The sequence below is a fragment of the Protopterus annectens genome, chromosome 7.part0, assembly GCF_019279795.1.
Source record: "Protopterus annectens isolate FY-2018-M chromosome 7.part0, PAN1.0, whole genome shotgun sequence".
NCBI classification, from domain to species: domain Eukaryota; kingdom Metazoa; phylum Chordata; order Ceratodontiformes; family Protopteridae; genus Protopterus; species Protopterus annectens.
The window spans coordinates 1,806,134,582-1,806,206,670 of record NC_056739.1 but is presented as its reverse complement, the minus strand read 5'-3'; positions in this window follow the sequence as shown (position 1 = coordinate 1,806,206,670).

Here is a 72,089-nt window from a genome sequence, read left to right as displayed (position 1 = left end):
GTGCCCATTTTCAGTGGAGGCCCGGGGAGAAAAGCTCCAAGAACTGTATAATACAATATAGGTTACAGAATAAAAGCTCCAAGAACAGTATAATACAACATAGGTTATAGAATGCAAATAAAGATTACAAAGTAAAAATACATACAATATAGTTTGTAAAAATAAGCAGGGTTAATACATTTGAGAGTTGCAGAGAACTTGATGGCAGATTTTTTTTTTTTTTAATCAATATTTATATGCTTACAGTCACTTAAAGTCTGTTAGTTATAGTTATTTTGAGAAATTAGAATAAGTATGAGAGCATAGTGGAGTAGGAGTGGGAGTGCTTAGTTAGGAGTCCCTATGGAATTTTAGTGGGGTGAAAGCAGGAGCATTTCCATTTGGAGGATAGGTGAAGAAAAAATTGAGTTTTGAAGGATTCAGAGTTGGGTATAGTCCTAAGTGAAGTAGGCAGAGAGTTCCATTTTTACCTAGTGAGAAGGGGAGTAAAAGCTGGCCAGCTGGTCGTTTTGGTTTACTAATGGAGATTAGGTTTTGGTTTTCGGATCTCAGTGATCTGTTAGGGATGTATGGAGGAAGGATGTCCTTTAAGGCTGGGCATTTATTAGGGGAGAATATTAGTTTGTGAGCGGTGGTTACTTGTAGATCGTCTAGGTGATTAGGGAGTTCTAGCCAGTTCAGAGAACGAAGGCTGTGGCAGTGGTGACTTGATGTTTTGGATTTGGTGACAAATTTAGAGATCTTATTATAGCAAGCTTCTAGCTTAGAGGTGTTGGTAGCAGACAGGTTGGTTAGGAGAGGGGCTCCATATAGAAGGGAAGGTAGGAGGAAGGATGTTGCCAGGGTATGCCTAGTGGAGTTTGAAAGGAAGTTATTGTTCCTATATAGTATAATATGAGCAGGATGTAGGTGTACATGGAACAGTAGGTTGTGCAAGTGTGATAATACATGGGTTGACAAAACGTACAACATGTGTCCCAAGATGGGGAGAGTGGGCAATGTGTAGGGGTGTGCTCATATCCCAGCTGCGCTCGCAGTAAGTATTTGTCACGACTGCTGTAGAGTGGTGCCAGGTAAGTGGACCATGGGTATGCAATAATGGGCTTAAGTGTGCAGGTGCTGGTTGGTAGAGATGTAGTAGGCCCGCCCAGTGGAAGTCATTAATATTCCTATGTGGGCATAGCATACGCCTACACCTCCCAAACCTGAAGAGCACATCTACCGGATAGTCTGTAAACCATCGGGGGAATACATAGAGACCAAATCAGTGCTGTGTACCCGATTAGCATGGACGTCCATAGTTATGTATCAGAATGTAACAAAGTCCAACTAAACACTTCCAGAACTAGTGATATTAGGTGAACAGGTGGCGGAATACAGGTAATGACAGATGACAACATGTATGAGTCATAAACAGCATGTACCTCGACAAACGTGAAAGAATACATATACTCTGTGACTGTAAATGTGTCTGGTTAATAGAACCAATCATCTAAGTGTGTCCCACAGGGTGTTATGCATTGTTCCTGATACAGTGTTCATTCACACCCATTGGTATGTGAGTTCTGCTACTGACGGAAAGTGCATAATTTGCTGACCACCTTAGGTAGATGATAGCATAATAGAAGAGGTTCAACACCCATACGCCTGCGAGGGACACACCCGTCTGGGCAGTTGTGTCCTGCAAAATGACAGCTATGGCACATGGCCTGTGAGTTTGGGAATGGAGGCTATATAGTGTGTGTAGTGGTGTCAGACATTAATTTGTTGTATCACAAACAGCTACATGTAATAGGAAACAGTATTATCAATTATAATGCTACATGAATAACCTTAACGTATGCAAACCATGGAAGTCGTCCGTTTACTACTAGCTGTGGGTATGCGTTGCCTTGACACATGTGATAGCTCTACATATAGGGTCTATAGGGCCGCCACCATTCTGAATGGCCAAAGTGGAACCTGCTCTGTAGAAATGTCATACGTACCAGGGCAGAACATACCTACAGCCATGCATAGTACAGAAATATACATATCGGCACAAATCAAAGCATAGTCTAACAGCAGTAAAGTTGCTTATGTCAGGTATACAAGGCCTGTAACAAGCAACCAGTACAGACATGTACAACATGAGAATGTCCCCTAATCAGGATAGTTGCAATGGCTAGAGTATTGTCCATACCTCTCAACTGTCCCTGAATTTCAGGTACGTCCCTGAGTTTGACTGAAAATTTAACTCTGTCCTTCTTAATCCCTCCTAAAATTAGTGACTGTTGAAGGAAAGGTGGTGAATTACACTTACTGAATAATGACAATAAGTAAGAGTTATAAACTACTTTTACTTCAGAATATGTGTATTAAGTCATATTCTCGGATTCTGTCAATGTTTCAAGTTAATAGCACTACTTTTGTAATAGTGTCCCTGATTTTTTCTTGACCTGTCCCTGATTCTGCAGAAATGTGTCCCCGATTGGTGGAAAGGTCTAGTATTGTAACATGAGATATGCCTAATGAGGGACTGTCCCATGCAAAGTGGGAAAGGTGTCACTCCTACAGTCTCCCATTGTGCAATCTGAAAGGTGGACAATGTGCAGTAGGTATGCGGTAGCATGACTCGGCGGACAGCTGCACTAACAAACTCAAGTCACATGTCAGCATTGCAGAGTATTGGTTCCCATGTATCAGGCAGATGGGAGCAGATGGTATGAGGAACATGCATATAATATGATTACGTCACTGGACAGGCCGCTGAGTCCGTACAGTCAAACACTTGCCGTCGGAAAATGGTTACACATACCCAATACTGTAGTCATGTAGTCTGATGTAATACGTATCACAAGGGATTGCACACACCCAGCGTGAGTGACAAATGTAAACGGAAATGTGAGCGAGCGGCTGTAAGCGTGTTTGTCTACCAATATGCCAGTAGTGCACTGTCAAAGAAATGTAGAGTCTAAACGTGTATAAGGTGCTGTGACCAGAGGTCAGCAGTGCTTAACACTGTGCAAACCCACACACAACTGCTCCCACCTGCTGGAATGTGCCTTACCTAGTCTGTATTCAAAGGCATTGGTCTGTCCGCAAACAAAGAACCGCCCTATTCACGTGTTGGTAGCAGTACCCTGCGCACATAGCTCATGTGAATTAACAATAGACCATGGCATATGTACAGACAATAGACCACAAACACACCATACAGCACAGTCATCCAACAGTATAGCAATGTACTGGCAGATATGTCCGGACCACTGATGTATGCATGCCTGGCCGTCCTATGTTTCAGTGTGTGAGCATGCCCAGTATGACTGTTACACATGTTGTCGACCGACATTACCATCATACCATCATGTGTGTGAGCATGCCAAGTATGGTCAACTGTATCGCATGTGTCACATGTCCAGGTAGTTAGTACTGTGTTGCTGACCCCTCCATTCTACACAGACAAGTGTCATGCTGTGTCTGCAGGGTAGCTAATGGTCATGTGGCATTGACAGTTGCTACATGTCTGCATAGCATGGGGGGACATCCAACCACAACCACAGTCCTACACAGCACTGTGGGTGGCGCACATGACTCTCACATGTGTAGGTTTGATGGGGGGGCACAGCCAACAATTGTAGACATCTGCCGCTACTGTACTGGTATGCCGGGTACTCCATGTCAGTGTGTGGACCTACCTAAATTGCTGGTTGGAGGGATACCAGTGTATGTCAGTTCCCAGCTTTAAATACCAGCACAGTGGTGTTGGACGTCCTAGCTTACACAACCTACATCAAACTGCCTGGCCTGCTGTAGTCTGTGTGTGTCTTAGGGGGTTGGGGTCATTCATTGGGCATATCCATAGGCCATCGTATATCATTTGTCTGTATTGGTCCACATCTGTCCAGCTGCATGGAACTTGTGTGGGCTGTACGGACACACATGATGGTCAGCCCATAATCTGCAGTGGGTTAGGACACCCTGTGTACTACAGGCTACCATTGTGACCCCTGTATGTGCTACAGAGGTCATGGTGCCACTATGGATGTGTACTGACTGCTGCCCTAACATTTGGCCACCATAGTCACTTGTATGCTCACATACATACCATAGCAATGGGTAAATACATACTCTAATACAACTGCCACTTGTTAGGTCAATAGACATACCCTGGGTGTGTTCTAGACTTGAGGATGGTGCTGGAGGGCTGCCTATGTTGGATGCACACAGTGCACCTCCTATACATGGCCGAGCACAGGTAGTGTCATGTTTGGCATCCATTGTACTGTGTGCGGGTCAGAGAGGGGAAATCCATGGGTACCTACTGTGTCATTGCATATGCCTTGTGTTGCCTCTTTGCCAAGGGCAGGTCATAATGTGCGCGGGCTTTTGCTGACTGTGCCCTGCTCAGGTAGTTCCTTCACCAAGTCACACTGTGCCTGTACAGGCCTTGGCAGTGGTGTTGGGCTGTGAGGCCCTGCCCCATGCTGTTCCTGCTGCAACTGTTACAGCAGGATAAGATTGTATAGCATAACAAATACCATAACAACTTGGATGCATGTAGCTTGTGAATACTGCAGAGCTCCAATGGATGTGTCCGGATACCGGAACTGTGAACTGAGCATCCCAAACACATGCACAAGTATATGTCTTGCCTGTGCATCCGCCTCAGTATGGTGTGAGTGTTCAGGTGTGTGTGTATTGCTGATGGGTGTCATCAGCCACGACACCAGTTTTTACCCAGCATCCCCCACTAGGAGACTGTAGGGGATGTCCATATTGGCATTGGTGTGCTACAGCTGTGTCACAAGCCATATATCGGAATCATCATAGCTTCCAGGGCAGACAGCACACACATTCAATCTCATGCCCTGGCCATCGCATATGGCCTAGCTGTTAGAGGGTATGCCCCTGCAGTGACTGTAGGCCCTACCCACTCACCGGGTGTTGTTATGATGTGTATGTGTGTGCAGGCTATAGCACCCAGTACCTCAGGGTAGTCATCCATGTGGTTGAACAGGTGCATATTGCTGGTCTACTAATCACGTGTGTTGAGGACATGTACGTGCTCACTAGCATGTGTTGACATGGCGTCTGTGAACTGGTGCAATACTCTGGATGCAGATGCCTGTGAGATACCCATGATATCCTCAGTTGTGCTGTGTGAAGTACCTGTGGCTAGTACACCTAGGCCAACACATACCGTGGTATCCACTGTGATGTGTTACCCCCGGCCTGTTTGATGTGTCAGGTGTGGCAGGCACAGGTCAACAAGCTGCTGTAGGAGGTCTCTGTCCACCCCATAGTGCTCCACCATCCCCAGCCCATGTAGCCCCTGCTAAGTCACCCTGGGTCTATAAAGTCTTATGCATACACATCCTCACTGCCCCAGCCTCCTGCACATGTTGGTATATGTTGCCTGCTGCAGCCCATCTCATTTGGTTGGACTGTGTCATGAAATGTCCCCACAGGTATACACCGGTGGTGTAGAGTGCGGACGAAACCTGTGTGTATGCTGCTTGCTCACATTACTGTACTGTTCAGGTGTGGGCTGGCCATGTCATCTGCTGATTGTGCTGATCAACACCTGTTTGTGCAGCCTGTACACCCTGACTACCCCACCACTGCTGTCATCCCTCCCAATGTCACCAGGCAGGTATAGACACACCCCTAGCTTAGGTGTGCTAAGGCAGGAGCACTCCTGAGGCACAGTTCTGCAATGTACTTACAGTATGCCTGACCCCCCTCCCATGCTGTCAACTATATTCGAGACCTGCACCCGGCTGACTACACACATACACTCCAGGGACCAGCATCACACCCTGGTGATAAATGGGATACACTATTGTTAACCTCATTTGCATAGTATAGTCTTCTAATGCATAGTTATATGACCCATACCAAACCTCCAAATTAATAACCACTGCTCACTGTCATTCACATCCATACACAACTGGCAACAGGTGCCTTACTATCACCATATTCGATGTCCCTTGGTCTTCCCAGCAACAAAATAACCGGTGTCCACACGACTACAACACATGACCCTGCACACTACAGATGATGTGCATTACCATCATACCATGGCAGATATACATAGATCTCAGGTTATCACGTACAGATCATCCGGCACAAACATTCAATAGTGCTGATGTCCCCAGACATATATGTTCACATCTATGTCCACCTCTATATCTACATATATCATATATATTATTTGCATATATACATGGACATATATATATATATATATATATATATATATATATATATATATAGATACATACATACACACATATACATTGGCATTTATATCACAACAGCGGACCACATGACAGCAATGTATTAGACAGGAATGAAAAGGAAACTACATGTGCCACCTGCATCATGTAGTGTTGTTACTATCAAGGCACGTGTGTTTTGTTGCGTCACACGGGTCAGACCGTATCAAGGGTAAGAGTAGGGCTGCTGACAGTTACTCACCAGACCTATTGGCGAATATATGTGTTGACAACCCAGTGTCTTGGCAGAATATGCGGGCTGTGGACACTATATAGGTCAGCAACAAAACACACTGAACACATCCCGCAGCTAGCCACCCACAGATACCAACACATACAGTATAACTGCCAAACACACACACCTGCCATGCCTTGGAATCGAACACCTACCTGTCTAGTCTACCATACTACAGCATTATGCAGTAACAGAACGCACTACCGAGTTCCAGCATTACTGCACACCCACAGGCATACATCTAGGTGGATGACATCATCCGCAAAGGCAAAGACGCCGATATGGAATGTATGGGGAGTGAGCCATCTAAAAGCATTACTCTGTCCCCAGGCAGCTGGAAACACACACAAACACACACACTTGGCAGGGCTGGGAGTTGAACATACACCTAACTACCTTATCACACTACAGTATTACGCAGTTACAGAATGCACTACTGAGATTATTGGAACACAGCACTCCCAGAGGCATACTTCTAGGTGGATGACATCATCCGCAAAGGCAAAGATGCCGATAGGGAATGTATGGGGAGTGAGCTGTCTAAAAGCATTACTCTGTCCCCAGGCAGCTGGAAACACACACACACACTTGGGAGGGCTGGGAGTCAAACATACACATAACTACATTATCACACTACAGCATTATGCAGTTACAGAACGTGCTACCGAGATTACTGGAACACAGCACTCCCAGAGGCATACTTCTAGGTGGATGACATCATCCGCAAAGGCAAAGACGCTGATAGGGAATGTATGGGGAGTGAGCCGTCTAAAAGCATTACTCTGTCCCCAGGCAGCTGGAAACACACACACACACACACTTGGCAGGGCTGGGAGTTGAACATACACCTAACTACTTTATCACACTACAGCATTACGCAATTACAAAACGCGCTACTGAGATTACTGGAACACAGCACTCCCAGAGGCATACTTCTAGGTGGATGACATCATCCGCAAAGGCGCCAATAGGGAATGTATGGGGAGTGAGCCATTTAAAAGCATTACTCTGTCCCCAGGCAGCTGGAAACACACACACACACACACACACACACACACTTGGCAGGGCTGGGAGTTGAACATACACCTAACTACTTTATCACACTACAGCATTACGCAATTACAAAACGCGCTACTGAGATTACTGGAACACAGCACTCCCAGAGGCATACTTCTAGGTGGATGACATCATCCACAAAGGCAAAGACGCTGATAGGGAATGTATGGGGAGTGAGCCGTCTAAAAGCATTACTCTGTCCCCAGGCAGCTGGCAACACACAGACTTGGCAGGGCTGGGAGTCAAACATACACCTAACTACCTTATCACACTACAGCATTATGCAGTTACAGAACATGCTACCGAGATTACTGGAGCACAGCACTCCCAGAGGCATACTTCTAGGTGGATGACATCATCCGCAAAGGCAAAGACGCCGCTAGGGAATGTATGGGGAGTGAGCTGTCTAAAAGCATTACTCTGTCCCCAGGCAGCTGGAAACACACACACACACTTGGCAGGACTGGGAGTCGAACATACACCTAACGACCGCATTATGCAGTTACAGAACGCACTACCGAGATTACTGGAACACAACACTCCCAGAGGCATACTTCTAGGTGGATGACATCATCCGCAAAGGCAAAGACACTGATAGGGAATGTATAGAAAGTGAGCAGTCTAAAAGCATATTACTGTCCCAAGGTAGACGTAGACAAACACACGGCAGTGGTGTGAGTGGGACAACTGCCTATCTACGGAGCACTATTACAACACTACATAGATACGAGATGCGCCACAGACAGTACACCCTTCAAGACAGTCAACCAGTGTGTTCAATATAGGAATCCATCCTGACGTGGGGTATGGACATCTGTTGCCTGGATGACCACCATCGCTATACAGGATGTCAATGGCCATGCCCATACACAGAGGCACATCACCAACACAAGGTGTCACTGGGCATGCTCACACACTTAGTATCACACGTCCGTTTGGAATGTACTGTGTGTCCATCTACACAACGGTGTACTGGGCATGCTCACACACTTAGTAGTAGCGAAGGGCTGTCTTGCATGCACACGGTTTCTAAATATGGAAGGGCACAGTTTGGAATGTACTGTGTGTCCATCTACACAACGGCGTACTGGGCATGCTCACACAGTAGTAGCAAAGGGCTGTCTTGCATGCACACGGATTGTAAACATGGAAGGGCACAGTATGGTGTTACTGTCCCCACATACATGAAGACCACTCACATGTACTGACCAGTACACACTCAAGAGCCATCACAGATGTCTCAGGTGCAGATCACAGAGATAAATGCCGCTTTCTACTATGTAGCCCTCAGACATCACCATGTCCTTGGACCAGCAACACACATCCATACATTACTACATTACTACAACATCATGTGACTCATGACCAGTGGACTGTACATAGGTCTACAGCAACTGTGCAGACTACACATGTACTGACAGGGTTCCATCATGTGTTATGCAATGCAATGATACCACTGTTCATAACCAGGTCGGCTCTACACACAACAGGGGCCCTGGGTCTTACACAGCTGTAACAGATGACTGTCGCTGTACACCAAAGAACACACATGTTTGGATATGACATACATGTAATCACAGTGGATATGTGCATGGACCACACACACACACAACACATATGTACATAGCATAGCTTTTGCTGTCCTCCTTGCAGACAAGTGGCTACAGCAATCACACACATGCACATGGAAGGTAGGTCCATGGCTGTTGAATGCTAACAGTAAATAAGGTAGCAATGTTGACTGAGGTAACATTCCCGCTGTACTAGTTACCCATGACAACCATCATATCATACAACAGTCCATGTATTATGTATGTCATCACACATGGCCACCAATTGCAATGCATACAAACATGGCTACATGACAGGCATGTAGGACCAACACACATGTACATGTAGTGGTGTGCATGCAGCTACCATGCATGTGCAGTAGCTGATGTATGTAATTCATCTGTGCCTAACTACAACAGCAGTTGCAATGCAGCCCCATCATTGACACCTGTATATGGTGAAATACTGACAGTACGGTAGGATGTACATCAGGTATGGATGGATGTGTGTACAGAAAGTTGTGATCCACCTTTGCAGATGGATGTTTGATGAAGATGGCTCACAGGTGTGTCACAAGCCATCCTATCATTACATGTGCAAACAGTACGCTATGTTACTGTTACTTGACGGTGAAGACATACAACCTACACAGCGGTCAGGGTGTTACTGACTGTAAGTCACTTGACACCTGTAACACTTACATCCTCCCGTGTGCATATAGCAGCAAAATTGCTGAAGGTAGCGTTGGTACACATAATGCGGCCAGTACTGCTGCATGTCTGTCAGACGTATCATCATATAGCAGGTGTATCATTCACAGTACTGCCATGTGTGTTTGCTTGTGTGACCATATATGCCACATATGGTGGGGAATACATCACAATTGTTACACACCCTGTTGTAGAGATCTGTGCATACTGCAGTGTGGAAAGCATGACATAGGCAGGGGTGGTGTGTGTATCACACACATGTCAGCTATCTGTATGTGAATGACATTTATGGACTCCACAGTGTGTGTGTGTGTGTGTGTGTGTGTGTGTGTGTGTGTGTGTGTGTGTGTGTGTGTGTGTGTGTGTGTGTATATGTATGTATTGCTGTCTGGTGCATGCTACCATACAGAACAGACAGGATCCCTAACCCCTCATGGTGATGCAGTCTACTACCCTGTTGATTCCATCGGTCTCAGCCTTACTGGCTATCTGTACATGTTCATTCTCTGTGTCGCATCGTGTGGGTGCACAGTACTGTGAGGGTGATTACCACATAGGCAGGGGTCCTCACCTCAACACTATCGAGTGCGCGTTATAGTGCTGTTGACCCCGTGAGTGTGGGCATGTTACTGTGTGTTTCTGTGTATGTCTGTGTGTGTTCTCATCCTGTAATGTGACAGGGTATTACTGCTACACAGTGAGGCCTCATGCTATCAAGTGGCCTCTAACATTAACATCGGCCAGACCGCTGTGTAAACCCCCCACACCATGTCAACATACCTGTGATGTGACCTGGTATGGATGTCACGTCTCTGGCCACTGTAGCCTATTAAACAGCCCACATGCTTCTGGATCAGTAGATGTGTGGACATCTGTGGAATGGTAGCCTTTCTCATAGTGAGGTTGAGGCTACGTATAACATGTTGGTATTGCCATACATGCTTGTGAGTACTCCACATTTACACATGTGAAACTGCAAACACTGCTACTTATTGGCACATGCAAGTAGACCTTAAGGGGGTAAGCAGGGCATCATTACCAGCATGCTGTTACTGTTGTTACCAAGACACACACTGTGAACATACAACAATGCACTCCAACTGCAAACACTGTAACATAATGGCACATGCAATTGGCCCTTAAGGAGGGAAGCAGGTCATAATTACCAACATGCTGTTACCATTGTTACTAAGACACATACTGTAAACATATAACAATGCATTATAAACCTTACTACATGGTATGTCTGGTGTGTGTCAACAGTACACAACTGATGTCATATACACTTATCTCAGTATTCTGTTCACCCTGTGCATCAGACCATATGAGCATGTCCCTGCACCAATGGTGTGGATGACAGGGATGCAGCACAGGCATCATCATATGCGCAGGGTGATAATGTTTGCCAGTGGGATAGGCTGCACCAGTGGATGACATCATGTGTGTGGGTAAGGTCCGGTGATCTGATAGGACATGTGTGGTCGATATGCATGTGGGTGTTGCGGTGCCCTACAAATGTTTCTGCTGTGTGTGTGTATGTGTGCACACAGTTCTGCCTTTTGTCTGGCCTACACAGGGGTATTATTGATAGCTCCAGATTGTACAGACCAGGATGTACAGCTCACTGTGTCCGGCCACGGCCACGTGACCTGTGCCTGCCAGGGGTTGCACAGGCACTACCAGGTGGAGGTAGAGATTGGCTACTGTCTGATGACACTTGTCCACTGGAACCGTGTCCCTGTTGGGAACATCCAGGGCCATGCCCACGTGGGCTGCTGTGTCCTGGTGTGGACAGCACAGCACCAGCTGCACTGCTACTGCTACCAGCAGTATGGGAGCGGGCATGTGAGGTGGCTCATTCATGTTGACCTGCACTAGGTGGTGCAGCTGGCCTATGTCCACGTGGCCTATGCCTCACCCCTACCAGATGTTCCAGCACAGACAGCTCACGCTCGCGGATTGCCATGCCACGGTCAAGGATTCCAACCATGTCCCCCAATCGCCTGTCCAGAACATCAGAAATCTGCTGTTGAGCATTTGCCAATGCCTGGATGTTGTCATTTAGAGTGCAGATAGCAGCCCTCTGAAGCCTCTGCCCTTCACTGTTCTGACGTTCAGCACATACCTGTGCCGCCATTACAGTCTGGAACATGCGTCTGGTGGCACCAGCTGCTGTGCTCTGTCCTGCAGGTGCATGTCTGCCAGAGGTCCTCCTACGAGCAGCACTGGCCACATGCCTGTGTGGCACATCTGCAGTCATTACACTGACACCATGGTGTGGAGACACACCTTCTGTAGCCACCACATGTTCCTATTCTGAGCTAACACACGCTGACTGTCCTTCCTCTATGGCCACTGGTGATGGGGTATGTGTTGGCATGAGAACTGTGTGCGGGGAAGAGCGGGACATAGCTGGGATGGCAACCATTGGCACAGATTCAGCCCCTGACAACCCTGCCTGTACCTCATGCATATGTTCATTACTGCTAGTATCTGTGGGGACACTAACATTAGATGGACCGCAGGAGGGTAATGCACCTACATCACCTGTGAATGCAAAGAAAGACTCTACATTACAATAGACACACAGACACGCAGACACACAGACACACAGACACACCATGCATGTGATTTGACAGACGGCATGCAGCATGCATGTGATACAGCAGATGGCATGCAGCTCAGACATTAATAGTGGTAGTTAGCATACCTCCCTGGGTTGCACACAACAGCAAGCAGGTGTCATATCAGTAGCAGATGGCATGCAGCATGCATGTGATACAGCAGACAGCATGCAGCACAGACATTAATAGTGGTAGTTAGCATACCTCCCTGGGTTGCACACAACAGCAAGCAGGTGTCATATCAGTAGCCATGCAGTTCACACACTCATGGTAGTAAGCATGCATCCCTGTGATACACCATGTGGACCAGCACAGGTTAACAGTACACATGGCTGAAGTGACCTTGACATGTAATCTGCTGATGTGTGCATTGACATGCATACATGTATGACACAATGGTGTCCTGACACATGTACAGTGTTGTAATGGGTATCACATTGCAGTGTTGTCTGTATGCCCTACAGATAGAATGCACTTTTAGCAAATGTGCATGAGCATTGAAGGGTAGTGTGAGGCATCTACATTGCTATACAGTGTGAAGTACAGACACTGTGCCATTGCATGGCATCATGAGGCATCTATAGTGCTATACAGTGTGTAATACACACACAGTGCATAGCCATAACTGTGTGCATACACATTACATAACTGGATTGTGACCCACGTCGCTGAGGTGTATACACACCAAACCATGCTGTGTCATGTGACAGGTCACTGGAAGACCTACGGATGATACCCCTGCACAACTACTACAAAGTCTTAGCTGCCTGGCAACCATGTCCACACATGGCAGACTTGTCAATACACCATGCCCCACATGACATTAATGTACCACACACATGAGGTGCATGGCTGACAGTGATGTCCTACAGCAGCAAGGGAAATGTACGGTATCTGTGGCCTGATGTGGTGTTAATGTCTGTGGAAGCTGTACAGGTAACTACTGTCATACTATGACACAGTCGTGATGTTCAACACATCTTATATGGTCGAATTAAGTGACACCTCCACTAGCTGTGCACAGGTGTTTATGATGTCCAGTGCTCCACATCAACTATATAATCAGTCAACTAAGGCTATAGTTGGACCATGTGTGGACAATGTGCAACAGGGTGTATACACATCACAACTACTGTGTGGCTACATGTCTCTGGCCATCCTCCATGGCCATGTGTGAACACGTCTTGGCCAAATGTTTGTGATGGCCATCTATTTTACATGTCAGTGTTGTCCCATATGACATACACCCATAGATGTCAGATATGTCACTGTCCACAGGGCTATGCAGACAACGGGTTGTATGTTTGGTATGTGGGGTATGTACTATGGGATAGTGAGACAATATTGCAGCCGGAACACTACATGTCTGGGACATGTCAGATGGCACATCACAATGTGTGCACCCATTGCAGGGGCATATTACACAACGGTGACTCCTGTGGGCTGCCCATATCCCAGCTCACTGTGTGGTACTGTTTGCGTACCACACATATGTTGTTCCAATGTATAGTACATATGCCTACATTGAACACCTTCACCGTTGTATGCACAGCTGAACACCTTCACCGTTGTATGCACAGCTGTCCACGCATCTAGCAATGACAGATACTGTGGTTTCATGTCGGTGTTTCATTTAGTTTGTATATATTGCACATGGGTAGCCAGTGTGAATGATGACAGGTGCGACCTGTATATCGTGACTGGACCATACATTATGTGTACATGTGTTAACTGGCCACATGGCATATAGATATATGCATTAACATTCCTGATACTGATAACTGTCTCACCTGCAACGGACTGATGTCTGTGTGGCATGCCAGAGGTACCTGTACAGGGGTGACACAGCAGTTTGAACATTATCCATGACTTTATGACAGCCCCAGGGTGCACTGTGCATGTTAACACATTCGCCTGTACAATAGCATATAGTATGCACGTGTGTGTATACACAGGGTAGCATGCTGTAGTATGCGGTATGTGTGGCAACATACCTTGCATATGATGTTGCATTACATATTGTACAGTGACACATGCAACTAAATGGGATATAATAGTCATATGTGTAGTAGTGTCTTACCAGGCAACTCCAGGCTCATTGGTTGGGAGACACCCACATCCACGATGGCAGCTAGTGTTTGTGGATGCTGTTCTGAGGGTGTCCCCATGCTGGCCAGTAGCTCCTCGGTGTGTGTGAGTGGGGGCTGGGTTGGTGGGCCACCACCTGTTCCACCTTGTTCCCTGGTGATTGCATTGGCACGCTGTTTCGCATGTCGTATCAGGTCTGTGCAATGTCTGTGCACCTGCTGGTAGGTGTGGTTATGGCCATCCACATCATTAACCCTCCTGCGAAGGTCCTGCCACAGGTTGTCACGCTGCTAGGCAAGCTGTGGCACATGGCTGAACAACACCTCATAGTTCTCATGGAGGTACGGGATGAGGGCATCATCCTCCTGGCAGCTATACACTGGCAGGCATGAATGAGGCATTATCTGGAAGACATAATGATGGAGACAGGTCACAGTATCACAGAGATGTACAGAGATACAGCTGCACATATATTTGTATTAAATCTAATACATCTGAACAGTTATCTTTGCAAATTGTCATGACACTGACATGACTGCCATGTTTGTGTCACACACATGTAACACCCATTATGCATTGGATATCATCACCATATATGTGTGTCACCTCATTACATTGTTCATACTCCATGTGAATGCTGTCTTGATGTGGGCATGTCTGTTTGCCTGTACTGGTGTTCTTACCTATCAGCACATGCCTGGATGTGCCCACAGTAATGCTGTTGACCTTGATGCTGTGTATATGTCACATATCAACACATCCACTGCCTTAATGGACATTAGCAGTGACAATGCACACATACACATGGAAACCTTTACATGCATGTGTTTTGCCATATACATCTACACGGCACTGTACAGCAGTTCAGCATCCTGCCACGTATTGCCTGTGTTGCACATGTGATAGACATGGGACAATGGCTAGCCGGACGTCATTTGCAGGGATGGTTATCAACTATGACATGTACAGGCAAGGTTTTCTAGCTGTATCTGACAGCTATTATGCCACCGCGAGGTGCATCAGTGCCACATTACTGATCCAGACAGTTAATAATACATCTACCATGCGGTCATCACACCATGTATGACAGAGATGACATGTGCAGCTTTGATGGACAGGGTTGCATGGTATGGCAGGAGTATGTAACATGTATGGCACAGCGATCTGTCCAGCATGTGGTGATCCTTGTAGTAGGACGGTGGCTGTCCATGACGTATGTCTTTCAGATCAGGATATGTATGTGTAGCATGTCCACCATCACAGTGTAGCACATGTCTTTATGCAAGGTAGCCAGCATGCTGCATAGTGGAGGTGAGGATTGTGAAGGCTGGTATCGCCCATCCACGCATGGCCAGTATCCCTTAAAGATGATATGTGATCCAATATTGGTCACCTGATTGCTGAGTATGCCTGTGCAATGATCTCCATGCTCATGGATGGCACCCTGTCATGACATGGGTGCCTCGTATGACTACCTAATAGGCCCAGAGATGTCACCAACTCAGGGAGGTGAACTGCACAGCATCATTCCTTATACAGTATCCATAATGTTGACCGCTGCCTAGGTGGTAGTTAATGGGTACATGGTTATTCACCTAGCGGTGACAATGCTAGTATCAGCTGTCAGATTGTCCACATATGTCACACACCTCACCCACAAAGCCCATTCTGTATGTTGTCCACAACACTGAGACAGCTATTGCTCCTAGGTCATGGACATTCACATCCTTACATACACAGATGCCTCCCATTTGTCTGTGTGGTATGGGCTACACTGAGGGGGGAGTACACAACATTAACCCTGTTTTACGGTAGCTGCCACTGGTGTGATATGCACATGTCACTCAGACACCTTTTGTAGTGTTGCTTCTGTCAACAGGCCACTGGTAGAACACTCCTATGACATACAAAGGTACATCTAGTATACTCAGTGTAGCTGGAACACGGTATGGGTGATGATGTCCTATGACCTGTCACAGGTATGCTATGCAGTGTGAAATCATCCGTACTGTCATTTACTTCTGTACTGCTAACATATACGTTGATAAAGTTTCATAGACTTGCCGACCATACTCAACAGGGTAATAGTGCAGTGCCTCCAATTATGACTGTCGTCTCCACTTGTGGGTTGCAGTGGGTTGATATTATCCAACACCCTATCTGTATTGCATATTCATGCTTAGCACTTGTTCAGAACATGTGAGCACTTCATGAGCTACTGATTGCTATAGCACCCATTCCAACTCATGTCTTACAAGTACACTGTCTGTCCTTACATTTCCAGCTTGCTTACAGTACAACAGCTGTTGTACACACGTAACTCACATATCTTGTAAGACATGGTTGAATATACAGGCATGTCCAAGTGTCACGTACCAGTGCTATTGCCTGTCTATATGATGAATATGGCAAACATGTGGTAATAGAGCAATTGTCTCATGTACACAGTCAATGCTCACCTCCCAACATATGACACTACAGCCTGTGGGAGATGCACATATGTAGCCATGATGGGGGTAATGCTCTTACCAACCCAGACTGGACCTGACATTCATGTGGGGATGTTTCACATTTGCAACACACCCCACTCATCACATAGTCTCACTAGATCTCCACCACCACAGGCCACACATAGTATGAGTATGACATTTGCAGAACCTCTCCATACTCTGTGTAGGCACCACAGGCAGCCCCCATTACCAAACACAACAACAATTACTTATAGCCCACAGACTCATGTGTGCCCATCAACTACAGCCAATAGGGTGTTATAACATACCCAACACACCGGTCATAGGTGACTCTGTAGGCGGTCACACTGATACACCAGGGATCACTGCAGTGGCTGTACTGTACAGAGGTGCACGTAACACATGGCTCTGCTGTTCACAGACAGGACACTACCCTAGAGAGGTGCCGCCAGTGTAAACACTGCTGTTGGGCTTACACATAGACTTGCCAGACAGCATAGTACCTCACTATGAACCTGTGAAGCTATTACATGTCCTTTGTGCATGGTTAATTGAGTAGCTCTTCCATTTTGATTAGCTATCATGCTGTTACAGTGTCCCATGACTACAAGCCATATGTATCCTGTTATTGTGTATCGTACATGCCAATTGACGATACCTTTTGTTTGCATGATATAACAGTTGTGCTGTGTAGAATATCTGACATATCTACCTACAATACTGTACATTACACATATTTTACACATTATCCCATAATGCAAAGCATACTTGCACAGCAGGACCACCTTAGGCATGTTATTGTCGTTATATGCCCATACACATGCCTACTGTGACAGTATATCAACATATACTATCCCCTGCTATGGCACGTACTTGTTGGACATACCCTACCACTGACGGCGGGTGGTGTGGAATTGTTCTGTTTAAAGCCCTCATGTAACATCCCTTGCGGTGTATGTGATGTTTACCTTGTGGCCCACAGCAGGACACACAATTTCTACAAGCGTTGCTATGCTCAACAAGACATCACTACAGAATACCTTTTCCCACTTTATGCATTGCGTTCACTTTTAATTAATACAAAACAGGCTCTACGTACACTAACATACTGAGTGTTCTGCATATCTTGTTAGCGTTCCGAATCTTCATAAATATCTCTCTTACACCTTTACTGTTTAAACGGTTCTGTGGTATGAGCATATGGTTTGAATGTATGGCAAGTCATCCTTATATACATCGATACCTGTAACATGTGGTTTCCTGCCGCCAATTGGTGTTCCTGAGTAAATTATTACATGCACATCAGCTGTGCAGCTACTCCATTCACCAATTACGTGGCAATAGTGGGGTATAATTTAATTCTCCACTTGGGCGTTGCCCTTTTGCCCTACCTTCAGGGAGACGGCCTGTATGTGTTTTGTTTTGAGGAATTGCAACTGATATTTGTAGAGACACGGATATTTGGAATTCATGTCCCCCATGGATTGTGTGTGATGGCTAGAGTATGTGGTTCTACATGTGAGTGTACCTGTCATCTCAACCGTCTGATAAGGGACTATTGCAAACAAATCCTGTAACATCGCCGTCTGTTCCATTATACAACAGCTACGATTTCACATGGCGCCTTTACAAATGTGTCTCTCACAAGGTATGCTAATGCTTCTGCAGATGTAATTGAGTGAGTGGATGTTTGTGATGTTATTACAGTCTGTATTGCAATTGTTTCAGATGTGGGGGAGATGTAGGTGGGTGTACATAGCATATACAGGTTTGTGGGGACTGAATTTCTACATATTCCATATATGTGTGTGGGCTCCTTCCCTAATTGAAGACCTATCACTTAGTAGACTGAACTATGGTTGTTACTGGCTTATACACTGAGCCATTGTTAATTGGTTTCTATATAGTATGCAGGTGAGGTTGATACTTCCATACCTCCAGAAATACAGCGATATGTAAAGGAATGTTACTAAATGACAGCTGTCTCGTGTATTTCTGTCACAGATATTTGCACTCATTGCAGTTGTGTTGGTGACTGAGCCTCTTTGGCATGGGTTGCCACCTTTTCAGATGGCCATAGTGGGACATTTGCAGGACACACATCGGTGTTTACAGGTCGACACATACCCATGGTCAGTACACAGGATAGAACATACTTTTATCCTGAATACATACTTATTCTTGTAGCACTTTAGCTACTTATCATGGTTCATGTAACGTTTACGTTTTGTAGATACAGGCATAACTATTTAATGCAGCTGTTACATAATTTATGGGACATAATTATGTCCTACAATCTCGGACATTTTCCCTTTTAATATTTTTTGTCAGGACACAACTGCCCAGGGAGGAGCTGTCCCTCTTAAAGTGGGACAGGTGGTACTGTACGCTACGGCCAACTATGACCACACCTACCGTACTGCTCTACCTCTGAGTTAGCACTAACAGACACACAATGCAAACACACACACACACATTACAGTCCCACGGAAATGCACACAGCACCCTCAACACACACATACACACACTACAGCAATCACAAACACAGTTGAACATAGTACCTACGTGGGCCGCAATACCGGCAGCGATAACTAAATGTCCCTTAATATTGTGCTAATATTACACATGGTTCCAGTATTCCAGTACTGTGTTCTTTCAGTCTTTAAGCCTCGTGATTATGCGTGTTGGTATGTGGCACATTCCATAGTTGGCAGTATCCTATTTATTTCTACCTCCATGGTTGTGTACATGTCGTTGACCTATCTATATATTTGCAGATATAGGTGAATCCGTATTTATCAACATATATCTCTCTATCTCCCTTTCTATCTCTATTGTATATATATATATATATATATATATATATATATATATATATATATATATACATATATATATATATATATATATATATATATATATATATATATATATATATATATATATATATGAGAGAGAGAGTGAGTGGGAAAATACACCTTTCATTGTGTACATGTCGGTGTATACTGTTTCCTGGACTCCGCACGTTTGTGTTTGAACCTGTCACATTACACACCTGCCTTGGTACATCTTGGGTAGCTTAGTGTTAGGTGATTGTGCACCTGATTGTATGTTCTACTCCTGGCAGTGGTCGTTTTACCCTTCAGAGCAGGCACTGTTAGTACAAGGGTGAATAATGCTAGTTTCTCCTGTTCTGAACATCACTGACCGTGATCTGCACGATATTCAGAGAAGCTTAGCCCTGTTTCACACATATCCATATAGTCATGTTTAAACGATGCTTACCAGCACTGGGCAACGCATATTCCCGCTAACATGTGCTAAACCTGATCTGATGACCTGCATCCACCATCCATTATTCATGCCTTTGGGATTACGTAATGTCCCTTGCAGGACGTGGTACCAGGAACATGCACGACAGTCAGTGCATTTACCACTTGGGCATCTGAGATTTGTACACGTGTTATGGTGTTTTGTATGTGGACTGTACTATGGCTGTTACTCCATACTGCAATCAAATGGGTAACTCAATTAGTTTACATATGGATGAGACCTATTAATCGTATGTCCAAGTGATGTTTAATGGATGTGCCCCAGCATTGGGAATGTATGTCACAGTGAGCCACACACTATAATGTGTTACACCTTCACACAACCATAGGTGGAGCATGCTGTGGTGACAGATACCTGTCATGGGTACACCCCATGCTTTGCCACTACATCCATGATTACATTGTATGGAGCCCCTCATTTACACACCAGGGAATCCATGCAGAGTGTGTGGGGAACAGTGATTACACACATGGATCTCGCAATTGGCTCTGCTCCACTGAGGGTCAGTTGGTTACTCGATGTGGTGGCGACAGCAAACACTGTTTGCCTCGATCAATGAATGGCCTCTGACAATTGGGCATGTATCTACCGATGTACCTAGGAACCTATACATACAGTACCAACATATGCTGATAGGTGCGTGTACTGTTCAGGTGTTGACATTCCTTGTTACAATAGCTGTTGTGTGTGCAGTGGTTGAGGGCTGCCTATGTAGGATTCACACAGTAGGCCACCTATACATTACAATTTACAGGTGGTCGTGTGTGTGTGTGCCATCCATTTTACTGTGTGTGCAGGTGGAGAGGCTTGTCAGTCCATAGGGGCCTACACTGTCAGAGTATGTGCTATAAGTTCCCTCTTTGCCAAGGTGTAGGCATATTGGGCACACCTCCATCTGCCTACTGGGGCTGGCACAGGGTGTTCGTGGTCTGAATTCCTCTGTGCCTGTGATGGCCTTCACCATTATGTCCCTGCTGCAGCTGTTTCCGCAGGATCATATTATGTAGCATGGCACATACTATGAATATGTGGGTACACGTGCCTGGAGAGTATTGCAAGGCTCCACCAGATATGTCCAAGCAACAGAACTGTGATTTCAGCATCCCGAACACACGCTCTATGATGATTCTGGTTTGTGCGTGTGCCTCATTATGGCGTTCTTGCATGGGTGTGTGTGCATTTCTGATGGGAGTCATCATCCACGGCTCCAGTGCATAGCCAGCATCCCCCACAAGGTGGCCATGTGGGATGTTCCCCCTGACAAATACCTGATACAGCTGTGAGGCATGCCAGATGTGGGAGTCATGGTAGCTTCCAGGGCTGCCAGCAGACACATCCATGATAATGCCCTGGGCATTGCACACAACCTGGCAGTTGATGGAGTGGTATCCCTTGTGGTTTATGTAGCACCTACCATGCTCACTGGGTGGTGACTTGATATGTATGTGCATGCAGTCTATCGCACCCAGTACCTCCGGGTAGTGTGCCACATGGTGGAAGAGACGTATATTGCTGGCCAACTCCTCCTGAGTTCGGGGGAAGTATATATGCTCATTGGCATGTGGTAACATGGCATCCAGGAACTGGTGTAGTACCTTGGATGCTGATGCCTGTGAGATCCCCATTATATCTCCAGTTGGCCTTTGAAAGGTACCTGTGGCTAGTATTCGCAAGCTTACACATACGTTTGTGTTCACTGGGATGGGTTCCCCTCTGTTGTTTCTGGATCTCAGGCATGGCCGGCACAGCTCAACTATTTGCTGTAAGATGTCCCTGTCCACCCTGTAATGCTCTACTATTTCCAGATCATGTAGCCCCTGGTAGGTTACCCTTGGTCTGAACACTCTTCTCCTCCTCCAGGGCCTGCAGTGGTTGTCAGCATCATCCTCCACAACACCTTCAGTCACTAACACATGGTGATGAATCACAGCTATGGCAGCTCCCAACATGTACATTGTAAAAGTTCCCCGTATGTTTACACCTATGGTGCAGTGTTTGGGAATACACAGGTGTGTGTGAGGTGCTTTCACACTTTATACTATTGTGCTGTGAACACTGATGATGTCATAGGGTGTGTATGTACAATCATAGCTACAGGGTATCTTATGTGTTTTACGACAGGAACTACTATTGTGGTGTCTTTGGTGTTGAATTACATTTGGCTGCCGTGGCTTACCTCTTGCCCTTCCCTTTACATTTCTTCACATTTCACCTCCCATTTTCTGGCATGCATCCAGCAGCCTGCTTTCATTTGTACTTTCCTAAACCTGGCTTATCTTGCGTAATGTGTTCTATGGCTGGACTACTGCAGGTTTGCTTTGCTCTGCTATGACAGTTCTCTTTTCTTTGCAATCTGACACCTCCCCTATCCTGTTTTGCAGGTTTCTGCGAGCAGACTTGTCAGCTGCCGTCAATTACCCACTGTGAGTTAATAGGTGTTAATTGCTCAGTTGCACTCCAATTACCCTACTGCGGCATTTCCTTATTTTCTTCCCCTGACCTTCCTGTTTGAGCTATGGTGCGCAGCGCATGCGTCTGCTTACAGGATTTCGGGCACGTTTTCATCCCCGTATACATGCGCTTTGGGGCACCATATGTGCTCTCAGCTAAACGATGCTATACCTATCTCCCCACCCCTGTCCTGCAGCTTTGCTAAGCAATGGCCAGGCCGGATTTGCATTGCTCCAATGTGCTTACAGCTACGGTGGCACACCTCACTGCTGATGTCATATATACCTCTAAACCACTCCTCAGTGTTGTAGCGCTGCGCTGTATGGTACATCCTTAGACCGGCGAGACGTTTGCGATTCACTATTACCTGCCTCATTTGCATGGCATTGACTATTAATTCCTAGTTACCGCGCCGAACACTGTCACAGACCCTTAGCAACCCTTGCAGCTTGGTTGTGGTGTACCATGCATACCATTGAATATTATGGTGAAATCATGATTTGTATTACATTGCGATTTTATGACATTTGTATATATTTTCTTTGTGTTCCCGTTTGCGCACACATGCCCTGCGGTTGTACTTTGCGTTACTGTGGACATGACATTAAATGTTGTTTTTTAGGTGTTGTGCATCTTTTCTTATGCCATTGGCTGTATATTTAGCCATTGGCATATGTAAACTTTGTAATACATGAGTCTGGTCTGCTTTCATAGCTCCGATGTTCTGTTTGGAAAAATGTAAACCGTGTTTTTTGGTTTACATTTCTGTGGGCTTACGCTATGCCTGCACCACTTCATGAATCGCTATGTACCTTCATTTGCATGGTGCGGCACTGCACATGGGGTGATTAGCATACCTAAGCCGAGGGCTGCGCAGATCTGGCATACACCGGTAGTGCACGTGGAATTGTATCGTAACTGAATCGCTCTGCGGCCATATTTGGCATTATACCACCTACGCTACACCTGCGCCTGGCGCAAGCTTCATGAATCCCGGGGAGAGTGTATAAATACTTGGGAACTGATGAAAAATCAGCAATAAAACATGAACAAATGTGAATAAAACTCAGTAAGGAATTCTTTAGAAGATGTAAATTAATCCTGAGAACAGCATTGACATCTAGGAACAAGATCCAAGCTATAAACCAATTTGCTCTTCCTGTCCTAGCTTACACTTTTGGAGTTATTGACTAGCCTCAAAAAGTGTTGTAGAGATTACATATTAAAACAAGAAGGATACTTTATGCTCACCAAATGATTTATAAAAATCAGTGTATACCAAGATTATATACTCCCTGGTCCGAAGGAGGGATGGGCCTCCTTGAAATTGATTACATGTATAGAATTGCAATTGTAGTACTCCACACATATCTACTGACCTCACAAGATCCAAATGTAGTGAAAGTTTTGAAACATGAGGAGAATAACTCTAAGACAATGTCTCTGCTTAATTTAGCAGAAGCATATTGATGTCAAGCAGGAATGGAAATCAAACCAGAAGTAGATAAAAACCAGGCAGCAACTGAATGTGCCAAAAAACAAAAGAAAGAATATAAGGTGAAGGACTAGATGAGAAGGCAAGAAATGTGGAAAAACATTTAGTTGCAAGTATAGAAAACTTCTGTAAGAGCCTCATGTTGATCAGGAACAAATGCAGGAATGGTTAAGGAGAGGTGAATTCAAACCAAGAAATGAAAGGTTAATATTGGCAGCCCAAGATAGTGGGCTACATACAGATTGGTTTACAAAGTCCATTGAACATGTGGGAGAAACAACAAATGTAGGTTTTGTAAAACCGAATTGGAAACAGTCACACACCTTGTTGCTGGTTGCAACACATTAATGGCAGAAGGACTGTATACTGAATGGCATAATAATGTGGCGAAACTGTTGCACTGGGGATTGTGCAAACATTATGGTACTGAAGTGGCTGAAAAATGCTAGAATCATGAGCCACAAAGCATCATAGAAAATGATGAAGTTTATATCACATGGGATCACCCATTATCAACAGTTCAAAAGACAGATGCTAGAAAACTGGATATAGTAGTCCAAGAAAAGAAGACAAAAGTAGCATTGATCATTGAAATCGCCAGAGCCAGTGGCTATAGTGTCTTGCATACAGAAAGACACAAAGTCATAAAATACCAGGATCTGCAGGCAGAAATGAGAGAAATGTGGGAGAAAGATACCTAGACAGTTCCAATAGTAGTAGGAGCTATGGGTCTTTTAAAAAAGAATTTGCAATCATATTTAAATATGTTACCAATCCATGTAACCCCATACGAATTGCAGAAGCAGTCATTACTGGGCACATTGCAGGTTCTGCGAAGAGTACTTTTGGCAGACATCAAAGACTGAAACAATACTAATTTCATGAACTTTAATCCTACTTTGACTTAGGAATGGGGTCCATTCGTATTAGAAACCCAAAAGATTTGGAGAAATTAGAAAAAGAGACATAACATTTTCAAAGAGAGAATTTTTAGAAAAGGGTTGGGAAAGGAAATGTCTATAATGGATCTCCAAGAACCCTCCTTCCTAGGGACCAAAAACACCCTCAAGTAAAATCCTGAGCCCATCTGTTTTACAGGGACTGGCTAAATAGTCCCTTGATCCACTAAGTCCTGAAGAAGAGGAAGAAAATCAGACAGTTGCCAAGGAGAGGTTGATGGTTCCCTGATAAAGGAGGAAGATATTTCCAAACCATGAAATAACCATTGTGAATGACTGAAAACACCCAAGAGTCTGTAGTGATTGCTGTCAAACTGGAAAGGACAGAGTTAACCTTAGAGGAAGAGAAATCTGGCTGAGGAGTAGAGAAGGATGATTGATAAAAAAGAGGCTGACTTGTCTAGAAAAAAAGATTTCTTAAATCTTAAATCCTGAGCTGGTTCTTAACACTCTTTTGGAAGGTCTCTTGCCCTTCAAGAGTTCCATATGATGCCTATGCAATAGGGTGTTTCAGGTAGTTCCTTTGAAATTTAAGTGTAGTTGAAAGGAAAATTTGTTTAAGGTCTTGCATAACATTTGTTTTATCTTGCAAAGCTTTAAAGAGTTCTGCAACAGAAGAGCCAAACAGATTTTGGATATCCAAGGGTGAGTCCAACAATTTAACCTTCATATCTTCAAAGAGTGAGAGAGAGAGAGAGCGTGACTGGAACCTAAGCCAGGAATACCTCCTGATAATTTACCCAGATGCAGCCTCCCAAGAAGAGGCATCAGCAGCACCATAGTTGCATTTCATGGAATGGTGAGCCACCTGACATTCAGAATCTAATAAGGAAATGGCAGAGGTGTTAGCTTCAGAGTCAGTCATATCTACCAGAACACCCCCAAGCTTAGACAGAAGAGCCAGGACATATGTGGTCATATGGGTCTTGTAATTAATGGCCTGAAGGCTAAGGTGGCAGAAATATACACCTTCTTGCCATACCTGTCCAAAGCCCTACTATCTTTATCAGAAAGTAAAAGCTTAGAGGAAGGAATCAACTTAGAAGGTTTGTCAGCAGAGAAAGAAAAAGTACTTTCCAGGTTGGAAGAAGGATTCTTGTGCAAGAATTTCTGAGTCTCAGGAACCATGTAGAAACTGCCCAACCTTTTTTAGGAACAGGGAAATGAGACTCAAAAGCCTGTGAAGCAGAAGTAAAGGCGTCAAGAAAGGCTTCCAAAACAGAAGGTATTGCAGAAGGTTTGGGAGAGGTCATCTGTAGGAGATCATAATATCTCTTCTGGACCTCAAACTGAAAATGTTCCATCATTTTAACAATGTCCCCAGAAGAAAATGTCTCAATAAGGGAATCAGGGAAGAGAGTATCATCTTCATCAGAACCCAGAACAAGAGGGGAATGAATCTGGCAGGAATATACCAGGGATTCTTTCCCAGAATCCAGATCGTTGTTCTCATCAGAGGAATCAGAAGTCCTAAGTCTCTTTGAAGGAGTGAAAGAAGGGAAACCAACAAAGGAAGGTACTGACAAACCTTGTGGGGGCTTTAAGGCCATGAGTGCTTTAAAAAGACTCAAGTGAAATCCTGTCACTACTTTTGGGGTGTTTAGCTACAGGGACCTCATACCTTGTCTTTTTTTTTCTTTACAAGAACATCTGCCATAGCAACATTAGGGAGTTCTGAACCCTATCTAATTTCAATAAAGGAACCAGGTACTTTTGCTCTAACTAGTATCTGAGGAATCCCCCTTGGCCCTTCAGAAATAATCAAGAGCAGCTCCCCCTTCTCATTTGCAAATGATGTTGGCTCAGCCTCATAAGATGTGCAAATAACATGCCCTATGTCAGCCTACAACAGGGTCATGACACAGAGAGCAGGCTTTGGAACTGGACAGTCCTCGGGCTCTCCTTCAGATCCTATGGAGACATCCAGTAGGGGATGGACAATAGAAGTCTCTAAGTGCATCTTTTTAGACTTCTTTTTTGAAAGTGGATAAATATTGAGCAGATTCAGAAGCCATAGTTCCCTGAACCAATAAGACTGGTTTTCCAAATACAAAGACAGAGATGGCAAATGGCTACAAAGGGTGTTAGGGACAAAGACCTGGCAAATATCGCACTGTGTCTGATTGTGGCTTGCACCTAAGCAGAAAAGGCACTTCTCGTGTCTATCCTTTTGGGGACGCTGCCTCCCACACTCACATTTCCCCTTCTGGGTAACATGTAAAACTAATAGACAAGGAAAGAGAAAAAAGAAAGAGTGCCCAACAGGGTACTTCTCTGTCCTAGGTTCAGTAGCTGAGAAGCACTGAACAGCTTACAGAATGAGTTCAAATTCAGCATCTAGACTGGGGCAAAGATGTTCTGAGGATCTGGCACTCCTACATCACTTACGTGCCTTGTGTCTCAGATGTAGGACATATGTCTGATGTACAGTGTTTGGAAGGACTGGCTGAACATAAGGTTATCCTCAACAAAATATCCCTTTTTTAAGGAATGTTGTAGCAGTGAAAAAGAAGAACATCTACTCTTAATGGAAGTTCAAACCTCTAAACTTTCTAGTTTGCAGTTTTTAATGGTATTAGACTTCAGCTGAAACACCCCACAGGGTTAAGACACATAATTTTATAATAATTTAAATATATCTGAAGAATTTTTGGTCTGCGTTTTTTCTGAGCAACTGTAATTTTATATGTATTCTCTAGCTTTGTTATGAAGGATGGCTGCAATTATTTTAGTTCATTTTTCTCTGTCTTCCCTGTATTAAAAGCATGAGTGTTTGTTTATTAATTTATTTCTTGCATTTGATAAATGGAAGAGATCATCTAGGCAAAGCCTCTTTTCAGGAGAGGCCAAAATAGAAAAGCGTCACAGTACCTATGTAACAGTATGGCAAGATATGAATAAGCGCAAAACTACAGTAATAAATACTGATTGCAATAAAAGCATACATACTAGAGAAAAACAGTCATAAGCTATACTTACACAGAGAAATGCGCATAAGAAGAGCAAACATCGAGAGTATGAATGCATGCATAGCCTATGCAGAATTGACTGAAAACATTGTTTAGAGCAGAAATTCATAAATGCTTAATAATTCCGTGTGTTAGAAACTCTGGATAGTAAGTAGGTATTACAGAGGTTGTCTCTTGAGCCAGGTCAGCATGAGACAGAGGTTTACAGGAAAGAGAGTGCAAAGAAAAATAGTGATTAAAAGGAGATAATGGAGAGCAGTAATAAGCAGAGTGAGAAAAGCCTTCCTGACAGCCTAATACTCAGAAACTACTAGAGAAAACAAGAGAGCTGTTATTGCTCCCTATCAGAAGTGCAGCACCAGGAATTAACATTCCCACAACTCCACTTCCAGTTCCATCTTTCCACAGATCTCAGTTACAGTTCATAAAAATCCAGTAGGAACTCACTTTCCATAATGACAAGTAAGGATATGGAGAGTCTTTTCCATCGCCAAAAAAACAAATTCAAAATCTTAATTTTTCTATTTTTTTTTTTGTATGTAAATAGAGTGCAACCATCAAATAAACAACAATGAATAATGCTGTTTAATTTGTTATTACATTAAGATTTAGTTTTCACTTCAGACTTAGAATCAAGACAGAAGCTATGTTGGTGATGAAACAGCTGGTCTTAATCTACCCTTTATAAAAAAGTCATTGCTGGAGAGACTTCTGACCTGTTCATAGAAAAAAAGATTTGATGAAACTATATATAAACATATATCTCTCTCTCTCTCTCTCTATATATATATATATATATATATATATATATATATACATATATATTTTTTTTTATATAAATACACACACATACACAAGTGCATTCACACATATACTGATCCCCACACACATATAAGCACAAACACACAGACGCACACAGACGCACACACACACACACACACACACACACACACACACACACACACACACACACACACACACACACACACTAGTATTCTCCTGCACTGTTTGTAAAGGATGGTAATCTCTGAAAAAATATCCCTTTTAGCAGTACTATTTCTGTTGCTGCTGCTATGCTCACATTATCTTTTTGTTTTTGTTTTTTTAGTCTGTCTGTCTGTCTTTCTCTCTCTCTCTTTCTCAGTGGCCTTCTGAATTGCATACACCCTGTCAAACTGAATTTTTCATATGGGAAAACCTTTCGTTTGCCATGCTTAGTTGCTCCGTAAAGTCTTTTGGTCTCACTGCTTATTGACTGCTGTTTCTAAATGGCCTATTTTACCACATTTAACCCGGCTGCATATCATTTCACAGTACACTACTTCTCCACCTAGTAAGGTGATATTTGTGTGGTACTAAAAGATATTAACAATGTGTTAGCATTTTCTTTTAAATATATGCCACTTTCTTTTTTCTTTCTTGTATATATCTGGGAAAACAAATTAGGCTGGCTATCTATTTTAACAGCTGTAAATATTATCTGTGTTTTGTAATGAAAGAAATAGATCACATGTCAAGTCAAACATCAGGAAACAGCAGGAGATCAGAACAGTTTTGCTAGATGGACATCCAGACATGCCAAGTTTCTCTGGCTGAGACTCAGCTGTCACAAGTCTTTTATCATCACGTTTGGCTTCCTGCATCTCTGCCTGGGTATTGAAGTATGAATGCTGCTGTAAGTGTTCTGATAAAACTCTACTAATGCCATCCATGTGGATCACATTTTAATGAACAATAGCTTCCTTCTTTTACTACAACAAAACCTGAACTGGGGCCAAAGGTCTACTGTGCCAAAGTTTTTAGTAACATAGATTTCAAATTATGGATAAGCACTGCAAAAATCACTTCTGTAAATACTCAAAAAATCAATCTGCGAAGACAAATTGCAACAAAAAACACAAACATTGTTGATGTCAAACAGCCATCCGATATATATTAAACGCGATAATAACAGCACATAAAAAGAAGCTTACTGTGGAAAAAGGGGTTTAAAAATATTCTGTTCTATGGATGTTTGAAGATTTTGACAAGCAGTTTCAATCACACTGAAGGTTTTACCTCAACCAAGGTTCATTGTATTAACAGCTGTCAGTGTGTAATAAATGTTAAGCATCTTATATTGTTTGATATTCAGCAAACAGGACCAAATGCGAGGTCATACATGATTCTCTTATGATTGTGACAGGTTTTGTTCATGACTGAGAATGAAGAAAACACATGCTGTGGAACTGCCACTGTTTGTGATCTGCCACAAGCATTAATCATATATGAGAAAAAACAGAATAGGGAATGTCAAGATGTACAGAATAAGAAGAGTACTTTCAAAATGCACATGAAATTTAATTATAGATTTTTTTCAGATAAAATATTTTGTCAAACATGACCCCTAAATTTCAGCTAACAGAAACACAGCATGCCTTGTCTAATAATATAAAGGAAAAAAAATAGAAAAAATACCACCCTTCTCTCAAATCTTGTTAAAAGAATTAAAAAGATGGGGTAGTAATATGAATGTACTAGATGACTGAAGATTATTACAACACATTAGCAATTCTCAGAAGGGTATGACATTTGCTAAGCAAAGAATACAGAAAAGGACTCTGTATGGTTGGTGGTTTGGGCATGTATTCCAGATTTGAATGAGACTTCTAGACAGTGGTATGCATTGTTTAACAACAGATTCAGAAAGAGTGATGGGACAGACTGCAGAGCATTCAGGATACAAAAGCAGCAGTATATCCAACAATAAATGCAAGCAAAGCACATGAGATGAAGGAAGCTGTGACGCCCCACCACTGGACCAGTAATCAAGGAGCCTCAACCCTCACCACTGGCAACAGTGGGGGACGTACACTAGGAGGATGACAAGTACACACACAGTATTTCCAGATGCAGCTCTCTGCATCAAGTGCAATTTCCCTTAAGAGCACACACAGATCACAGTCAGTCCAGTGCTGGTTTCTCCCTCTTTCTCCAGATCCCCAGTAAGACCCCCATAGAAGCATAGCTATAGAGTTGAGTCCTTAGCCAGGGTTCCAAGCCAAGTCCTCCAACACTCTCTCTGTCCAACCAGTGCTTCGTGTCCCTGCCCACGTAGCTGACACACACACTCTTGGAGTCTGGGAAAGGCTAGCACAGGTTTTCTAGCTATGCACCCTTCTGCCCAGACTATAAGGTAGGTATCACTGCCACCAGAACCCCCTATTTAAGGCCCTTAACCAAGGATGCCCAATCTTACTGTGTAATGTTACTATTAATACAATGGTAGTTTAACCAAGAGCAAGGCTATTAGGAGTGGCCCACACAATGTCACCAAACAAATATGCAAGTACTCTCAGAACTCAAACATCTCTAGAGAGATCAGCCACAATGAAAGGTTTAAATATATTTAATAATAAATATTAAAAGAACAAAAAATGCGTAGTATATATTTACAGCGACATCAGAGTTCAAGATCACAGGAAATATTTAAAACAACATTACAGGACAGTCTCAAATAAATGAAAAATATCTAACATAAGCTTTGCTACATTCCTGACTATATCTAAGAGAGTTACTATTCCCTAGAAACGTACTTATAGAGCAACGCAAATGTGTGGTGAACGAGTCTTCTTGTCAGGTCCAAGACAGAATACAGAATGATGTGTCTCTCTAAGAGACTTCTTAAATTAATATCTCAAACATTAATGCTAGATTGTATTTCTTGCCATCTGACTTCGAATCCCCAGACTCAGAACAACCATTGATGATAGCTGGTAGCATTTAGCATCGACTTGTAAAAATACATAGAAAAGGGCTTTTCCTCAGATCTTTGGCAAATGCTGGAAGTCATAAAAAATAAAACACTTCCAAGACAATACGGAAAGCCAATCAGCACAGACATTGTGTCTCCTTGCTGCCATAAAGTAATTTAAATTCAGTTATTTTTCTAAAATTTACTAGACTGAGGTTAACCTTCTGTATCTCAGTTATCACTGTTAAAATGCATACATCTAAACAGTTACAATACTGCATATACATTTCTGTTCTTTTCCAGTAGGGCACACTGTGGATCCATTTTAAACAGCCCTTTGCAAAAAACGTTCCAACACACACTTCTGTACCAGCAATTTGATATACACATGACATACATTTCTAATACAGTTGTAACAGAAACATCTTATATAAATATTTCGAGTTTCACAAGTGACATATAATTATTTACAAACTTCTAGATAGCTGTGCTAGCAGTATCTCCCTTTGTCACACTTCTATATAAATCATGTTGATATTCACAAATTGCGTATAATTATTTACAAAATTCCAGCTAGTTGTGCTGGCAGTACCTCCTTTTGTCACACTTTCTCCCCCCTTGAAGACTCAACCTAGTTTTTCAAATGACCCTTGAGAAATGCTAGAGAGGGGTGAGCCTACCTGGGAATGCATTACCCCATCCACTGTCTTGAGATCCCAGCTGCTGGTACTGCTGACCCCATTACAGTGTTGCTCTGTAATATCATATGCCTGCAACCCTAGGCTCCACCATAGTAAATTGGGATTTTGCTGGCTGGCTCCCTGTAACCATGGATCCTCCTCAGACTGTTCTTGCCTTCTACTGTAAATACTTCCCTATCATGGTAAGTTTTAATGGCGTTAACATGCTACAGTTTGTGCCCCTGCCTCCTGCCTAGTAGTTCTGCCATGTAGTTAACAGCACTGACCTTCCTTATCACTTTGTAGGGTCCCTTCCAAGCTACATGCAGCTTGTTGTGTCTGACAGGAATGAGAACCATAAACTGCTGTCCTACAGCATACTCTCTAGCTCAAGCATTCCTGTCATGCCAGACCTTTTTTTGCTGTTTGACTTCTGCCATGTTCTCCTGGGTCAAGCCCTTGAATTCCTTTAGCTTTGTGCTGAGGTTTAGGACATATGCCACAACAGACTCCTTGTGGGATTCACAAACACCCTCCAACTCATCACAAATCTAATCTAGAACCTCTCTGTAAGCGAACAACAAATGGGGCAATTACTTGTCCTCCTCCCTCTTAAACTGATCTGCAAATGCCAGTAGCATGGTCTTTAGTGTAGAGTTTAGCCTCTCCACCAGACCATTAGTCTGGGGGTGGTAGGGAATGATCATTATGTGCTTCACCTCACAATGAACCCACAGACACACAAGCAGGTCTGACATGAAACTGGCATCTATGTCATTCAGTATTTCTTTTGGGAAATGTACCCTCCTGAAAATCTCAAACAAAGCATTTGTCACCTTTTCAGCCTCAATGGAGGAGATGGCCACTGCTTCAGCATATCTGGTAGCATACTCTACTATCACGAGGATATGCTTCTTCCCTGTGGAACTTGGGGTATTCAGAGGCCCCACAATATCCACAGCTAGCCTCTAAAATTTCTCCTCAATCACAGGCAAAGCCATCAATGGAGCTTTGACCTTGTCTCTTGTCTTGCCTACCTTTTGCCACTTCCCACAGGTCTTGCAGTACCCTGCTACATCTCTGGAAATCCCAGACCAATAGAAGTTCTGCATAATACTTCTCTTTGTAGAATTTATGCCCATATAACCTGCAAAGGGAATATCATGGGCTATGGCTATAAGTGCCAAATGGTAAGCTCTGAGCACTACAGCTGCTGTATTCTTTCACCCTCTAGCCCTCCCTCCGGGGACCACTCTCTATACAGTAACCCTTTGTCCCACTATACAAATTCCCCTTTCCTTGAGAATCAGATGCCTCACTAGCTACCTCCCTCAGGTCCTGTAATGTAGGGTCTGATTGCTGAGCCTGTCTCAACTCTCTCTTCATAACCCTTCCCAGCTTCCCTTCCACAGGAAGTCTGGTATCCTCTGACAGTGGTGCCTCACTGTCAGCCTGGGTATTACTACTCACCTCTGCCCTTGCAGTCACTCTGTCCAAGGAAACATCAGCACCCACAAGCAGCTGTGGCTCACATTCAGTCTCACTGCTACAGGGTAGCTCCCTCTCTGAAGCAACCACCTCACCAGTCCTGGCATCAAGTGTGTAGTCTGTCTGGGTCCCCCAAAGCTACCAGACCCACATGCTTGTCTCCAAGCCTGACTGCATGTAACTGCATGCACACAAGGTACTACATTATCAAAGTCATTCCCTGTCAGGACATCTGTAGGGATATTCTCAAACACACCAACTTGCTTGCTTCCTTTTCCACCCTCCCAGTCAAGGTGAACCCTAGCCAAAGGTATTTGGAATGGGGTCCCTCCTACAGCTCTGACTGGAGTAGACTGCCCAAGCAAGTAGTGCTCCTCTTTAACAATTGCAGGCTTCACAATGTTTAGGTCAGAGGGTGTGTCTCTCTTAGCAGTGGCCTGTTTCCATCTACTAAGATAGGATATAACCTCTAGTGATAATCTGGTACCTTTATTGTCTCCAAACATCTTACTGCTGGCATTCTGTCATTCCCACTTACTGACTCTCCCACCTTTTGTTCCCCACCTTGCCTCTGAGGACATCTGTATGCTACATGGCCCCACTGGTCATTTAAAACATTTTAACCCTTGGTTCTGGCCATGTACCTGAACTAGTGGCTACCCCTGCTACTTTCAGCCTCTATTGGGGTGGTTTAGGCTGCCCACCATGAGTTCCCTTAGACTCCATGTGCAGCACTGGGTATCCCTTTCCTGTGCAGTGATGCCCTGCTTGCTAGGTATAGGTGCCCATTTTTCCCCAACTCATCTGAAGTATTACACTCCCTAGTTGCTAACCAGATTCTCATGTCCTCACACAAAGTGCTAAGAGCTTGTTCCCTTACCAAAAGATCTGCCAGCCCATCAAAAGTGGTGACCTGACACCCACTCACACATCTATGAAAATAAGTGCTTAACTCAGCAATATATTCACACACACTTTTATCTGCCTTGCCCCTATGCTCATGAAACTTTTTTCTATAAGCTTCAGGAGTTAACTTAAAGCACTATAATAAATATTTTTAACAGTATTATAATTTAAGCAATCAGTGTCAATCAATTTAGAAATAGCAGTTACAACTTTACCATGGAATAAGGAGGTCAGGAACCGTACCCAGAGCCCTTGGTCAACATTATACTGCTTACATACCCTTTCAAACATATGAATAAACTACCAAAATTATCTCCCTCTGTAAACTGTGGAAGAAATTCACTCACCTTTGTTGATTCAGAGGTTTGGTTACTCCCTTCCCCATTACTTCCATGACCCTGGTGAAGAGTCAGCATCTTCTTTTCATTTTGCCTCTGCCTCTCCTTTTCTTTGGCCTCCAGATGTCTCAGTCTCTCTGCTGATTCTAATTCCATTTGTTTCTGTTTCTCCTTTTCTTCAGCCTCCAAATGCCACAGCCTCTCTGCCAATTCTATTTCCAAACCTTTGGCCTCCAGTTCAAGTCTCTTTAACTCTAGACAGATTTTTAAGTCCTCTAAGGCAAAGTTGAACTGTCCATTTTCTGAGAGTTGTACATCTCCAAGACCAGTCTGGTTGTACTCCTAGTTGCTGGTCTGTGATGCAGCTGTGACTAAGGCTACAATCATCACTGCTTTAGTCAGGTTGGCATGCTGCAATCCTTTGTCTTGGCACATCTCAGCCAACTGCTCCTTGTCAGCTTACCATATTCCTTTGCTGACATCCTTCCTGACTAACTAAGCTAACAAAAAATAAATACAACTATTGTGATATAAAACTCTGAATGTTCACTGTGTGGCTGCTTGAAAGTACAAATAACTTCTTCAGTGACCACTCTTTACAGGCTACAGGAAATCAATATCCACACCACTGAAAACCAATATATGGATATCCCACCACTGCCAACCAATTAATGTGACACCGCACCACTGGACCAGTAATCAAGGAGCCTCAATCCTCACCACTGACAACAGTGGGGGATGTACACTAGGAGGATGACAAGTACACACACAGTATTTCCAGATGCAGTCCTCTGCATCAAATGCAATTTCCCTTAAGAACACACAGAAACCACATTCAGTACAGGGCTGGTTTCTCCCTCTTTTTCCAGATCCCCAGTAAGACTCCCTACAGGCACAGCTATAGAGTTGAGTCCTTAGCCAGGGTTTCAAGCCAAGTCCTTCAACACTCTCTCTGTCCAAGCAGTGCTTCAAGTCCCTGCCCAAGTAGCTGACACACACACTCTTGGAGATTTGTTTTACACACACACAAACACACACACACACACACACACACACACACACACACACCTGGGAAAGGCTGGCACAGGTTTAGTAGCTATGCCCCATTCTGCCCAGACTGTAAGATAGTTATCACTGCCACCAGAACCCTTTATCAGCTACTTTAAGGCCCTTAACAAAGGGTATTCAATCTTACTGTGTAATGTTACTATTAATACAAATAGTAGTTTGACCAAGAGCAAGGCTATTAAGAGTGGGCCACACAGTGTCACCAAATAAATACGCAAGTACTCTCAGAATTCAAACATTTCTAGACAGATCAGCCACAATGAAAGGTTTAAATATATTTAATAATAAATATTAAAAGGAGAAGAAAATACTCGGTATATATTTACAGTGACAGAGTTCAAAATCACAGGAAATATTTAAAACAACATTGCAGGACAGTCTCAAATAAATGAAGAAAATATCTAATCTAAGCTTTGCTATATTCCTGACTATATCTAAAAGAGTTAATATTCCCTAGAAACGTACTTACAGATCAAGGCAAATGTGTGGTGAATGGGTCTTCTTGCCAGGTCCAAGACAGAATACAGAATGCTGTGTCTCTCTAAGAGACTTCTTAAATTAATACCTCAAATATTACTGCTGGGCTAGCTTGCAGAATGACATCATTTCTTTCCATCTGACTTCTAATCCCCAGGCCCAAAACAATCATTGATGGCAGCTGGTAGCATTTAGCAACTACCTATAAAATATATAGACAAGGCTTTTCCTCAGCTCTCTGGCAAATGCTGGAAGTCATAAAACAGTAAAACACTTCTGAGACAATACAGAAAGCACAGACATTTTGACTACTTGCTGCCATAAAGTCATTTAATTTCAGCTATTTTGCTAAAATTTACTAGACTGAGGTTAACCTTCTGTATCCCAGTTTCCACTGTTAAATCCATACATCTAAACAGTTACAATAGTGCATGCACATTTCTGTTCTTTTCTAGTAGGGCACACTGTGGATCCATTTAAAACAACCCTTTGCAAAATCCTGTTCAACACACACTTGTGTAGCAGCAGTTTGATATACACATGACATACAGTTCTAATACAGTTGTAACACAAGCATCTTATATGAATATTTCAATAGTCACCAGTGACATACAAGTATTTACAAACTTCCAGATAGCTGTGCTTGCAGTATCTCCCTTTGTCACACTTCTATATAAATCATATTGATATTTACAAATAACATATATCTATTTACAAAATCCCATCTAGCTGTGCTGACAGTACCTCCTTTCATCACAAAAGCCATGTACAGGGGTGTGTGCTACATGTTACACTCATCACTCTGCTGAAGCAAGCACCAGTGACATACTACAATGTGTATATGAGCACCTACTACATCATAACAATATCATCTGCATTAGGGACAGATCAGTGGGGTCCATTGATATAGCATGCACACCTGTAAACACTAATATATATGGCCATCCAAACTTTTAAAAAGTAGAAGTGCAACAAAAAAGTTAGAAGATTAGCAATATTTATTTATTTATTTATTTTACATTTGTTAACTGGGAGAGTCCGACTGGATATAAGTCTATTTTTAGCAGAGGCCCAGGAAGGAAAGCTCCAAGAGATAACATTTTTACAGTTAACAGACAATACATTAAATATTAGTAAAAGGCAGGCTCCACATATGTTAGTATATGACAATCATATGGTACTTGCTTTGAGGCATAGTAGAGTAAAATGGAAGAGAGTACATTGGACAACATTCATGAGATACATTTCTTTCACCTCTAGAGACGTTGGATGTACAATTAGTCCTCTTGTCTTAAGTTAAGGCAGTACATCTGAATTTATGGACAATATAGGTCTGTAGCTAAACTATGAATCTGGTTGAAAATAGCAAAATACTGAAGTATTAGCCAGGGGTGGTATAGGAGCATAGTCTGTTATTCATGAAGTGAATTGTAAGTAGTTTCTTGAATTGGGTTTTGGAGTTGTTGCTTGTTATATGGGCAGGAAAGGAGTTCCAGATTTTAGAAATATAGTGGCTGTAGATGGATTTTCCTGCATCACTGTTAAATTTGGTAACCTTAAGGAGGTTTTGGGTGCTAGATCTTAAGGTTCTGGTAGTGGTGTAGGGTTGAAGTAGTTGTTGTAGAGCTGGGGTGTTGTCTGAGTGATGTAATAATTTGTGTGCAAGTGATAGTTGATTGAATTGAAGTATTAGTGGAAGTTCTAACCAACTGAGTTTTTTGAGGCATTCACAGTGATGTGTTCTAAAGGATGAAACTGTAGCAAATCTAGCTGTCTTATTATAGCAGCTGTCAAGTTTGTTCAGGTCAGTTTTGCAGAGGCTGGTAAGCACAGGGGAGGCATAGAGTAAGGTGGATAATAGGTTTGTCCTGGTTATTGTAATTGTGGAGTGGTTGGATAGAGTAAACCAAGTTTTTTATGAACTTTTTTTATGGTTAGGGAAATGTCTATGTCAAATCTAAGGTGATTGTCAATTTCCAAGCCTAGCAGTTTTGTGTGATTGGTAGGGGTGATGGTGATATTGTTATTCACGGAGATTGTAAAGCTATCTGAGGGGGGTATAGATTTGTGGGAGCTAAAGAGGAGTAATTTTGTTTTAGCTGGGTTAAGAATGAAGTTTTGATTGGTGATCCAAGTTTCAGCTAGGGAAAAGTAATCTTGTGTTTGAGAGAGGAGGAGGTCCAGTGTGTTGGCTGTGCATATTATAGTGGTATCATCAGCATATTGCACTATTGAGGCTTTGGGAATGTTGGATGGGAATTAATTAGTAAATAGGGTGATGAGCAATGGACCCAGGATGGAGCTTTGGGGAACCCCTAGGAAGACAGGCAATAAGGGAGAGAGTTGGTTTTGCCATTTTACAGCTTGCTGCCTACCATCTAGATAGCTCTTAAAACAAGAAATAGCAAAGATGCTAAGGTTTAGGATGGATAGTGAGTGAAGGAGTTTTGCATGGTTGAAGATGTCAAAAGCTTTGGATAAATCTAAGAATGTAGCAGATACAAGCAGTCCGTTATTTCTGTGATTATTCATGGTGTTAATAAATGATGTAAGTGCGGTGGTGGTGCTGTGGAAGGCTCTAAAGCTGTGTTGCTGTGTGGATAGTAGTTTGTTTTCTAAGAGTTACTTCATCAATTGCATGTGTACTACTCTCTCGAAAAGTTTTGATAAGGGGGATAGTATAGCTATAGGGTGATAGTTATTGAGTTCAAGAGAGCTACTCCCTTTGTGCAGTGAAATTATATGAGATATTTTCCAAAGCTGGGGTACTTTACTTTCGGAGAAGGATATGTTTATTAGGATGGACACAGGATAGACTATAGCTTCAGCAGCTAGTTGAATGTATTCTGTGGGTAATTTATAGGTGGCTAGGGTGGTTGGTTTGAGTTTCAGGAGGAGTTTTTGTATGGTCTTGGTAGGTACTGGATTGAAGCTGAAGTTGAGGTAATTGATTTTTGTTTCTGGTGGAGAGGGTGTTTTTGTCAGAGTGGGGTTGTTGGGGCTAGGTTGGTTGTTTGCAAGGGCTGGGATAGTTTTTCTAAAGAATTTGTTGAACTGTGTGGCGATATTGTCTTGGTTATTTACTGTTTTAGGAGTGGGGGTGTATGTTTTCCCTGGTTGTAATACAGAGTTGACTGCTGCCCAGAATCTTTTAGGGTTGTTTATATGTTTAGTCTGTATATTTTGGTAGCAGGAGATTTTGTCTGTTTTGATAAGTTTTTTTGGCTTTGTTGCGTAGTTGAAGGTATTTTTGTTTATCTAATTGGTATTTGCTTTTACGAATGTTTGTCCAGGCTTTGTTTCTATTTTTGAGGAATGTTTTAGTATCTAAAGTTAGCCAGACGGCATGTTTAGTTTTAATTCTAGTGGTTCTGGGGGGGGGGGGGTGAGGGTTAAGTATATTTGTAAAGATTGTATTGAAGTATAGTACTGCTTCATCGAGAGCTAAGTTTTTAGGGGGTCCAGTTACACCTTTTTAGGTCATTCTTAAAGTTGAATAGGTTAAAATGTTTTTTGTTCATAATTTCTGGCACAGTTACTTGGGTCAGTTGGGGTGTTTTACTTCTTAGTAGAAATGTAGCTTGGTGGTAGCTGAGGGTGTCTGGTAGACATCCTGCTAGGGATATTTGGGAAGGATGGGATACAGGTATCCAGTCTAGTATGGACTGATGTTTGGTTCTTTTGTCTGTTCTAGTGGGGGAAGTTATAAGTTGGGTTAGTCCATGTCGGTTGATGTGAGAGAGTGGGTTTTGACTGGAGCAGTTGTGCCAGTCAATATTAAGGTCACCTAATAGGATGTTTTCTTGGGGGAGGGAGTTAGATATCCATTCTAGGAGATTTTCTGTAATGGAAATATTGTTGCCTGAAGGGATATAGCATTCTATAATACTGATATATTTATTTGGGTCAAGTTTTAATTTAGTGAGGGTGAGTTCGTTTTCTAGGTCTGAGGTTGTGATGTCTAGTTTTTCTAGGATGAGGTGATTTTTGTAAAGTATGGCTACTCCCCTACCCCTTTTTCCTAATCTGTCACTACAAATTATATTTTAACCTGGTGCTGTAATTTCATTATCATGGATTTCTGGTTTAAGCCAGGTCTCAGTCAGTATGACAATATCTGGATGATAAAAGGAGAGTAAGGCATGGAGGTCATGGACTTTGTTCAAGATACTTCTAACATTTAGATTTATAATGAGGAGTGAGTTTTTGGCTCTGTGGAGTAGTGTATTATTCAGGTCGGGGTTTGCTGTGGCTGGATTTAGTGGGCCTGGGTTGGGATGTATGTCACCACAGCATATGAGTTTTGCTTTTAGGTGTAAATAAAGTCTGATTAGTTTATTCAAGGTTTTCATGTGCTTTAAAGTAGTGTGGGATTGCCTGTGTGTTGAGTGTATTTTGTGTGTGAGGCTGTGGATAAGGGAGGTTTGGTAGAGGTATGGGGCTAGTTGAGTATAAGGCTTGGGGTTTGGATTGTTAAGGGATGTAAATTTTTTGGGGATGATTAGGGTGTAATTAAGTTGAGTTTGATAGCTGGTAATGGAGTTCAGCAATAGTAGGATAGAGATACATGTGGTATATAGTAGAAGTTGTGGATGTGATGGATTTGATAGTGGAATCATGATTTAATTTAGGTAGGTTAGTAAGAGGCATTATAGGGAAAGGGTAGGGTGGGGGGGTGTTGAAGAGTGGTTTCTAAAAAAAATATTGCAGAGTGGGTTATTTGCAGTCTTTCAAAACTGTCCATAGCAAAGTGGAAATCAATAAAAAGTTAAAACTGTCCCTGCATGCATGTAAAAACTTTCTTAGAATGATGCTTTTAGTAAACACACAGAGGATAGCTGTGTATCTATAAAAAGGCCATAAGTTGCCACTATTACTTTGATCCAACAGACCACAGTACAAAAGATGGCAGGCGATGGCAAAAATGTGAACTAAACATGTGATCATGTCATATAATCCAACATTGACAACAGACACCAAACGACAATATTCAATGGCTGTGACATGGCAATGTCTGCTAGTTTAAAACCACTGATTAGCATCAAAATGCATATACTGAATGAAATTGGTGCAAGTGACAACATTTGATCCTCATGAAGATGTGTAGGATAGTTTTAGACACCACACATACATAAGATGGTGGCACCTTATGTGGCAGTGGCCTCTTTGACTCCTGTTGTTCGTCTTATGTTTCCATGTTTTTTTCCATAGCTGGACCATTTGTCTTGGGGTCACTGGTGGCCAAGTGTGGAGAGAAGGCAGCCGTAGTGTTGATGGATCAGTCAGACTGGTGGACCATCCGAGATTAGCTCAGGTAGCTTTGGAGTGGTTGGAGTGGTGGGAATGGTTGGAGTGGTTGGCCTGGTCATGGCTGTTCGGGCCTGCTAGGCATGCTGGGTGGAGTGGATGGTGGAGACTGGGTGTTGGATGGTGTCAGAGGGTGTTGTTCCAGATCCGAGTGGATTGTGAAAGTGGAATTTGGACTGTTGCTGGGCAGAGACAAGGTTGGTGTCAGAGTGGATGGTGGATTGAGATCATGGAGACTGTGGACCATTTTAAAGTAAAGCCCAGTAAAACACAATTCAGAGAAGATAACAAACTTCAAAAGCTGCCACAGATCTTTGACCTCTGCTTTTACTTGACTATTTTGAAATTCTTCATTTATGATGTGAGCAACACTTGCATTGTTTCCATTTTTTGCTCATTTTATTCTAGTTTGTTTTGCTTTAAAATGTGCTTTATTTTAAATTTGTTTTACTTTGTGTTGCTGCTTTTTTTCTTATACGTTTACATTTTGTGACCTATTCTACAGACATCTAAAGGCCATTTTATTGAGGAGTTATGTATCCAGGACAGGTCAGTTGATATAGAAATATAGTATGGTTAACAATATCAAGGGCTCTTGACAGCTTAAAAGTATTGTTTTATTTGCCTGACAATGATGCACTTTTTCACATAAACATCAGGTAAAATTTTGCAGATCTGGGTCTTTACTATATCTTGAATAAAAAGGTATGCTCTTATGATGACAAAATAGTATGTGCAGAAAAATAATTTAACAATTATCCTTGACAGGGTGTGGATAACTCAGGACTTTACCATGGCTAGCATACGTCAATTGCATGGGCAAAGCCTAGTTAATTAAACAAAGCCAAGTGTGTGTAAATCCTACATTACCCACATACAGGAGCAGATTACCAATATTATGCAATAACACTATTTAGGAAAAAAATATTCCCTTTTATAAATAATGCAATTATATAATAGGACTTTAGTGTTCTTCCACTGGATTCTGGTATTCTCATGCAGCTAAGGTGTGTACTGTGCATAATCTGTGGCTACTGTTTCTGCCATGTTTTATTTATTTATTCATTTATTTATTAATTAATTTATTTATTTATTTATGAATTGGCTGTAGCATTTGCTGTGAAGAGTCTACATGATCTGAGTATCATATGTGGCTGTCTAGATTTTCACAGAATGTGCATTAGTTTGCAGTATATTTTTGGTCTTCTCTTCATAAAATCTGTTGTTTTCTGGCATATCATTGAGGAATGAAATTAATAAATAATGATAGCCATAAGTAGTGTGTTGCTAAAGGAAGTATGATTCTTGTCATCAAATACTGAAGTCTTTATCCTTCTTTGTATTTCCTTAAATCTAGAAAAACATGTCATGATGGTCTGCCTTGATGGTATTACTTAGAAAATATTCTGGAATACTCTGTTTAATGAATTGAATACATTTGCACAGGGTAGAATCTATGAGTTATATGATGCTTTTAAATTCTGCATTTGTGAGCCCAAACTACTAAGGACACTTCCTGACTGATGTGGTAGTAATTCACAGGGGAGGGGAGGGTTATGTTAGAACCAATCCACCTGATTAGTATTCTATGTAATAGTATAAAGAGGCAGATAATCAAATTTATCCAGAAACAAAACAGATGACTTACTTCTGTTAGATTTGAATGAGAATTGTTTTGTTAAGAAGAGATACCGCATTTTGAATCTAATGACATTCTTTGAAGAAATAACAGCAGCACAAGATGAAAAAGTGATAAGATACACTGCTTATTTTGACATTGTCGTGGCATTCAGCGTTATTTTGCATAAGGAAGTAACTGACAAATTAAACCTACTAAACATGAATCCATTTGTAGTTCACTGTGTGTTCATGGAATATATGATCAAGAAAGATGCTAGGTGAGTTAGGGAAGGAATGGCTCCAGGAGTACTGGTAGCAATATGGATAGAAAGGCTCATTTCAACTGAATGGAGAACAAGCATTCTAGTACTAGTGTACAACAGCAGTGGCGATATTCACAACTGTGAGCTTTATAGAGGTATCAGACTCCTATTACACTGCATGAAAGTACTGGAGAGGGTGACTGAAAATGAATACACAGGGTAGAAGAAAGTAAGATGGGAGATGAATAGTTCAGATTCAGATCATGATGCAGCACAACCAACCCAGTGTTTGCAGTGAGGCAGACAGTGGAGAAGAAGCAAGAGATAAGGAAAGAGTCCAACTGGGCAATTCCAGACTGGGAGAACGCATATCATAAAATCCTAATAAAGCTGATTTGGGCAGCCTTGTGATGCTTCAAAATTCAGGAAGCATTGGTAAAATTAGTTCAGGCCAAGTACAAGAATCCAGTCAGAGTGGGGATGCACCAGGGTTTGGCTCTGAGCACTCTGCTGTTCATATTGGTGAAAGACTACATTAATAAACAAGGTGGTGAGAAGAAATCAATACACCTGTTGTGCACAAACGATGTGGCATCACAAGTAGACTCAACAGAAATTTCAGCAAATTATAGAAGAATGCAATGCAAAAATTAAGACTTGTGGGAAGGAACTAAGAACAAAGACAGCTGTCATGGCAACAAATGGGTGATATCATAAGATGCTGAAAAATCGAGATAACTGGGAAAACCATGGAACAGGTTAAAAACTTCAAGTAACTAGGAGAGGCTGTTGATGAGAAAGGGAGCCTGAATGAGGAGGTCAAACCTAGAATCAGAGGAATTGCAGCCAACTAGCAATGAATATCAGGGGAAATTGTATAAAAGAAGAATAACAAAGAAGCGGAAAAGTAAGATGCCTAATACAGTGGTGACACCAGTGCTACCATATGGCACAGGGACCTGGACAGTGAAGGCAGAGCAGCCGAGGAAGCTAGATGTGATGAAGATGCAGTGCCTGATATGGGTGGTAGGATGCACAATGTAGGACAGATGAAGAAATGAAGACATCAGAACAAAAGCCAAAGTAGACCCAAATCCAGAGCAAGACAAAGAGAACAGATTACAGTGGTTTAGGCACATGAGCAAGAAAAATGAAGGCAATTTGGTGAAGAAGATTTTGGAAAGAGAAAAAGAAGGCAAGAGGAAAATAGTATGTCCAGCAAAGAAATTGATAGATTGCATGAGAAAAAGATATTTGACAGTAAGCCATGACTGTTAAAGAAGATAGGAGAGTGGCTCTGAGTCAAGAGAGTTGGCAACAGTTGACATGATACCCCAGCCCCGTGAAGAAAATTGGGAAAAGGGAATTGATGATGACTGATGATGATGATGACAGTGATGATGATGATGATGATGGTGTAGTTCAGTGTGTAAAACAATGATAAAGTAATAGGATGCAAAAAGTCAAAGTGGTGAGGCTACCTGTAGACCCCACTCAAGATTATAAGTAGTGTCAGACTGATCACTGTATTAGGACCACTTCATTTTGACTATTAATATATGAATGTGAAAAAATTATTTAACAGAGAAAAAACATCACATATTCCATAACATTTTAGCAGCACTGAATAATTCCTGTCTTAATTTCTACTTATTAACTGCATCATTCTTCATTTTCTTGATAATACATCTTTACAAACTGTCACTGAAGTTCAGTTCCAGTACAAGCTAGTATTCAGCATTGACAAATGTTTATCAGATATTTAATGGCAGCAAAGTGTTTTATAGTTTCAGAGTTACAGATGCTGTAGCAGGCTTACAGAATCATTTCAGGCCTGCTAAGTATGTTAGTAACTTCAGCATACAATGGTTAGCCATTGTGCTCACTGCCCTATGATTTAGCATTACTAAGCATTTTTGCGACTCAGGTGTTGAACCATGGTGAAAGGAGGCATTGAGTATAAACAACTTATTCTGTATCACAAGATACCAATATTTGGTGTCCAGAAATTTTATAAAATGGGATTGAGCAAGCCCCTGCCCCCCCCACACCCCCTGATATATACATATATATATATATATATATATATATATATATATATATATATATATATATATCGAGAGAGAGACAGTGACGAGATATAAAGTGTTTGTATCAATTAGGCACTATCCATATAGGATAGGAATATAGCACATAAGCTACTACCTATAAGCTTCCAGTAGGAGTAGATATGCAGAACAGGTATGCAAATGAAAATTATCTTATTGAATCTTGCCCAAGCAGCCTATGGCATACATTTATGATCCCAGCTCGAATTAATTGACAGTGAACTATGTATTAAAGCATATAAATACTGATCACTATTTAAACTGGAGTTAGATCTGAGGAAGCTTGGTTGAGACTAAAAGTGCTCATCTGCTTATTATCTTAAATCTTTCAATTAAAAAAAATATTGATTTCTAAACAAGTGGTTGATTACTTTAAAGTCTCAACAGAGCTTGTCTACAGTTCAAAGTTCTTTTTCCCTAATTTTAAGGAGTCTCAGCCAGCATCATCATTGCTCACAAAGTACAAGTTTTCACTGTGATTTAATATAATTGGACACATTCACAATGTTGAATGGAAAAAACAACTAATACCAAAAGTTCGACCACAAAAGGTCAAAACAGAGAAAATTGAATACATTTGCTACCAAAGTTTTAGCAGTACTAAAAAAATCTGGTAGCTTGTTGTGTGAGATCATGGTACAGCAGGTATGGGGGGTTTTGCTTTTTACCCACTGAAGTGCAATATTTGTTTATTTTATTTATTTTAATTTACATTTTGCAACTGGGAAAGTCCTACTGGACACAAGTCCTTTTTCAGTGGAGGCCTGGGGAGAAAAGCTTCAGTTACAGAACGTAACTAATTTGTTAAATGATAAGAATTACATACCTTTACATAAGAATAAGAATAACAAAATTAAGCTAAGATTGTTCAGTGAGCTGCACATCAGTAGAGATATATTTACAGAAGAATAAAGCATAAAAAAATTAAGCTAAGATTATTGAGTGAGCTGTGCATCAGTAGAAATATCCAGAATTATATGATATAGAGTATACATAATTATCATTTGGAGTTGGGAGAGGATAGTTGGAAGAGTGGTGAAGCTAGAGAAGTGAGACTAACAAGAATAAGAGAAGTCTAATGAAAGAAAATGATATTTAACTAGGGGTGAGCCAGAATAAGATAGAGAAGGATTAGCCTGGGGTGTCACAATGGCAAACCCAGTTAGTTTCTAGGGGTGTTTTTAGAGATTTCGTGACCTGAGATAAGGATGTTGCAGCTGTTATGTTAGTGGGCAGAGAGTTCCATTTTGTAGCAATATAGTTAGAATAGATGGAGGCCCCTGCAGAGTTATTGGACTTAGTGACCTGAAGAAGCGGTTTGTTGTTGGAGCGTAGAACCCTAGTATTGGTATGAGGGTGTATTAGGTTTTGTAATGCAAGTTTTTTTGTGGTGGTACAGCATCTTATAGGTTAGTATGATTTGGTTTTAGAGAAGGAGAGGGGGGAGTTCAAGCCAGTTTAGTTGTTTCAGGGCTTCGCAGTATTGAGTTTTGTAGGGGCTGTTGTTGGCAAATCATGCAATTTTGTTAAAACAGGTGTCAAGTTTGGATAATTCTGACTTTTTGAGATTGGTGAGGATGGGAGATGTGTATAGAAGTGTGGAGGTGAGACGGGTTTGTGCTATTTTAGCTGTGGTACTATTTGTGAGGAATGTTTTGTTTCTATATAGTCCCCCTAGTTTTTTGTGTACTTTCTTTATGGTGAGTGAGATGTGAGTATTAAGTTTCATTTTGCAGTCAATTTCTCTGCCTAGGAGTTTGGTGTGTGTGGCTGGAGAGATGGTAGTTTTGTTGTTATAAAGGATAGTAAAAGAGGGTGGAGGAGGAGAGGAATGATTTGTAGGGTAGAAGATGAGAAGATTGTTTTTACTGGGGTTAAGTATTAGTTGGGAGCTGGTAAGCCATTTTTCCATGGAGAGGAAGGAGGCTTGTGTTTTGGCTTGCAGTTCTTGGGGGAGGGGAGAACAGCAGATTACTGTTGAGTCATCTGAATATTGGATGATTGAGGCTTATAGAGTAGAAATATGGACGTGATTCGTGAAGATAGAAAGGAGTAGAGGTCCAAGGATGGAGCCTTGAGGAACTCCAAGAGTGACAGGTAATAGAGGCGAGAGTTCTTGCCTCCATTGAACTGCTTGCTGCCTACCTGACAAGTAGCTCTGGAACCAGGACATGGTAGTATTACTAAGATTTAGTATGGATAGGGGAGTTCATCAGCTTGTTGTGGTTGACCATATTAATAGCATTGGAGAGGTCAAGAAAGACTGCGGAGACATATTTGCCATTATTTCTGTGGTTATTAACTGTGTGGGTGAATGACATAAGTGCAGTTGTGGTGCTGTGGTAGGGTCTGAAGCCATGTTGAGTGTTTGTGAGAAGGCTGTGAGTGTTGAAATAGTCCATGAGTTGTGAGTGTACATATTCTAATACTTTGGACAGAGGTGAAACTATTGCTATGGGGCAATAGTTTGTTAACTCTTTAGAGTTGCCCCCTTTGCGGAGAGGTATAATGTATGAAATTTTCCATATTTCAGGAACTACGTTTTCAGATAAAGAATGGTTGATAAGAATGGTTACAGGATAGGCAAAGGCATCAGCAACTATTTTCAAGTATTTTGCTGGCAATTTGTCGACAGCTAAGGTGGTAGGTTTTAGTTTTTTCAGTAGTTTCTTAATAAAATCTGTAGAGACAGGTAGGAATGTTAAGCCCAGTACACAGGAGAGCGGAAAAGAGTGATGCTGCAGAAAACAATCAGTCAAGTAGGTGACTCAATATGAGAATGCAAAGGTGACTGAATATGAGAATGCAAAGGACAATGGTTTAGTGTGGCAGGAATAGAAGTAGATGCAATATGGGAAAGCAGATTAAAAGTTGAACTATGTTGTCTAGTAGGTGAAGGCAGCAGTGAGAGGAGGATTGAGTCTAAGAGGAGATAAAATGTTATTGTCTAAATGTGTTTTAGTCAACAAACAGTAATTCAGAGAGGGGGAAGTGTCCCAGTTAGTGAACAGTGTTAACAGAGAAGAGGGAGTTCAGTTAGCTAAAGTGGATCTCTTAGTGTGGGGGGGGGGCAGGGTATCCTTGGGTAGATATGAAAGATGGAGAGTTATCTAGAGAAAATGGAGTGGGAAGACATGGGCTGATATATAGGGAGCTAGACAAGTAGAAAGCTAAGATGGACTGGCCACAGAAGAGGATACCAGAGGGTTAACGGCTGGGGCGGGGCATTCAGGTATGGTGGTGTGTGTAACTCTCATTTAGTTTACAAAACACAAGAATGGTAAGGCAAAGTAATATGTCAGGTATAACATACATAAACTTGAGGCAATTATTATGATGATGTCAATTGGGCTGGGTTGAGCTGGTTCTCTGGTTCGGTCAGCTGAAGGGATGGTCCATATACTTTTTAAAAGCAGTGGTAAGATCATAAACTTGAGGCAATTGTTATGATGATATCAGTTGGGCTGGGCTGAGCTGGTTCTCTGGTTCGGTCAACTGGAGGGATAGTATATATGCTTCTTAATAGTAGGGGTAAGATCATAAACTTGAGGCAATTGTTATGATGATATCAATTGGGCTGGGTTGAGCTGGTTCTCTGGTTCGGTCAGCTGGAGGGATGGTACATATGCTTTTTAAAAGCAGTGGTAAGACCATAAATTTGAAGCAGTTGGTAAGATGATATCAATTGGGCTGGGTTGAGCTGGTTCTGTGGTTCGGACAGCTGGAGGGATGGTCCATATGCTTTTTAAAAGCAGTGGTAAGATCTTTAACGTCCTCATCAGAAAATATAAAACGGAAGCTAGCACACCACCATGGTCCCGAAAACGCCGTTAGGGATAGGAAGCGGGCAAGAGAAGAAGGAGAATATCAGAGCTGATATATATGTGTGTGTGTGTGTGTGTGTGTGTGTGTGTGTGTGTGTGTGTGTGTGTGTGTGTGTGTGTGTGTGTGTGTGTGTGTGTGTGTGTGTGTGTGTGTAGCAAGGGGCATAGGGCTGCAGAGGAACTCGCCACCTGTGCATAGCACTTCTTTGTAGGGTGTTCAGGGTTTGGTGTTTTGACTTTTAATGGTCTTTTTTTAATGTTCATTGTTTTTCTATGTATTCTCTCTCTCTCTCTCTCTCTCTCTCTATATATATATATATATATATATATATATATATATATATACAGCTGTATATGTAATATATATATATATATATATATATATATATATATATATATATATATATATATATATATATATATGCACTTTTGTTGCAAAGTTAGCCAAAAACAACACTGTGCATTTAAAATCTCGACTCATTTCACAGTTTAATAATAATGTACTTCATGCCACATAAGCTGCAACATTCTTCTTTCAGGTTTGAAGTAGGCTTTGTTGGAACAGAAGGGGTATCATCACTATAATATTTAGGTCAGTTAAAGTAAAATAATACAAATATATGAGCTGTACTGAACTTAACAAGTAGGCATCTATCATTTGGCACTTTTGTAGATCAAAAGCTATATTGTATTTCTTTTTTGTTACCTCATTCAAATAATAATTGCGAAAAGTGTGCTGGCATTGTTACAAACAGAACTCTTATTTCTGAGAATTGAGCAGTTTACACAGCTTGGTTCTTTGCTGACAGGAATATTTTACTTATTTGATTTGACTACATGCCTGAGTTAGATAAATAATTTGAGTTAGAACAAGGAAAGGGACGATAGTTTGTTTAAAGGTCTTAAAACATTTCTACGATGAGCATGTATAACTAACTATATGGCTGATTTTACCTTTTTATTGGGTGGTAAGTAAAAGTAAGAATTCCAAATGCGGTTCCTAAGTTTCTATTTACATGATACCATTTGGAAACTGAAGGGGGGGGTTTAGAGCTTTTCTGTCCAGTAGCAAGCATTTGTGTCTCTACTTTTCTTCCTGGAAGACAATTTTATTTCTGTGTTTGACATAACAATACAGCTGAGGTGATTTGCTTCTGGTAGTACTGCACTTACACAGACTGGAGGCCATTTCTAGCAGTACCTGAGTGAAAGGAACCTGTCTCTAGTTATTATTTACAGAATTCTAGGCAGAGTGCTGTCTGACAGGTGATAGTGTATAAATTGAAAATCTGTTTTTGCTTCCTTTGCAGAAGGTTACTGAATAATGTGGAGTGCTGGTGTGCACAAAGCTATTGAAATGTTTTGCTGGAGTTCATAAGACTTGCACTGTAGTATAAATTGTTCAAGAATTCTAAAACATAATACAGTTGTTTAAGTAAATTTACCATAACAGTAGATGTTCTAATCGATCACTGTTGCAGTAGACTCAGCTATTTGGGTTTTGCCACAGTGACCGACCAGCTCCAATATAAATAGTTACAGCACCAATTTAGTCAGAGCTTTTTTACCTAGAAAAAGGGAGGCAAGAACTCTGAAATGATAATGCTAAGAAACAAAAGCAATAGTAAACTAAGTACACAAAGGTCTATACATCCACAACCTGCCAATACAAAAGGAAGATATGTGCAATAAGGGGGCTGGAGGGTAACTATGGACTCATAATGCTGAGCTCCATAGAGACTGAATTGCCAAAACACACACACACACACACACACACACACACACACACACATATATATATATATATATATATATATATATATATATATATATATATATATATATATATACCAAATCTGAGACTGGAATGTTTTCAGAATACTCCCTTTTCTTCAAGGTATGGCAGTTTTGGAGTTTATATACATATAAGGTTGTAGGGTGGGGCCCACCTAAAAAAAAGTTTAAAGGAAAAGAAAAATGTTCAGTATTCATTCTTCTCCTGTATTTTCCATATGTTTTCTATATTTCTACACTTGGTCTTATGAGTCCCGACATTTCAATAGGATCCAGATTGCAGGGCAGCACAGATACTGAAATAGTGATCTATCACAATAATTACTGTTATGGTAATTTTACTTATACAACTGTACTATGCTCAATATTTACATCACAGTTGCAGTAACCTAAGTTATTTGGGTTGATTGACATAGTTTAGAAACTAAAAGGGAAGGAGGAAAAATAAATTAAGTATCCAGGAGCCCCTGGAGAATGGTCTTGGCAAAGCTTATTCTGGATCTTGAAAAGGCTTTGTACAAGTATGTACAGATGACCAAATTGCTGTTTCGATAATACTTTTAGAGTTTATCCTTTCTAGAAAGCCACTGAAGTAGCCGAAACCCTTGTGGAATGGGCAGTAACCCTGCCAGGAAGTGGCTTATTATGATGAGAATAACAAAACACAATAGCATGAGACAACCAACAGGACATAATCTGCTTTGATACTGGCTGACTTTCCTCTTACCTTCATATAAGGCAAACAGTTGATCAGCTTTCCTGAAGCCTTGAGTTTTCTCCAGGTAGTATCTGATCTGCCCGTAAACATCCAGAGAATGAATAATATTTTGGAAGAAGACAGGTAGATTAATAGTCTGGCTTAAGATATTACATTCCGAGAGCATTTTAGGCATAAAAGAAGGGTAAGTTCTCAAAGATACCCTGTCCTTCTGAAAAATGAGGTAGAGTTGGCTCACCATACGAGCTTGTAACACAGACTCTCCTAGCAGAAGTCAGAGCAATGAGTAACAGTCTTCCATGTTAATAATTTCAGTTCAGCCTGATGAGTTTGCTCAAATGGAAAACAACTAAGCTTTTCAAGCAGAAAGAGAAGATCCCAAGGAGAAGCCATCTGCTTTCTAGGTGGACAGATATGGAACACTTTTTTTTTTTCAAAAACTGTTTAATTTGAGGATGGTTAAAAAGTGGGGATCTAAAGGCAGATAAGCAGAAATGGCAACAAGTGAGCCTTGCTAAAGGAATAAAAATGGTCAGAGGACAGTAATTCACACAAATAATCAAGAACCAGGGGCAACCAACCCTGAACACCAAAGAGAAAATCTTTTTCACATGTACATATATGTTTTTTTCAGTGTTATGTTTGTTTCACCTGCTTTAGTACCTATCTTTTGTGAGCAAATCCAGTCTGTGGGGAAGTCAGTAGTAATTGTCCTTGGCCAAATGAAAAAGAAGGGAAAATCACTTTTGCCTGGTCCAAAAGAGAGTCACTACCGCTATTTTAGGGAGCCCTTCTGGCACTTCAGATGAACTCTGGATATCAGTGGAAAGGGTAGAAAAGCATACAGGAACATTCACACCTCTGGAAATGAAAAATCATCTGTCCTACAAGCCTGTTTGTAAGGAGTCCAGGATCAGAATTTCTTTAGTTATCTTTTCTGAGCAGAAGCAAACTGATCCTCCTGAGGTATTGCCCACAGTTGGATCAAATCTTAGAAGACCCAAGGATGAAGTTTCCATTCTTAGGAGTCTGTCCTGGTCCTGCTAAGCTTGTTTGCAACTATGTTTTACTCTGGCATAATGTTTGAAGCCTGCAGAGTCAAACTGAGCTGAGCTGCAATTGTCCAAGCTGTGATGATAGCAAGTCTGTAAAGAGTGCATGATCTGGTACCCCTTTGTGTGTTTATGTAACATATCATGTGTTATTGACTGTGTAAATTTACAGAGGATCAAAAGGACTGCAGATGATTTAAGATGTCAAAGTGCTGATCACTGCTAACATCTATCTAATATTTATTTGCTTTTATCTGTCATGATGGCACCACAGAGCTTGCACTTTCACCCTTTGGAAGCCAATCCCTACTCTAGGTCTGATACATCTGTAGCAACAGACTGGAGAGGGGTCAGAAGGGAGAATGAGAGACCAAGATTGCAAGAGATCTGATTGACCCACCAGAAAATCTCCCGTTTTACAAATCCCACAACAGAGATCTGAAAGGATAAAGGGACCAGATGCTGACCTGAGGTACATCCTTCCATCTATCCATCCATCCATCCATCCATCCATCCATCCATCCATCCATCCATCCACAGCCCCTTTCTCCCATTTTTGCACATGGGGTCAGGGTGTCACTTCACCTGTGACAATCATCTACAGCCACGGTCAGAGTCTGGCCAATGGAAACATGAAATTCATCAATGCCATGTACCCCAAAATCCTGAGAAACTTTCTTGCAGATGCCTTAGTTTGGTTGCATTACCACATGAAGAAATATTGAAACATCTCTAAAAAAAGCTTTTCCAAGAAAGAGTCTAGCACATAGCCCATGAATACAATCCTGTCAAAAGGGATGAGAGAAGTTTTTTGAAAGTTGATTTCAAAACTGAGACTGTGTAAAAGATTCTGAACAGTTGCTAAATATTCTTAACCACTGGAAAATGAGTCTGCAAAGATAAGGCTCATCCAAATAAGGAATATTCTGGATGTCTTAAAGTCTGCAATAAGCAATTAATAGAGACAGACACTTTGGGAATACCATTGAAGCAGGGTGAGGAAGAGAACTGATAATGTAAGCCAGAATAAAAAAAAAAATCTTAAAAAAAAAATCTGTACTGCTTGCAAATGGGAATGTGCTGTTAAACATCCTATAAGTTTAGCTTTACCATGAAAGCAAGAGAAGGGAGAATAAGCAAATGGAACTGAACAGAAAGCATTTTGAAACTTTGACAAAAAGGTTTAAAAAGGAAAGGTCCAGCACAGGTCTCTGTGATCCTAACCTCAATGGTACCAGAAAATTCCTTGAATAAAAGCCTTTACCCATCTGGCAGGGAGGCAATGGTTCTGTTATACCCTGTGCAAGCATTTGATAAAGAATAAAAGGACATAAGGAGACTTGGTTCACTGGGCAAGGATGAATCCCCTGAAAGGAAGGGGGTCCCATTGTCAACTGTATCTCTGCTGAATTATATTTCAAACCCATTAGTCTGACTCAGTCTGATGTTACAAGAAGAGAATGAAATGAAGCGTCCAAGAGATAGAGTGTGGGGGGGGGGGGGCTGGACAGGAGTGGGAGAACTGCCCTGACTTTTAGAGTTTTTTCCTTCTTTTTTGGAGCCTCCCTTGCCACTGCTTTTTAAATTCCTGTTTGACAGCTCTTTGCTGCTTAAATTGCTTATTAAAAAAGGGAGAACAGGAGAAATGGAAATTTAAATTTTCTTTAGAAGAGGTGGGTTGAAAAAAATGATTACCCCTTGGATCAACTTTCCCACTTCATTACACTTGTTGAGCACCTCAGCTACAGAACAGCCAAAACAGAACTTCCTTGTCTAAGGGATACTTTAAAATGTCAATTTTAATATCTTCAAACAGGTTCTGAGAATGAAGACAAGCCATTCTTAATACTTACCCAAATGCAACAGCTATGAAGTAAGAAATCAGAAGCATCATAAGCACGTAGTGGTGCTGCGGTAGCGTTGTCGCCTCACAGTAAGACGTTGTCCTGTTCGATTCTCAGCTAGAGCGTCTTCTGTGTGGAGACATGCGTGAATGGGCGTACCTTCGTTGAAGGTTGTGTGACAGAGCTGGCAACTTGGCACGTAAAAATCTACTGCCAATCATTAGCAGACCGGAGTTCCACTGTGGCGACCCCTAACCGGGAAAAGCCAAAAGACACAACAACAAGTAATGTGAGAAGCAAATTTTAAATGGGCATTCAAAGAAATGTTTACCTCAGAAGAAAGAAGGTTAATTATTAACTTTTGCATATTATCACAAGATAAAAGTTAAATCTTTGACATATTAGCTTGACAGTTTAAAATCCCAAAACATAACATAGCAGAAGAATACACTTTCTTCCCAACTTGTCAAAAGTTTGCCCATTGCTGTCAGAGTAAACGACAGCAGTAATCTGTTTAGCAGAAGCAGCTTTAGACAGAGGAATTACTGCTGAATCTGATTTAGGACTGGAAAACAAGTGAGTCTGCAGAATGCTACATAACCTGTCAGATTTTGTGGGAGCAAGAGGTTGACTGTTAGGCAAACAAACAGTAGTCTGAAAAACATTTTCTGAAGCAGAAAAAACAGGAGGAACAGCTACAGATTTAGGTATATCCAACTGTAACAAATCATAATACATTTTCTGTGCAACAGGAATTTCATTCTGTCCCCACTGAAAAATCTCTATCACCTTAGATACAGACTCAAAAAAGAAAAATATTCTATCTAGAGAGAAATCTAAAACCATGTTTTCCATAGAATCAGAAGATTCAGATTGAGAAAAAAGTTCTGAATAACCACCACCCCCTGCAATGCCTACTCTTCAGACTGATGATCCAAGTCAGAAAGGGAAGGAACTCACTTTTCTTTTCTTGCCTTAAGCAATAGCAGGCAAGAAAATGGCAGAAATTAGCTCCTTAGCAAATTCCAGCAAATCTTCCCTGTCCATAGAAATAGAAACATGGAAGACCTTTCCTGGGAAACTCCCTGGAAAACAAATGACCCATGGTAGGTAACCTCATCCCAGATTCAGGGATCCTATCACCTGTTCTTCCTCTGAGACTCACACGAGTGTTTTTTCTTACTCACCAAGGGCACCCCTACAGCAGAGACTATCCCTCGATCCTTGGTGGTTGTATGTGCAATACCAGAGGAACTGTGGGAAAAAGACGGCTGATTTGAGGAACCAAGAGTGATCACAGCAGAGTCACCAACCAGCAGCTGAGGAACAACAGGAGCCATCATGACACACACAAACTAACAACTTCCTTCTTTTTATAGTCAAGAGAAAGTAAAGCTGTAGAGACCAGTAGCTGCTCCACTGGTAAGCTGAGAATGCGACCTCAAAGGCATGGACAAACTGGTAAAAGTAAAGTAGAGAACAAATGATACTTAGGAAAGTAAACAACTGACAGTCTCCCACAAGTACAATATCCTGCCCCAAAACACAAGCCTACACAACGTGTAGGAAAGTTTCTGCCCAAAATCAGATTTTTTTTTTGTTTTTTACACAGAAAGTTCTCATAAGCATTTACACATAAACTCCCTTAGAAATGAAATGACAGTCCATAAAAACACTCAGTATCCTAGCAAACAGAACATATTAGTCAAAAAACACAAGTTTACTTTAGAAAAATAAGTTTTAGTGAAAGGTTTCCCGCAAGGGGTACCTATCTTCCCAGCCTTGAAGGATTGCTAGCTGACCAATAATTCCAGAGAGTCCACCAAAGGAACGTACTTCTGCATCAAAAAATGCTCTGACTAAATCAGCGCTCTGTCTTTATATTGAAGCTACTTATAAGCTCCTGATATGTGTGGAAGGTGCCCTTAAGCTTTGAAAGTTGGCTTTTCATTGTGGTAAGACCCAAACAGCTTTGGCTACTGCAAAAGTGACCTAAATGTTTCGTATTTGCCACTTACTACTCTGTTGACAGATACTGCTGGAAATAGGGAGAACAAGTGTTTAAAAAATATAGGTTTACAGCTAAATTAAAAAAAAGTAAATAGAATTTGACTATGATATACATAAATGATATTTGTTTATAGTAGTTAGATTTTTATTTATTTGGGACTTGTCAGCCAGAGAACAGTACTCATCCATATGGACCTTTATCAGACGCAGCACAGGAACACTGGTCAATTCAGAATCATACAGTAGACAAACGGGAGCTGAGGGAATCAAACTCTAAACTACAAGAAGCATCTATTAAAAATTTCATAGCCTTAATCCTCTATGCTAACTTGTAGACATGCATCTCCACTCTCTGGCACTTTACATACTTATATTATTTACTGTTATCAGGGGACTAGAATTTTGTTAATGAGCAACATGGGGGGGGGGAAGGAAATGGGGTTAAAATAATTGAAATAGTTTCATTTATTATCAGGTACATAATTCCTGGAAAAACTACTGCATCTATGTACTATCACAGATATTTTCCATATTATTAGTGTAGTACACATTAACATACAGAAATGGATATTACTAACTTGAGAGTACTAACCTGTAATATGAGTAAACTCATGTCCTGCCCCCACCCTTCAATTTAAGTGATTTATATACAGGGATGAAATAGCAGTCCTACAATAATTTAGAAATCATTGAAGTAATAACCAAGGGGGAGTACTATCTGTGCTGAGACATGAACTATAGTATATACAAGTTTATTATCTTCTAAAGATATTCTCTTGCTCATTCACATAACTGCATATTATACCTGCTATGGGCATACAACATGCATTCAATTTGTGCACTCTTACAATATATATATGGACTTTCACATGTTCTACTTATCTATCTATAAAATATAAGGCTCTTAATTCTAGAAAAAAATACAATATACAGAGACATTCTTTGTTGCTTTTCTTATGGGTTAGCAGAATGGTATGATTTTGTGTGCTTCTCCAGTACAACACATATTTATTTTAGGATTAAACATAGATTTGTTTCCATACGCATTTTGATTAACTGCAATAATAATAATAATATGGGTGGCAGAATCATAAATCTGCTTAACAAAAATGGAAGCTGATAAATATTTTTTGATAATATTCTAAGATATTTAAGCTAAATTGTTTCCAGATTTCAATGCTTACAGTTAGATGGCATATGTCTTAAAGCTATATTTATCTACTAATGAGGTATATGGCTTGCAATCTTTCTAGTTCTGCCTTAGTCCTGTAGTATGACACATATATGTAATCTAGATCTCATTTTGTGCATCTTTTAAACAGCACAACCAGAGTCATGGAGCAATTATTATAATAAAAATGATTGCAATAACAATTATTACCATAACAATTAATATAGTAGACTTGCATGAAATGGACTAGTTTGGCACAACGTCACTAACATGTATTAAGATTGCATGCTGTATACTGAAGGCACATGATGATTTTAAAAGGGTTGACTTGTGGGCTGTGATACTACAGAAATGTACAGAGACTTTAGTTCTGGACAGTATGTCTGTGTAGTTAATTGCCCTTCAAGTTCCATCTTAGTATTTTAGGTTAAAATGATATATTTAAGTATCTTGTAACACTTGATCTTAAGGCTGATACACTCACTGAAGAATGCCATAACGAGACAAATGCTCAAACCAGAAATATCATAGAGCATGTGTTTGGGCTGCTGAAGTAGTGCTTCCAGTGTCTAGATACACGTGAGGAGCCCTGCAGTACAATCCACGTAAGTGTACGGAAATATTCGCCATCTGTGTCATGCTACACAACATCATCCTGAGAAAGCAGCTTCAGCAGGATCAACAAAGGGCACACATCCCACCACCAATGGCAAGGTCATCACAGCCACACACCGATGAGGAGTCAGAGGAGGAATCAGCAGCTGCTGTGGGTGTAGGCAGATGTAGGAGTGCTCAATATGCCTTCGTATTAGCTAAGATGTAACATGTAGCACACTCATTCACCACCTACGGGGCTAAAACCTTCATCCCTCACACATACATATAGTAGCATTGATGCCAGGCAACACTCACAGCTTTTACATACCCATGTAATGGCTGTGTACTGCTAGCATCAAACAGAGTCAGCCCTGAACTAAAATGGTTGCAACTGCTCGACTTACAAGTTAAGTGTTGAACCTGGAGTGTATTGTGTAATGATATGAATGAATGGCATATCCTTGCATGTTGTCACTTGGTAATGTAAGCAAATAAAAGGTGGGCGATTTGTACAGAAATTACTTTAACGTGTGAAGTAGAACCTAATGTGACTGCATGTGTCCTCTATCCTCTGTCAAGTAGTAGGCCTCAGGCATCAAAGATTCACACAGTCATACCTCTCAGAAGTACTAATGGTCACCAAATGTCCTCAGTTTAGCATCATACAGTTGGACTAGAAAATCATTAAGGAGAAAAGTTAGAATGTAAGGAGACACATTGCAGCTTCAGACTTCACAACCCTCACAAGATCATTAACAATAGTGATGTAAAATATGTTTGATTCCATCAACTGTCTAACTTTCTAAGACCAAAATAAGTCAAAGATACAATTTGCAAAACCACACCACAAAAGCTGATATTCTAAGCACTAAGTCAGCTATGTGCCATGAGCATCAAACACAAATGTTATGTACCCCTGAATCCAAAATATAGAAAACAAGGATATGGCACAGTTATCATCACATGCACAGGGTGTTGTGGGGGATCGGGGAGGGGTTAGAGGCAGGAAGCCTAGGCTGACACAAAAGGTTGGTAAGTGTGTGTGTGAGTAAGAAACAGAAGCAGGTAGACATTTTGATAAAGTAATAAATGGCCAGTGAAATAAAATAAGCTTTAAGCTTCACAGCTGAACCATATAACTGTTGTGTGTGTGTCTGAATGGGTCCTCCAGGTGGAAGTGGTGTGTGAGTGTCTGCATGAACACAGCCAAGCTCTGTGCTAGCTCTATGTCTTGGTATGTCAGATAGATGTGAGCCATGCATGGTAGAGGAGGCAATTCATCTTTGTCGATGTGAGCCATGCATGGTAGAGGAGGCAATTCATCTTTGTCATACCTGACCATGGGAACTGGATCTGCCAGGAGTGGCACTGGCACGTCCATGCCCATGGTCAGATGCACTGCTGCTAACTGAATGTGGACAAGCAAGAGTAATGAAAGTAGCATAAAAAATTACATAAATACTATGATAATTGAATTTGGTAATACTTCTAATTCTATTGAAAATATTGTCACAAGTAATTTGGAAGCTCTTAACTAGTGATGCCTGTATCACAGTGAGATTAGGTGCAGCCCCCCCCCCCCCACACACACACACACACTTTATATTTAAGTAACACATGAATTAAAAAAAAAACACTAGAAAGAGGAGTTGCGAATGGCAAAATAACTAATGGTGCCAAGAAAAATAATGTCATGTTAAACTGTGGATCTTGCCACCAAGGCAAATATATTTTTGTGAGGGAAGTTATAAAGCTAACAACAGTTCAACAAGAATTTAGGCTGAACAGGACTTGTGATTGAAACACAACTGGAGTGATTTATTTAGCTTTCTGCTAGTACTACTACTCTTTCTATATTGGTAAAACTGAAAGGGCTATTAAAAAAACAAATTTATGAACACTATTATGAAATCAAAACTCAACAAGAGAGCAATGCATTGTCCAAACATAAACTTGTATGTACAAATAACAAAAAAAAATTGTTTTACATATTAGAACAAGTTTTACCAAACCCAAGGTGGGGGGTTGGGAAGACACATTAGGGTATCAGGACCTACAGTGGCAGTTAAAATTAAATGCCAGTACATTGCTTGAATTAAATGATATGGTGTCCATTAACAGTGTATTAAAATTAAGAGCAGCTAAGTTATAACTTTGGCACTGCTTATTGTTTAGTGTTTCACCATTTGGGTACTGTAAATGTATATTCGGCAATATAGCTGTTTTTAAACAATGTTTTCTATATATTTGATTTTATTGTTTCACTTTAAATCTTGTCAAGTATTTTGACTGGTCAGTTTGCTAACTGGTTGTATTACTTCACTGTTAGTTAAATGTATTTTGGGAAATGTTTGTTGTTCTGATGAAGTCCTGCTAGTTATTAGGACAAAATCACTTAGCACTGTGTGTACATTAAACATTTTAGCCACATTGAGTTTGTGGCTTTCTTCTACATTCCTTGGCATTTCCATTTGGTGTGGATGTGATTTTGGGTACTTAGGACTTGGACATTGGTACCTTTTTGGTTTATTTGCTGCTACCTGAATATTACTGATGTCTGCTGAAGGAGCTCCCCTGAAAAGGATGGCCAGGACGATGACCCCATGGCCTGCTATGTCTGGGTGTGGACACCTCAACCACTGTTGGAGCAGTGGAAGTATTGCCACTATGGGAGCATAACTGGGCATGGGCACATCGGCTAACAGCAGATAATGTGGCTGACTTACACCAATGAGGATGCTCTCCCCCTCCCGGCAGACATTCCATCACAGACACCACTTATTCCAACTTGTCATTCATTGGATCCATTGAGTCAGTAACACAGTGGAGGCAGTCATACATGTCAGTCTGTGCCACATCTACAACCCTAAGCATTTCTCTGGAGGACCTATGTGAATGTACCTGTGCCTCCATGATGGCCCTAAACATACATCGAGAGGCACAGGAAGACACACCTGGATCAGGTAGAAGATGGACAGCACGCCTCCTCCAAGCAACCCTAACAACTCTCCTGCATGGCACCTCATCCACACTTTGGCTATGGCCAGAGTCAACAGGCACTGAAGCCACAGTAACCCATTTTCCTGATCGAGTGTCTCACCCTCCACCTTTGCAATATGTGAGGGCTCGCAGGAATAGATTGGCTTAGGCCTACTGGCTGTGTCCAATAAAATTAGAGGGGATGGCTGAATATCAACCTCAGTGTCATATTCAACCTCTGCACTCCCTCTACTGTGCCTCTGTTTGGCCACCATCATCATCAGAGTCGGCCAATACTCTGACATCAGCTCATAAGCATCCTACACTTTCACTGTTGAAATCATCTGTGATAATAAGCAACAAACAAAAGAAATAAATTAATAGCTACACTACTATAGCCAAATGTATGCTAACAAACTAACAGTGGTGCCACTACTACAGACAGTACAGCAATTCACATAACAGTCCTAACACCCACATCACACATATGGATAAAATATATAAATTCTTTGAACTGCTCGTCATTACTGACAAAAAAAGATATTTGGCTTACCATATGATGTTGATGCTGTGCTTCCCATGGATAATAGTCCTCGAAGAAGTTAAGCAAAAGGTAAGGACAACATCATCACAATTAAAAGTAACACAGGGAGTTAAAACATCCTGCACTTTATATGTCCATTAATTATGCTTTTAACTCGAACTTGGATGACAAATCCAACCTAAGCCCATGTGTAATCAATCAGAATGTGTTCTTCAATTTAGCAGTCTACAACTCCCCCCAAACAAATTTATTGTTAAACAGAACTTATGTATGGGTGTCAATATGTTACTATACATGCGTATTTAACAATTGAGATACATATGCCTACCTGGAAGCTCCTCCTGGGACATACTTTTTCTCCCTGAAACAGTAGCAACAATGTCAAGGACATGCTGTTCTGCACTTTCCTGGGAGCTGTCTGGATCCCTGGCAGTGGACAGGAACTCTTTAGTTGCTGTTAGTTGTGAATCTGTAGCAGGCCCCTGCCAGTACCCATCCAATTATGGGGAAGTGCAGCTGCTCTCCTCCATGCAGATGAAATTATGTCAGTGCCCCTATGGTGCACTTGATCATATGTCCTGCTGTGGCCACCTACTGCATTCACATCAGCAACTATCTGCTGCCAAATCTGCATTCTGCCTGACATATCTCTACATCCCTTGTCAAGCAGAAAGGCATCATGTTGCTTCAAAGCTTCCACAATGACCTGATTCTCAGGGTCACTGAAGGGTGATTTTTGGGATTGGGATGCCTGGGTGTCATAGTGCTAGGTGACCTAAAACACAGCAGGAGGATAATGCACATAAGTATCACATAACTAAAAGTCCTGTTTCCAGATAACATATAAAAGGTAGCATTTCAGTATTACCCACTGGAGAAACATGAAACAGTCAAGATATTTAAATATAAAAAAAAGGAATTAGGTGGTTGTAATATATTACATTCACACACAAAGCAAGGATTGATGCTAAACAAGGAGAGTAACAATAGCAACATATCCTTCTTTGTGCCAAAACTGAAATGCAACTTTGCTTCTCTACCCCAAAAGAAAAGGCAAATGACACATTTTTCTAACAAACCATCAGTGAAATGCTAAAAGTGTTATCAAATGAACTGTCCCTGAAACATGTCTATAGATTTAACACAGAACATTCCATTTTACACTATTGCCAATCGTGTACCTGTGGCCAACACTCCTCTAGAGGTGTGTATGGTCCATCCTAGAAGGCTAACACCCCAGTGTCATTCAGAATATAGGGCATTTACCATTTCACAGAAATAACAATAGAAGGCTGTACATAGAAAAAACAGTTGCAACATTAACAGTTGTGATGACAATTAATAAGACTGCACATCTGAGAAAGTGAAATGCCCTGACAAACTTACCCATGCCATCAGTACACTTCTAAGAAATGCATACAGATAAAAGTAGCATTTGATAATACAACTATATTTTAACAAAATTTTCTTAATGAAATTTAAGTATACACAGTATATAGCTACAAAATGCAAACATACCTTCTCAAGGTCAGTAATTTTCTGTGCAGCTAAATCCCAAAGTAATATCCTCGTCTGTGTTATCCACATAAACAAGTCTCCTCACCTTCAGGTTCCTTAGCTACACTGTTCCCTTTTTATGTTGTAGATTCAGGGCTGTGAGCATGGTGAAAATGCAAATGAGATGTGAACTCATTAGAATTGTTGAATCCCAATTACTTGGCTCCATGTAGCACATGTAAACACAGTCCAGGAACTCCCTCACTGTTTGTTTCTAATGGAGTGCAACTGTGAAGGATTACTGGTAGTATGAAGGAAAAAACAACAGCAATTCAGACTGCCCTACCTCCAGTACGTGTGTCAGCCAAGTTAGTCTACAAAGTATATAAGTAATTGTATCAAGGTTTTAAATGTAAGTTAGCAGCACACATTTCACATTTTCTGTCTATAACATCCAACCTCCCCTTCAGTTCTTGACAGCTGCATATTATTGCTATTTAATATCCTCACACATTTTAAGGACAATGATACAGAATGCCTTACAGACTGCATGTTTCAGATTACTGCTCAGATAAGACAACCATGAGCAGCAGAGAGATAAGACAGGGCTGCATTTTTGCAAGCAATAGTCATAAATGGTTGTGTGATCACTCAGTGCACTACATTTAAAAGTAATACATGTACAAATAACTGTCATGTGTTTTATTAATACTATGGATAATGTTGAAATGCTGGTTGTATGCAGAATGATTTCAGTTCCCTCTTGTAAATCTGTTTGTGTGGCAAAGAGGGATAAGCCACCCTTACCCTTTCTGAAGGGTCAGTGGAGTGAGAGTTCAAATCCAGACCTGTGTAAAAATATTTTATGTGTACCAGCAAAGATTTTGTAGTGTTTATTTCATAAATTGCTTTTCTTCATTTCAACTAATTTCCCTTTTATTTTATTGGGGGTTTTTTTTGCCATTTTTGCACTGTGAGTGGCTTAACTCAAACAAGGGAAATTGAGAAATGCAGGTTTAGCTGTGCTTATCACATTTCCGAGATGTTTAGCAGTGGCCTGCACAGAAATCAGACAGAATGCCTGCAGACAGAGCATGGACAGTGTAAAGGTCAAAAGGGATACATTGTTGCAATTTTTGCTCTCTATCGCACAACACTGTTAAGCAACATTGCATAGCAGTTAGCAAGGTTCCCCAACTAATGCAGCCATCAAACACCTGCAGACAGGATGCAGAAAGTCAATAATTGAAATGGATACATTCTATTAATTCTGTTGGGCACTGTGCAAACACACTAAGGGGTATTGTACAGTGGATAACATACAAAACTTAAGAATGAATAGAGAATTATGAAACTGCCATTTACCTATTCCTGTGGCAGCAAGTTTAAGTGCATGGCTATAATACAGATGGTAATGAGTTCAAATACAACATATGTTTACTGTTGTGACTGTCCAGTTTATAGCAATGAACAGAAATATATACAAGTGCTAGTTCAACATTCTTGTGGCACCAGGTGCAAGTTTCAGGTTGCCATACACATTGTTCTGGGTTCTTATACAGGATAGTCCAGACATTTTTGCTGTAAATCCATTTCACCTTATATTCAGTCCCACTTATAACAATTTAGATAGTGGGGCTTATATGAATGATATGTATTAGGGATAAGAAACCTTGTGTTTTCAGATGTATGACTGAGGGTATACTGTCTACTATATTTCTCTAAGTATAATTCTACTAGCTGGGTTTGGATGGCCGCCACACTTAAATAAGACACATACACAAATTAATCTATATACAAGAACCTTATCAGGTCACACACATACTGGGTTAACACCTCAAACTGTCAGCTGTACTTATAAATGATTCATGAATATGTCTGAGCAGCACTTCTACTGTGGCAAAGATGGAAAAGCACCACTGTGGGAAAAAACGCTTTGTCCCTTATGTATAGGTTTGAATCCCACACTTTAAAAATGAATTTTATCAGTTTATAAAGCCAAAACAAAAATGTGTCAAGTCATGAAATTTATATCCTCAGTGCATGCCTGCAAAGTTAACTCACCTAACAGTTACTTTCCAATTTTAAAAATGTATTTCCAAACTACAGCAGCAAACACCTATCAAACTAATGTCAAGTGTCAGATTAACCTTCCAATTTCAAAAACAGCTTTACTCCCTGGTTGACACTGTTGGTCTCCACTTAACATCACACAAATGCAGTTAGCATAATTTCTTGGGTTTGTGCACTACCAGTAATCATTGTAACAGGAATTGGTGGGAAATCATTAGTTACCATTGCTCTATGTTTGGTATTACACATGACTGGCATTAGAAGGGAAGGTGCCCAGTTTAGGGCACAGAGGTGGGGTGTTCAGGACTCCAGGATATTTACTGGACTCCTGGTAAAGCACCACAGCCAAAGGCTTCTATAGGGGAGTTATCCTGGCTGTCAGTACAAGTCTGAGGCTTGGAGTAGTTTGGCTAAGGCTGTATCCAGTGCAACTGGCATCCCACACACTGGAGAACAGTGTAGGCACCACTTCAATGACTTACAAATGCACAAGAGGGATATCCTCAACCAATGGTTGACTGAATTTCAAACTGGTGACATCCCACAGTTGTGTAAGTATGCTAATAAAGAGAATGTTTAATACATCTAAAGATAAATACAGGCAAGACTGGTATGCATAACGCTCTCCTGTTCTTTTCTTTGCATTTCACAGCTAATGCTACCATACAGTTGAATTGTCAGGTTCATGCTGAAGATCTTGAGAGATTGAGGGCAGCAAGTGGTATGTATGCAGCACAACAGAAGTATTATTGTAGGTTTAAAAGTTAATTATAGATTTGTTGGTGTTCTATACAGTAGTAGTAAAGTGAGCATGCATATCCTGACTGTAAAAGCAAGTATACATGCATAAGTCTTGCACAAATCAGCTTTAGCAGTCAAGTGTATGACTGTAGTCAAAAGTTGTGGGTTCAAATACCATGAGCAGCAATTATACAATACTGCATTTCCTTCATAATATTGCATAAATTAAACCCTATGCAAGTAGCATAAATACCCTTCTCTTAACTGTAATCAGTATACTTGGACCAAGCATATGTGCAATATATGCACATTGTAAGGATTACTTTAAGCAATCCATAACTATAGCTTGTAGTTGATAGGACATATACTTAAATGTAATAGTTCAGATAAAATAGTTGCATAATTGTGCATTGTATGTCACATATGATGGTACTAATTTTATCTCTTTTTTTTCTCTCACCCAAACCCTTATCTCTTTTTTTTTTTATTTTCTATTATGTGTCATCAAAATGTCTCCATGTCATCCATCTGTAACAAATCAGTAAATCCAGCACAGTGAGATAGGCCAGCCCCAGTGGGTCAGCCTTCCCCTGCTCCACTAGCTCAGGTACTGATGCCCAGCACACCTGGGACCCAACCTGGCAGCACTGCCTCTGCTGCCCCTGCACTATCTGATCTCTCAAGTAGGACTACCCTGGCAGCTGGTGATTTGATACCCTCTAGTTGTAGTGGTAGAAGTAGGGGTTTCATCACCAACAAGGACATTCCAGGGTTGGTGAGTAAGGTTGTGCACTGCTCCATTGATGTATGCCTACACCAGATGGACAGACTGCTGTCCCTCATGATACGTAGGAGGAGAAGAGATCAAGCACACCCATACCTAGAGGAGTAAGGGAACAGTGATGACAGTCCTGTGGCTAAGGACTAGATTCCCACTGTCTCCATGTTTGGAGGGCATGAGCTTGTATTGTCCCCTCCCTCACCCCAATCATGGTGCCCCCCCCAACCTTTTGTGTCCCTCACTATCCCTGTGTCTTGTCTTGTTTGTTTGCATTTGCTTCCTCACCCATCCAACTTACCTGACCCAGAAATACCAACATCCATGGCATTCCTCTCTTAATGAATTAAAAAAAATGGGCACCTGTTCTACAAAAAAAATCATCCTATACATAGCTCTCCATTTCATACATGTCTTCTTGATACACTTGATTTGATCCAATTAGCTATACAACATGATTGTATTGTTGTCACCAAATGTTGTGGAGGTGACAGTCCAAATTCAGCTAATATTCTGTACATATTTTCAGTTTACACTGTTAAAGAAATGGATATCTATGGTTCTTTCCTACCTATCTCCTGCACATTCCTGTATTTATTGTCCTTTGTTCTTCCCCATACTTATTCCCCATTTTACCACTTTCCTATCTACCCCATTTTAACATCTATAATCTGGTAAAAAATAGAATCATACGCAAGACATTTAAGTACCAAAAAAGCAGTGTAGCCCTTCCCTTTTTGGTCCCTATGTTTGCACAGAGTTGAGCAACATGCACCAATGCCAAGTGATGGTAAACGGCTCTTCTGTGGTGCAGTTTACCTCTGAACAATGCCACTTAAACACACCACTCTAAAGTAAAACATAGAAGAACAAGGTGAATGTAGTATAAGGATAATTTCATTGCATTATTACTATTTATTTAAAGTATTGCATACTCCTGGGTTCAAACCCAGTATCATCTGGGCTCAAAAAAATGCTTGTATGCATTTACACCTGCTGCCACAGAATCAGCTAAGCAGCAAGTATGTTTCATACACTCAGTACTAACTCTCAGAATTTTAGCAATTAGCCTCACAAACAGGGACACACAAACAGGGAAATGAGTAGAACTGTCTATGCTCAAACATTTTGCCAGCCATCATACAAACCATCTGCTCGCTCTTGCACTATGCAAATTAAATATTATCATGTATTAGTTCTGTTTACTGTACATTTAGTCTTCATGACATGAAATTACACATGTAAACATAACAAAATTAAGGTTCTATCTAAGAATATGTCAGATATTTGCAATGCAGCCATGTGTTACCTCCCCCCATGCACTGCAATCTTGATCTCTTAGTACTTGTTCACAAATATATCAACTACACTGCATAAATTAATAAGAAATGTGTGATATACCATGCACATCTTTGAAATGACAATACACATTCAGATTTTTTAATACTTGTAATATGGAAACCTGTTTGCATATAGTTTGTAAAGCTCTCTTAAACTATACCTGCACATGGGAACACAGCCACCAAATACTACTCATTGCACAGTCATCAATCTGGTAACATGCAAAACTTGAATTATCTTGACAGTTGCACATGCCTACACATCCATTTCATGTAGGCCTCCCAATATCTTCTCTCCAACATCCAGTGCTGATGTCATCCACCATAAGTTGTCTTGCAGCATTATAAGAGTAAGAATTGTGCTGTGGTGCTTGCTTGTACTGTGTTCTGTAATATATGTACTTAGGTAGGCAGGGGTCTGTTTTCACTGCAGTCAGCTGGAGTGTGTGTGCGTGTGTGTGTGTGTGTGTGTGTGTGTGTGTGTGTGTGTGTGTGTGTGTGTGTGTGTGTGTGTGTGTGCATGTGCGTGTGTGTGCATGTGTGTGTCTAGCCAGAAGACCATAAGTGTATATCTGACAGTTCTCACTCCAGTTCCATGCATTGACAGTATTTTGACACTTGCACAAGCCTACGCATCCATTTCATGCAGGCCTCCCAACATCTTCTGTCCAACATCCAGTGCTGATGTCATCCACCATAAGTTATCCTGCAGCCTTGTACTTGCTTAAAGTATTGTGTTATCTAGTTTGTGTACTTAAACAGGTAGGGGTTCTGTTCTCATTTCAGTCAGTGTGTGTGTGTGTGTGTGTGTGTGTGTGTGTGTGTGTGTGTGTGTGTGTGTGTGTGTGTATGTGTGTGTCTAGCCAGAAGAGAATAAGTGTATATCTGACAGTTATCACTCCAGTTCCATGCATTGACAGTATTTTGACACTTGCACAAGCCTACGCATCTATTTCATGCAGACCTCCCAATATCTTCTGTCCAACATCCAGTGCTGATGTCATCCACCATAAGTTGTCCTACAGCCTTGTACTTGCTTAAAGTATTGTGTTCTCTAGTTTGTGTACTTAAACAGGTAGGGGTTATGTACTCATTTCAGTCAGTGTGTGTGTGTGTGTGTGTGTGTGTGTGTGTGTGTGTGTGTGTGTGTGTGTGTGTGTGTGTGTGTGTGTGTGCGTGCACATGTGTGTGTGTGCGTGTCTATCTATCCAGAAAAGCATACGTGTGTATCTGATAGCTACCACTCCAATTCCATGCATTGACAGTACTTTGACACTTGCACAAGCCTACATATCCATTTCATGCAAGCCTCCCAACATCCATTGCTGATGCCATCCACCATATCCACCATAAGTTGTCCTGCAGCCTTGCAAAAATCAGACTTGTGCTGTGGCACTTGCTTAAAGTACTGTGTTCTCCAGTCTGTGTGCTTAGATATGTAGGGGTTCTGTTTTCACTGTAGACAACTGGTGTGTGTGTTTGCTTGTGCATTTGCTTGAAGCATGTGGGACACTGCTATTATAATTTTCTCATCACCAGAGTCTGCTGATGTCATCCTCTATAAAGTACTGTCTGTCACTCTTCGAGGTAGACTTGAGTTGTGGCTCTTGCCTTAAATACAAAGTTCTCTAGTTGGTGTACTTAGGTGCGGGTTCTGTTCACACTACAATCAACTGTGTGTGTGGGTGTGGGTGTTTGTGCCCTTGCTTGACATTACAGAGTGCATTTTACACCAGCATGTGGGACACTGCTGTTAGCAATTTCTCCTTAACAGACTCTGCTGATGTATTCCGCTATAGCTGATTTGTGGATGTGCAGTATTCCCACCAAAGCAGGGTCAGAGACTGGCCTGGAGGCCAGGCACAAATCACCTCATCATCTAAATACAGATTACAGTGACAAGGCTTTCAGTCTATCCACATACATCATGGTATGGTTTGTAGGCCTTGTATTTTCTTGGTGAGAAACCTCTGTGGTCTCTCCAGCTGCTGCAGGTGTCTGGTGAGGTACAAGCAAAAGGGAGTATTATCCTCTATTAGTGTTCTGATGATGTTCAAGTATAGTGCTGTTATATAATTCTCAGATCTGAATACAATGGCCTGTTGTATGAGATGCACAACATAGCCTTTCCATACCTCTGTGGACACTTGATGGTTGAAGTTCAGATTGCTATCTATGTGTGTTCCCAAGTCTTGCACCATAGGGTTTCAGCAGAGGGGGAGTGTTGTCAGTGTTGTAATTAGCAGGGAATTCCACTTTGGAAGGCCAAAATAAACACACATTTTTGTGTTTATTTGTAGACCATGTGGCTTTGGCAGCAATCATTTTTCTGTGTCGTTATCCCCTCCTATAGTATGTTATCATCATTGGGCTCAGAGATTAGCCCCGATATGCAAGAATCAGCAAACTTGGTAAGCCAAAGGCCATATACTTTAGCCTGAACCGTTGAGAAATACATTACAAACAGTAAAGGCCCAAGCACCACTCCCTGCCATACACTAATGATAACAGCTCTACTGCTAGAGGTTGATTCACCAACTTTCACAATATGTGTTGTGGCGGTGAGCCAATTGGTTAACCATCTTGTTATGTAAGGCTTAATCCCCAGGTGGCAGAGTTTCCTCAATGATACCTGAGTGGGGGATGGTGTCAAAACCCTAGGTTAGACCAAGATAGGCATTATGCACAGTCTTACCTTCATCTAGGCCTATCACACAGAATCAATGGGCTAAAACAACATCACAGAGCACCTGTAGTGTTACATAGCACATGCTCCTTCCTGATATTGTTAAATACACACTTCAACACACCCTCCTTATGGACTATGTTCCCAAAGAAGGGTGTAGATCAACATGCATCTATCTGAGTTGGGAGGGGATGGCACCTAATGCATGCATGTATAGATACATCCTGACTTTCCTCATCCGTGAGGTAGAT